General features: G+C 39.1%; 2 protein-coding genes across 4 annotated transcripts in view; one reads left to right on the top strand and one right to left on the bottom strand.

Moving 5' to 3' along the window:
• FBXO25 (F-box protein 25) overlaps nucleotides 1-27,072 on the top strand; it is a 34,852-nt gene extending 7,780 nt beyond the window's left edge. For 2 of the 3 annotated variants that reach the window (XM_082048363.1, XM_082048364.1), the window contains exons 3-11: nucleotides 5,401-5,510; nucleotides 6,859-6,908; nucleotides 9,974-10,066; nucleotides 14,297-14,390; nucleotides 15,110-15,294; nucleotides 16,982-17,164; nucleotides 19,217-19,360; nucleotides 23,338-23,364; nucleotides 25,878-27,072. In XM_082048363.1, coding sequence (XP_081904489.1) covers nucleotides 5,401-5,510; nucleotides 6,859-6,908; nucleotides 9,974-10,066; nucleotides 14,297-14,390; nucleotides 15,110-15,294; nucleotides 16,982-17,164; nucleotides 19,217-19,360; nucleotides 23,338-23,364; nucleotides 25,878-25,967 — 976 coding nt within the window. In that variant the 3' untranslated portion in view covers nucleotides 25,968-27,072. The remainder of the gene's footprint in view (nucleotides 1-5,400; nucleotides 5,511-6,858; nucleotides 6,909-9,973; nucleotides 10,067-14,296; nucleotides 14,391-15,109; nucleotides 15,295-16,981; nucleotides 17,165-19,216; nucleotides 19,361-23,337; nucleotides 23,365-25,877) is intronic. The other variant, XM_082048365.1, reaches the window with a different exon arrangement.
• A 3,423-nt stretch (nucleotides 27,073-30,495) lies between these two features.
• TDRP (testis development related protein) lies at nucleotides 30,496-59,643 on the bottom strand. Its single transcript, XM_082047862.1, has 3 exons — nucleotides 59,136-59,643; nucleotides 36,459-36,562; nucleotides 30,496-33,695 (listed from the first exon to the last, which is right to left on the bottom strand). The coding sequence occupies exons 1-3, from the start codon at nucleotides 59,253-59,255 to the stop codon at nucleotides 33,350-33,352; spliced, it is 570 nt and encodes a 189-aa protein (XP_081903988.1). The 5' UTR covers nucleotides 59,256-59,643; the 3' UTR covers nucleotides 30,496-33,349.
• Nucleotides 59,644-72,089: the final 12,446 nt, after the last annotated feature.

The following is a 72,089-nucleotide window of genomic DNA, read 5'->3' as shown; positions in this document are numbered from 1 at the left end:
TTAATTTGAAGGGACTGGGCATTAAATGCTCTGAGGAGAAAAAAGTTTTCATGGAATCTAAGGTGTTTCATGATTTGGGTTTCTTAGGCTAGATTGCCACTTTGTCAGAATCCAGACTTGGGGACCAACATAGTCTGCAGCAGATGCTCTTGTCTGTAGCAATTTTACAGTTCCCCATCTTCATCTTGCACATCTCCTACTTAGTGTGGCCAAACCACACCATATCCTGTAGCACTCTTTTTTTTTTTTTTTTTAAATTCTGTTTCTGTCTGTTCAGTTGAAAATGTATATTGTCCAAACTTGGACTACAGAATTTAAGTTGGTACTTCTTAGCAAAGTAGGTGCTACTTGGGGGTAATTTCACTACATCCTGAACTTTGGATCTATGACTGCAACTTGAGCTTTGGATCTTTTAGTTAATAATTGCTGCTAAACATCAATTAATGTCAATTTGCCCAACATTATAGAACAATTTAGCATGGAAAGGACCTCTGGGGTCATATGGTCTGAACACATACTCAAAGCGTGGCCAAGTGAGGTTGGATTTTATAGGGCCTTGCCCAGTTGAGCTTTGTGCATTTCCAATAATGGAAATTCTTCTCTGGGCTCCTGTTTTAAGTTCTTTTATCCTCACTGTGATTTGTTTGGTTGTTTCCTGTCCTGCCCTTCCCCCAATCCTAGTAAGAATTTCTCTTATCACATCTTGTGTCCATGCAGGTCTTTCTATTGAAGTACAGAAGCGTATCATGTCTTGCTGGGTCTCTGTACCATCTTAAGCTATTTGGGAACAGTTATCTGTATACATTCAATAGACAGCACAGCCTAGGATATCAGTTAACATGATGTTGAACAGAGTAAGAATGAGGCTTGATAAAATGCTTCCTTCTTTCACAGAATGATTATGGTTGGAAGGGACCTCTGGAGATCATCTAGTCTATTCCCCCTGTTAACGCAGGTTCACCTACAGCAGATCCCACAGGATTGTATCCAGGCAGGTTTCGAATGTCTCCAGAGAAGGAGACTCCACAGCCGATCCGGGCAGCCTGTTCTAGTGTCAAGAAGCACAGTAAAAAATACATAAGTATTTATTTGGCTTTTTTTTTTTAAACTGCCCTATGAATAGGGATGATGATGTGTGCCAGTCTGACTGTCCTGACAGGTTTGTATTTATTTATTTTCACCTATTAAATGATTTTTTTCCACCAAATTATTCTGTAGAAATCTATGCTAAAGGTATTATTTGAGTATTACATTCCAGGGAGCAGTTAGGGCAGTTTTTCTTTAAACAGAAATAAATTCAAGCTATGTAGTTGACTGAAACCAGTTTTACTATTACTTGTATGGTCTTCCATGAGAGAAAGTATGGATAGAGTTACTTGCCAAATTTTGGCTTTTATCAATTACAAATACTTTCTTCAGAACTTAAAAATACTTTCTCACAGATTCAAAAATAAACCTTCAAGACATGTAAATAATGTACATAAATTGAAGAATGTTTTTATTAAAATAGAACTTTCAACCTTACTCAATCAGTCATATGGTGCCTTTGTGAATCTAGCTGATTAATTATAAAAAACAGTAGCCCCAATGATAACTGTCCTTGAACAAACATAATTTAAATTGTTCCTGCTCAAGTAGTTATTTGGAATATTGCTTGGATAGTTGCAATTTAAACTAGTTCAACTTATGGAAACTGAGATGGAAAAAATGAGACTTTCAGGTCTGTAGCTCTTACTTGGACAATTAATAATATTATAGAAGTGAAGAGTGCCTTCTATTCAAGGTGTGCAGCAGCTGGAAATGTGTTCGAGACAGCACTTGTTTAAGCTCTGTGGCTGAATGCCGGTCACAGCTACCTGCAATTTGTACCTATACATTCTAGCAGATACATATTTCCAGTGCCATGACAGTGTGTCCTTGAAGCTTGGTGGGGGTGAGAGAACAGCACTGCCTTACAGAATTGTATGTAAATACCTCTCAGTAGCCTGCAGCTTCGAAGCAAATCTGTCTTATGTTCTCCTTTGAAGTAAAGAAAGATAATTGGACTAATCTAGTACGATTTTTCATGACGGTGGTATTCCTTTGTTGTGTGTTAGGCTAATATGAACAACTGGGGCTGGCAGGCTGGTCATTTGAGTCTGTGGTGTCTCTTCTCCAATTCTGTGGGATACGATGTTCACAAAAGTGGTTTTGGCACTCGATGGAAGTGCTCAAATTTGAATCTAGTCTTAGAGCATTTGGGCATATTTGGTGCAGGCACTTATTTCAGGGTTTTCCATGCATAGTCAAGCTGCAAATGGCTTTGAGACTCTTTGAAAACACTTGGTGTGTCTCTAGATAATTGCATCACTTGAGGGCATTCCTTCCTCCATGAGAAGAGAAGCAAAGGGGTGAGGAGGAATAGTTGGAGTTCATATAGCCCTGCCAAGTTTTCCAGCTTTTTAAGTGTCATACCCAAGAGGTTATTTAAATACTGTTATGAAATTACTTTTTTGAAAAAGCTGAAATTCTTGGATGCTTTATGTAGGGTATTGTAGTTCTGAGGATACCAGGTACTTTGCTTTTAGAAGCTTTAGAACAATATTTTTATGATGTGCATCATCAAGACAAGAAATAAAGAATAGCTGTAAATTGGCAGTATTATATATGCATTTAGATCCTTCCAGGTGCACTCATATGTCTTGTGCAGTATTATGGTAAAAACATTAAGTCAAGGCTTCTGTTAAACCATATGGCACGTGCAGTGCTTGGTTTGGTTTCTTCTGTCTTAGTTTGAAGTGGGGCTGGGGTTGGAAGTGGTGGAGCAGCTTTGTCAATCATTGAGCAGCTTTCCAGTTTTATGGAAGGAAAGGTTAACAGTTGCCTGGGAAGTGCCTGTATTTCTGTCCCATTCTTCTGGTGTCTGTGTGACCCTTGTTTTCATTCTCCATTTGAGACTTAAAGTCTGTCACAAAGAGTGGTGATGGTTACAGATAAGTAGGAAAGGCTCTCCACATGAAGTGGGGCAGAACATGAGGAAATAAAGCCGCATATGGGAAGATCCTCAGATAACAGTTAAAGTTGTCTTTTCTCTAAAATGACATGAAGAATTCCAGGAATGTCACAGGTGACTCTGAGTGTCAGAGGTGTTTGAAATGGCCCTCTACATATTCACAACTCATTGTATTAACTGACTGTCCTTAAGCTGGCTTGCTTGTTTATCTGATAGTTAAGGAAGTGCATATTATTGGGGAGCAGGAGTGGACTTTAAATCACTTCAGGTACATTACTGATTGAAACTGCCTTCTGGGGTGCTTCTTCTCCACTAACAAAAGAAGAAATTGAGCCAGATTGACCTGCCTTGTCTGAAGCTGGGTTTCAGGAATGCTGCCTCCCTCCTCTCCCAGTTGCACTGGGTCAGGGGGAATGGGATTGTTTCTGTTCTGCCTGAGCTGTACTGCAGCGTATGGGCCACCTCTCCCTGGTCTGGCATCTTGTTAGGATGATAAAGCTGGGTCTGGGAGCTTTGGGCTCTATTTCTGATTCTGCAACAACTCTTCTCATTCCGCACTAACTTGTCACATGTTGTGGTGATGCAGTCAATATGCCAAAGCAGAATTAAATAAATTAGTCTAGTGAGTTCAAAAAGATATTTCCTTTATGATAGCTTTGGAGAAGAAAACCTGATGGATTGGGATGTTACATAATCAAAGTATCTTGTCAGTGTTGATCTTCTGCTTTTGTCAGTTGCCAGTTCATTTTCTCCAAACTCTTTTTTGCTGTTTGACCAGCTATGTTATTTGGCAGTGTTGAACAGAATATGTAAGTTGTTTGGTCTTCATCCTGTGCTCTAAAAATGGTAAGACATGAAGTAGGGCCCTCAGCTTGGATTGAGCTCTATCTGAATGCAGAGATATGGTAGCTTTTCCGGGATTTAAACCTAAAATAAAACCGAATTTCTATTTCTGACTCTGCTCAAGTTGTGTATATTTAAGCTGAGCTAGCATTTACTGATGAAAGCAATTAAAAAACAAAGCTTTTTTTACAGTGTTGTTTAGTCATCCTCATTAACAGGTAAGTCAAGCCTGAAAATTTTAACTGTATAAACCAGTAGCAATAGACATAATATAATTTGATTTTTTTGCAATGTAATGCCCGAGTACTGGTGATTTTAAATAAATTTTTGTCCTTTAATTTTACAATGTCTGGCTGTTGCTGGTGCAGTTTGGAGTTCAAACTGACATGGATGGATTCACCTGGCAAATTTGGATTAAAAAATACTAGTTAATGGCAAAAGTTCTGTATGCAACTGCCTTGTCAAAGAATAATAATGGAGAATTAAAATAATCCTACAGTTAAGCTTCACTACCACATATCCTTAGTTATCTGTGCAAAGCTGTGGCCTTCATGTGGATTGTCTTTGTTCTCTGTGTTAGAGAAATGAACACCAATTCTTATCTGTATTGGTATTCCTTTAAATTATCTGCAAAAATGGAAAGCAAAACCTTATGCAACTGTGTAGACTTTATGTAGCACAGGCAGTTTTTCAGTGTATATGAATTTTAAAAAGGTTAGTTTATCTAACAGAACTTAAAATAGTTTCTTTATTGTGTGTGTGTGTGTGTGTATATACACACTCACACTATCTATACACCACATATATAATTATTCAGTATAGTCCTCAGTGTTAGGTTACTTAGTTACCTGTCAGAAGTGACATGGATATTGTGGTTGTTTGTTGTTTGTTTTTTGTTTTGTTTGTGTGCGGGTTTTTTGTGTGGGTTTTTTTTTTAATTATTTGTTTATTTTTAATTAATTTTTCCTCTAGGAAAGAGGGGAGTAGACCACATGGTTCTTGATGCCCTACAAGTCACTGGTAAAATGATATGGTGACACGAAAATTGTGTACAGTGTTGCAATTCAGGCATTTATTAAAAGAAAGACTTTCTTTTCCTTGAAGCTGACAGTAGTGAGAGAGATGTCTTTTGTTGCTGGCTTCCTGCCTATGTGAGGAAGTGCAGTAATTATGCACTGACTTTTACCTGTGTGCAAGGTTTTTCAAGGCTTAGTCCATTAAAAATAATGAATTTTTGTACGCCAGTGCTTTGCAGACAGCCAGCTGTCCAGCTAGTACTGTCCCCTCAATAGTCCTTCCTAAATGTAAGTAATGACTTACAAGATAGCTATTATGAAGATACTTTCGTGTATTTAATCACTTTGTCATAAAATTCAACCCCACTGGGAAGAAAATGGTAATACACCTTTTCTCCTAAGATGTGTTGCTATAGACCATCAGGTAGAGTAACATCATTAAAAATGTGATTAGTTTTCCAGCTGTCAAACTTTAATGCATAAAATTATAAGCTGTATGCATCTTAAATATTTAATCACTGCTGTTCTAATTAGTTGTGTTTATTTCAGCATCTTGACTGGTGGTGGTGAAGATGAAGAAATATACAGTACAGAAGACTGTGAGTTTGCAGCCAAGAAAAGGAAAAAAGATCATTTCAGGGATAACACAGATTCGCAATGTAAGGATGGGGGTTTTTTAATTTATTTTAGGAGACTCTTGTAGGTTTAGGAGAAATATATAATAGCCATTAATTTATATTCATCTATAGAGTAGTCTCCTGAGTTATGTTTACTTCTGTGTTGGTAACAAGTTCTGGTGCCAGAAGTGATACATCTTAATTGAACTGTGGCACTGATTATCTCTTGTGTGAGTTGTTTTTTTTTCCTGAAGATCCAAAGGTAATTCATTTAAGAACAGTAATTTCTGAATGATAAATGTCTTCTGATGCTAACCATGGTTTTATTTTGTGGACTAGTTTAAATTGTTGTGGATGCTTGTGGAAGCTTCTGCTTACCAAAGCAGCTGTTTTATTTTATTTTTTTTTCTTAATTCAAATTCTGATTAGTGATACAGCTCTAGAATCAGTTAATGAATAAATGTTTGTCATAAAACCTATGGCTCTTGGTAGAAACTTTATCAGTATTGAGGTTTTTGGGGAAAAAGTCCACTTTGGAAAAAAAATTAAAATATTAAAGTAATTTTTATCAGTTCTCTTTTTTAAAAGATCATCTATACTTTAGGCTGTAAACCTGTGTATGACAGCAAGTGAACTTATTGAAGTAGAGTAGGTAAAAGCTCATAAGCAACTTTTTGGTGTTTTTAATGCTGTGGTCTCAAAACGATCTCCATTATTTGTATATTCCCACAGTTGTAACAGAGATGGTCTTGTAGAAAGCTGAGAGCTTCCCCAGGCTAGTCTGGGTGTAAAGCACATTGAAAGGTTCAAGTGGCCATATGTAAGCACAGAATTTCACTTGACAACACACCAGGCTTCTGAAAGCTGAAGGTCTGCCCAGCTGCTGTTTTTAGGGTTGTGTAGTTCTCTGCAGCATTCTGCAAGTGGCTGAACCAAGTGAGTGCAGAGCAGGAGCCTTTAGGGAAGAAAATACATTAGAGAAATAGAGTGTTAGGAACAAAAAGGTTGCTGATATCTGTATTTTTCCTGTGTTAAGTGCTGTTCCTGTATAAAGGAGCCTGGCGGATTAAAAAAGATCAGGGGGGTTGTAGGAGAAATTGGCTGTTGTTGGTGCACAGTGGACAAAAGTGCTATATCTGCCAATTGTGTGCCAACTCTTGTGTTTGATTTGTAAAATTATTTGATTTTTCCATTATTTTTTCAAATGCATAACTTCTGAAAATTTGTAGTCATCATTTTCAGCCTTTATAAACTTCCTTCATTAAAAGTACTCTACCATCTCTCCTATCTTATGAAGCACTTTATTGAGATAGCTTGTTTTGTTCAGTCTTTCTAGGAGACATTACCTAAAGTGAAAGCCTAAAAATGCTTATTTAAATTTTTATTTTAGGTTTTTACCGTGAAAAGTGGATTTACGTTCATAAAGAAAGCACCAAGGAAGTAAGTCCTGCATGCTGTGGGTCAATTCCTACAATCTTTGTGCTGTTTAATAGACAAATAGTATATTAAAAATGCTTTCATGCCATGTGATCCTAGGGGTTATATTCAACGCTTTTAATTGGCAACATATTACACCTGCACGTGGTGAGGCAAAGGCAGCCAGCAAAGTGACTTTTATGTGGGTCCCTGTGGCAGAGATGTTCTGCCCATCCATGCAAGTTCCCACAAGCCTCCACTACACTCAAGCCCATCTGTCTCTATCATGTGTCTTTGAACTAAAGTTGAAAATGTTTGCAAAACCAGAGTAGTGTCTCCAAAAAAGGTGTTTGCAGGCAGCCCTTGCTATTTTGGAATCTTGATGTAAATTTGAATGTAGGTAAGTAAAACTTCAGTTGCAAACTTTGCAGAGAGGACCTTTGTATTCCACAGAGTCCAGATGCTTTCAGTTTAGGATACAAACTGTACCATGCAACTGTAACGCAAACATGAAAGATCTTAGAATGACCTCCTGGAAAGCCAAGGATTAAAATATGTCCATTGAATGTAGAGATAAACTGTCTTGAAGTTTCAGTTTCTTTCCAGTGTTGATTGCCATGGTTATCTGGGATAGGTGGAACTCAGACACCCGTAAGGATGTCTTTCATCCATGGTAATGCCAAGAAGGAGAGGGAAGTGTGACCCCGGCCATGCAGGCGAAAGTTGGCTTTGTATTTTGGAGCTGAGAGAGACCATAAAGAGCAGCGTACTGGGGAAGAGTGAGGTGGTGTGGAGAGAACGTACTTACAGGAGACACTGGAAGACTCTACCTTGCAGGCTAGTGACCCAAAGGCTGCTCTTCTACTTCTGAAGGGTGTTACAAAGTCTTTCACCAGATTCATAGCCCTCTTCCCCAGTTTTATCTTCGTCTGTGATAGATGTCTTTACTCACATGGTCTGCAGAAGTCTCAAGGGTGCTTTTTCCCTTTGTGCCATCTCAGATTTAGGGTAAGGAAGGGGGTATGACAGACTGTCACCAGTAATTACTGTGTTTTGAATAATACAAGTGGTTAACCTGACTTTTTGAGCAACATTCAGGCTAAACCACAAATTGGCTAAAATCACCACTTGCTGTCTTTTGTAACCTGTATGTTGTGATTTTTTTATTTTTTTTTTCCCTCCCCCTGCTTGTGCAGGAGCTGGTGTACTGGTGATGCGTAACTATTTACCTGAGTTTCTTGCCCACTCAGAGTGGATGAAGTATTTTGGTGTACCAATTAGCTTATTCTCGTCACTGCTGCTCTCTTCTAATAATTGACCATTGACCTTTCCTGTTGTGTTTTTTTTGTTTGTTTGTTTTAGTTTTTGTTGTTGTTGTTTGGGGTTTTTTAGTGGATGGTTAGAATTAATCGCTAATCTTTTTCAAGCAATTCCTTGTATAAATTCAAAAGTTTAAGAAGTTGAAATTTAAGTAGCGGAATGAAAAAGTAGCAAGGAATAACCATACTTGAACAAAAAACAAACAAACCCACCCAAACAAAACCAAACCCAAACCACAGAAGAAAATTTAAGTTAATCTGAAACATAATCTACAGGGGCTCTGGTTTTCCATACAGGCTGTAGTTATACTTGATTTCAAAATGGCTAAGTCTTGCAACTGGGAAACTTTTTTTACAAACTGGACAATGAATTTTAAGGCAAAATAACAGCAGGAGGAAGGTCATGATAAGAAGCATGTGAAACATGCTGTAGGAGAGCACTGAAAATAAATAAAACCTAAACATGCTCAGGTATATGGCTGAAATGAAGTAAGAGATGCTCTTTTGAGTAATTCTTGTCATGGTAGTACAGTGGGAAAGGTAGAGCTGAAGCTTCATGGAGATGTGCTTCCAGCTGTTCAAAGGAGTTCTCATGTTAATGTATTTGACCATGGTCTTCTGATAACTGTTTAGCTAGAGAACAGCGACAAACATTTAAATTTTAACAAAAGTTTTGTTGTCTGCAAGTGTTAATTCACTGCTATTAGCAGGTCGAACATGTTGTAAAGTGTGCAGCATGCTTGGATCTCTGGTATATTAACTGGATGAGCAAGCAGTATGATCCCTAATTTAGTCATTAACTGCTAGGCAGTAATTCCTACCACTGTGCAGTAAATAGTTAACTGTGTCCTGTACTGCTGTGGTACCTCCAGGGTAAGTAGGCTTTCACTGGGTTGCAAAAAGGAACGTTAAGTTGTACCGCCATCTTTTCTCCATCATGTAATTCACCAAAGTCTGTCTAGGAATGAACTCAAAGTAATTATTTATGCCCACCCTTCCCTGGGCTGATAAGCCACACTAGCACACTGCTCTGCAAGTGTTTTGCATCAGTTGCAGTGGTTTTTTTTCTGGCTTCATTATATTTGCTCCAAGGCTCTTGTGTGGCTTTGTGCCTCTAAATTTACTAATCTTCTGTGATCCATGTCATTTCAGGCTGCTACTGCCACCTTAAGTAGTTCAAGAACAGCTTCTGAAACTTCCATTTTCACCTTAAGACAACTGTGTGGGTGCACCAAAATAAAATGCTATTTCTCTTGCTCTTGCTTTTGGTACCTAAGAATTATGGCAAAACTTCTAGCACCCAGAAAATAAATTCTAGATGTAGAGACCAGTTGTTCTTCCAATCCCAGGAGCTAGTAGCGCTGTTCTTACCCTCAAATGTGAACATAGACTTAGTTAATGCTTATGGTTATAAGCTCAGTCTGCTGTACAAACAAGCTCTATTGAGGCAAATGGAGAGCGTGACAGAGCACCAGCATTGTGGTCCTGCAATAGTGGAGGATGCTCGGATACTGGTGATTACAGATTGCATGGTTAGTATGAATTTTAATTGCTGTTGAGTAATATTGCTTATGTACCTCTTACTTCCAAAGAGTAGATCTGATTTCATTTACTCTACTAGAAATTAAATAAATCTTCATTCCAGATACATTATATTTCCAGGGATCATGGTATACATGAGTATCATTTGCATGGTAAAGTGCTTTTCTGAATATTTTCCTCAATTTCATCATTGTTTCTTTCCATTTAAATTATGTTTATTTTTCTCAGAGACATGGCTACTGCACTTTGGGAGAAGCTTTTAACCGCTTAGATTTTTCAAGTGCAATTCAGGACATCAGAAGGTTCAATTACGTGGTCAAAGTAAGCTCTTTATTTTATATGCACGTTGTAAAATGCATTTGCTGATATGCCTGTGTGTACAAAAGAAACCATTTTGCACTGAACAGCTGATGATTTGTGACTGTATAAATATCCTGTTCATATGTAATTTATACTGCATGAAGCAACTTCAAAGTGAGTAGTTTTTCTTTGGTGAAAACTCATTACTCTGTGAAAGCCTGTAGCTTGAAAGGATGGTGATGGCCAGCATGTTCTGTATTTGCAGCGAAACACTGATTGTAATTTCAGTTGTTCATCAGTCTGGGTAGTGAATTATCTTTAAAGGCAAAATAATTCTTATACAACCAAAAATAGCAAAGTGTAGTACATCTTAAATATACTTTATGATGTCTTAAATATGCTTAAAATAGCAATTTCCAGAAGAATATTTGGTGTCTCAGTGTTCTGCATTTTCTGTTGCTTCTGCAGCTTCCTAACAGTCATGTGATTCATTGCACTTCTTTTTTTGATCTAGAAAAAGATAAAAACGCATTTATCTTTGTTAACATCCCTTAAAACTGGACACTCCAGCTTTTTTTCAGTCTTTTTTTTTGTCTTCCAGAAATGAGTTTTATTGCAAGTTCTCTTGTACAAACAATGTAGTGACATGAAGTTTGCAGAAACAATTATGATATATTAATCTTGTGATTCCTGGGAAAGTCTCTTTCTCACTGTGTTAGCTTCTCTGGGTCCTGTCTAATCTTGAGAGTTCAGTGAGTGCAGGGAGCCTGTATGTTCTGGACAACAGGGCTATCTGCCTGTTTTCTAAAAATACATAACTTGTACTTATGCCTTAATTTCCTCGATGCCTAACCAGCTGCCCACTTGGGAATACCTGTTCTAGGAGATACTGGTTTTTCTCTAGTCCTAAATTCTTTTGTCATCTAACTTGAGGTAGTAAAGTCCTTGTCCCAGTTCCTAGATAAACTGAGAATGTGAGACATCAAGACTAGAGTTCAGTTCAGTGGTGAGGCTGTTCACAAATAAGGTAGTGGTTGGAATAGATCCAGAACTTGAAAAGACACAAATCAAAATTAAATAAACATACCAGGAGAAAACCTGTATGACTAGGCTGTGGAATATTTGGAGAGAAAACATGTTCTACCCATCTTTGTGAAGCCAAGAACAGTGTATTATACTTCCAGAAAAACAAGAGATGTGAGACCAAAGAAAACAAAGCAAAAAGGGATTTGTATCCAGGCTAGTGGTTAGGGTACTTGCCTGTTATATACCAAAAAGAAAAAATCTGTAAGGCGAATATGTATGTGTTGTGGTTTAGAATGTTGCTTTTTGATGCTGCTTTGGGAGCAGAAACAAGAACCTTGCTCTTTCCCAAGACTTTTCGGCCTCAAACAGTAGGAAGAAAAAAAAGGCACCTAGAAAAGATGAATTATGTTATAAATGGGTTTAACGTTGAGTGCCTTGCTTGAATGGTAAACAGGTAGAATGGATCTGGAACTAGAATTTTCCGTGTTTTTTAGATGCTGCAGTGCCTAAGCTGAGTTGCTCAAAATAGTTGATTGTAATGAAGGGCAAAGTCTAACATAAGCACATCGAAGAGTTTCTCTTCTGTTTGCCAAAGAATATAAAGTGGCTGATTTAGTTAGATAAGCTTAAGATTGTTGAGAAAGGAGCAATACTTTAAAATTCAGAAATTTGGCAAACCATTACAAGAGTAGTGGTAGACCCTAAGAAATCAGGGTGGATTTAGAATAGCGGGCCAAATTCCAAAATCCTTCTAACATTTTAGTATTTGAAAGTTTAAAAATTGTAGAATTGTTTTACAATTACAAAAATTTAATGACCTTTGCATCAGTTCTTCTGAGGTGATGGAGGCAAACTGACTTTTATCAACAGGTACAGGAAATGTACAGCTAAAACCTTAAAAGATACTGAGCTAATAAACATTATCAATATGAGTGACAGCTGTTCCTCATTCTGTAGCTGGAGAACTTGCTAACTTGAGAAAAATTTGTGGTGTTTTATCTAATAAATTGAAACATCTCTGTGGATGTCAGTAATATATGAAGTTGCAACAGATCTTTAAAAAGGATGTTTAATCTGCTCTATCAGGTTTTAAGCCAATCTGCAACTGAGACCTAATGTAAGCAGCAGGTCATCCCACACCCATCTGCTTTAGACAAGTTCTCTTTTGCTTCGCTGAAGTTTCTGATGCTGATGTTTTGTGTCTCATCTCATTTGATGCAGTCCGGCAGTTCCTATTTCTTTTCCTCTAAGAATCATCCCTAGTAACGCACAAACACAATGGTGATTACTTTTATGTGTGTTCTGCTTGTTGCATTTAAAATAACAAGATGTAAATCAAGAAGACTTTTTAAATACCAAGCCCTACTAGGTAGCTCTTCTTTGATCTCAGACCACCCACATGATTCATTTTGACTCTGCAATTCACTTAAAACCCCACGATCATTAAAAGTTACTATAGATGTCTGCAGTGGGGGGAGGAGGTGGGTTCAACTGTTTTCCTGCACTTGTTTATGCCGTAGTATTAATATACTAGTCATTTCTTAGCTGTTAAAGGTCTGATACATATGATTTTTCATATGGAGGATCTTTTTTCAAAATGTTTCCATTTGAATAAACAGTTGGTCCATTCGGAGTTACCTCTAGTGTGCAATGTAAGCTGTGGCTATGCACACATCACCAAGACTGAATTCCTGTCAGATCCTTGTACTCATGCACCTGCTAAAATTGTCTTAATCCTTGCATATTAACCTTCACTGAAATTGGAATAGTCATAAAAATCAGCCAGGTGGAGTTTGCTTCTTCCATTTGATCTTTAGTCTGACTTACATAACTGAGGGTTTATTTTTTTTAATTAATCAGGAGAAATGTGCATACTTGCTTGAACTGGCAGACTGCCAGAGACTTCTAAATTGTTAATCAAACTAAAAGGCTTTGAAAATGCCAAGAAAGAGGTCCTGGTATGTCTTCTCAAAAAAACAGTATGAATACATTGCTTGTATTTAAATACATCAGGGGAATTATTTCCTCCTTTCATAGCACATAATGTTTTGTCAGGGATCCTGCAGAGAAGCCAAAAGGAACATTATTAAATCAGGGAGAGAACAGGTGTATTCTCTCTTCCTCCAAAAGAAAATTGAGTGTCAAATCAGTGTTTTAGAAATGAAGATACAAAATAATTTTTGGCAGGCTTAGTCTTTGTTCACCCTCTGTGCCAAGAGCTGATGCTGTCCTGCAAAGTGTGGCTCTGCAAGGGATGCTGGTTTTGCTCCCTGCTCTCCCTTTGCATTGAGAACACTTGTTCTGAACATGCTTCTAAATACTACAATATTGTTGTAACATTTAAGTCTGTCTTATTTCATATTAATGGACCATTTTTTTGTTAAAGGGGCAATGGCCTCTGTCAGCTACAAAACCGAATCTAAAATGTAAAAGCGGAGGTGTAGGAATGGAACAAGGGCCAGTAGTGCCCGAAGCTTGGGGTTCATGTGCAGCCACAACTTCAGCTGTTCTGGTTACTTTCCTCTAGACCATTCCCAGGGTTGTCACCACTTTTCTGTTCACAGCGGTTCCAGAGAGAAACGTGTGGTCAGTTAGGAGATCTGCTAAGGGGAAGTTACTAATACAGCCTGTATACTGCTCATTGTTAGATTACTGGGGCTTCTCCTACCAGGAACCTGAATGCAAGAATAACACAGATTTTTTTGTTGCTGTTGTTTGTTTGTTTGTCTCCAGTTTAGGTAAAATACAGCATTTCCCCTCCCTGAGCAGAAAGTAGTGCACCTAAGTGCACATCACGCCTTGATTTGACCACTATGATACTTCGCCTCAGAAATGAGAAGTCTGTTAGTTGGTATCAGTTCAGAGTGATGTTCCTGGCCACTGACTCTGTCAGGGGCTTTAGGACCCCCCTTATTTGTGAGCCTCCAAAACAGACTGCCTCCATTATTGCATTACAGCTTATGAAGATCATGTGTCATGTGCTGTATAAGAGATACACACCTAGTATTTGTATAGTATTTTGAAAATGCATGTCTCTTCATGAGTTGTTCATGTCATGCCTAAAGCTATCCTCATTTGTCCTGCTTCATTTTCTGAACTCTGTAGTTATGTTTTTACAAAATACGGTTGAAGTGATCTAAGCTATTGTAGCTGAATGTATGTAGTGAAAATGTGTATTTTAAACCATATTCTGTCATTTTTCTAAATTTCAATTCTTTGTCATAGCTTTTGCAGTTAATTGCAAAATCCCAGTTAACTTCACTGAGTGGTGCAGCACAGAAGAACTACTTTAACATTTTGGACAAAATTGTGCAGAAAGGTAAGACCTAAGGTTTTGTAATGTACTTGTTCAGATTTAATTGCTGTGACTAAGCTATCAGGTGGGTTTTTTTTGTTAGCTTTATTACCATTATTACATTCTAAGACAAAGCAATAGCATATTTAATTAGTGAAAGGTTTCATACTTCCCATCACATAGTTCCAATAATCAAGATAAAACTGAATAGTATCTGCTGAAACGGATTTGTGAAGTTAAGTGACAATTATATTCTATTCACAAACTATTTGTTACTATAAAATTATACTCTTTATGAAATGTGAAAGCTTTTAGATTAGTAGCAGTTTTTAATTTGCATGATGTACTGAGATTTAAAGTACATAACTGCTTTTTTATTTTTAAAAAAGCTATTACATAATATTAAAAGCATTTTTTTCTGGTATCCATACTAAATGGAAATGTAACGCTATCATCTTTGAATAGGAGAAATAGGGTTTATAAGTAGTTGTTCAGCATTAAGTTTATTAAATGCATAGCATGAAATGTTACATCAGATTTGCCTGTGAAATTGTTAGTTATTGATCTTGCACTTATGGAACAGCATTAATGAATGTCATGGTGGGAATTAGAGCAGCTATTTGCACACAAACAGTTAAGTCATAATTAGTTAATCTAAAAAAGTGTTGATTAGCCTGAGCTAACTGTATTAGCTTGGTTAACTCAGTTAACCGAAATTCTATTTGCTTTGGTTTGTTCTCCAGTCATGGAAGACCAGTATAACCCACGATTAATCAAGGATCTTCTACAGGATCTGAGTTCTACTCTCTGTATACTGATTAGGGGAGTAGGAAAATCTGAGTTGGTAGGGAACGTCAATGTTTGGATTTGCCGATTAGAAACCATCCTTCTGTGGCAACAACAACTGAAAAACCTTCAGATGAACAAGGTATATTATTAAAGCATGCTGAAAAAGTGATTCGGGGTGGGGAATTATATTGAATGTTGGTTGATGATTTGTAAGTGAACAAAGTTTCAAATACATCTTAAATAGTTTTAGTTGTTTGCTTTTAGAGAAGTAATATGAAATTAATTAAATTGAATCAACTTAATTTTCTAATGTTTTAATAGTTATTTTCTAATGAGAGCTGCTACAGTGCCTGTACTGCCAGTTTCTGGTAGACATGTATGCATATAATTGTTTTTCTCACCCAAATCTCAAAATGTTTGTCTCTAGATTGTCAGATAGAGATGGAAAAATAGCAATTTTTAATTCCAAAGTAAATGCTCTCCTATTGAAGAAACACAAATCTAAAGAGAATTGTAGAGGTAGATTAAGAAAACAGAAATAAAACGTTTAAGTAGCAATTTTGCAGCTTTATTCATTAGCACAGTTGTGTTTCATTAAAAAAAGGCTAACGACTTCAGCATCTGGACTCTGATCATGCAACTTCGTTCAAAGCATGTGGTGTGTGCTGTTCCAGGCTTCTATAGTGGAAACTTCTGATAAGCAGGCAATTTTTTTTTTTAACCTGTCTGGGTGACTCCTGGAGGAAGAAATGCTGCACGTGGTTGCTCACAGTGAGGTCATACAACTGCTTCATCTGTTGGCTTTCCGCTATGAAACTCTGAAATTGTCCTTGCTGTGTGTGCCGGGTGTCTGAATAAAACAGCTGCTGTTGGAATAGAAAGGACAAATGGGGAAGCCAATCTCAGCAGTTTTCACATGCCAAGCAGCCACACCACAGACAGCTTTGAGACACTGCAGTTGCTGCGTTTCCTTCCAGCGTGCTGCTTCCGTCTGAGCTGCTTTACGTTGTTTGAAATTACTAATGAGAAATGTTGCATCTGTAATGCTCGTGTATTCCTGAACACAATGATAGTCCCAGAGATGTTTATAGCACATGACACTATGGAAAGCAGAGTCTACAAGTGAGATGAATGGTTGTGAATGAACCTGGTGGGAGCTTTGTGCCACGTGCCTGCGTGGGCTCCAGGTTCAGCCTGGTACAAGTTGTGCTGTAGGTTGCCCCATTCAGCAGAGGTGTGTCCTCCTAATGAGAACTTTCTCAGTGCTCTGATCTGTCACCTCCTGCAGAATTCCCCATTTATGTGTGAAGGGAACTATCTCCAGACTTCAGATACGAACCTGCTGTCTTCTGCCTCTGACTGTGAAAATGTTTTAATTCTGTATTTATCCTACAAATGATTTTATAATTTGTTCATACTTCTATTATAGTTAGTTTTAGCACACTTTTCTCAAAGCTGGAATTGAATTATATCATAGTTTTCAAGACTGTATGCTCTTGAATTAGTTTCTGAGAATGAAAGTGTTTTAAAATTGTTTGGATTTTAAATAAAGAATTTAGGAGATGTTTACTTTAACAGTAGGAAAGCTGTAAGTTATAAAGACAGTCTGCAGCTCCTTCTGTACCTGTAGCCATTTCAGTTTTCAACAACAGCAATTAGAAACTAATAGTAGCCAATTAATCAAAGTATCACATAACTAATCAGATCTTACTCAACGGTTTTGTACAAACTAAACTAAGACCTGAGCTACCTCTGAAGTAAGAATCTTAATTATACCTTATACTGTCAAGTTCTTGTATTTAAAAGTCTTCAACTCTTATTTCCAGCAAGTCAACAATGGTCTTACACTTAGTGATCTTCCTCTGCATATGCTGAATAACATCTTATATAGGTTCTCTGACGGCTGGGACATTATTACTTTGGGTCAAGTGACCCCAACTTTATACATGCTCAGTGAAGACAGACAGTTGTGGAAAAAACTCTGCCAGTACCATTTTGCAGAAAAACAGGTAATAAACTATTATTTGCATAAATGTGGCCCTTATCTTTTCAATATGGTACACTAATAATGAAGTGCGAACTCACCTCTTTTGAGATATGTGGCAGCATGCAGTAATAGTGAAAATATTCTTTCTTTTTTGGGCTTTGTTCATACTAAAAATTGTATTCAACATGCCTGTGAGTTTAGGGTAACCATCAGGCTGTTTCCTTATATTACATTAAAAAATGTCTACCATAAGATGATTATTTTTTTTTTTTTTTTACTACACAATCCCCAACAAGTGTGGTAGAAGATACCTCTAGTATATTTCTAGTTTTAGTATCTGAAGTATAATTTCTTTTACTAGTCAAGGTAGGCAGGCAGATTGCTTAAACCTTTAGTGTATATGAACATTCTGGTGAAACCAAAATTGGATTCTTCAAAAAAGTTTAAATGCTTGAGATTTTGACATGAACAGAAAGAGAAATGATACTTTTCTGTTACTTCCTCATGAAAAGTATTAAAGTAATCTAGGAACTCCTTCAGAACTGTCTTCATTTTCTGACAGGAATATATGCTGGGTCAAAATTGGACTAGCTGAAAATAAAGGTATGAAAACAGAAATTACTACATTAGAGCTGGAGGAAGAACTTTAAAAACCTGATACATTCCAGAACGGAGGAAGTGAAAATACTCATTCTTAAATCTGACAAGTCGAAGTGGTACCACTTAGTTGGTGACTACCAAATTAACTATTATTATAACAGGAAAGACAGAAGTGAAGATAATTAACTTGTGTGGAGTTGATACAAATAAGAATTTTGGTGAGGTGAAAGAATCTATTCATAGAGAATACAGACAGGCATAGGCAAACTGAAAAATCTGCCTTCAAAGGCAGCTCAGGAGAATGTGAGGTGAGGTTGTGAGCAGAGGTTTAAGTTTAATGTAGCAATCAAATGTATTTTGAGAGTAGATGAGGTAAGCCCTACTGAACAGTGACAAAACTGGCTGGAGTGGAAGCTGTTACACTGAGGTAAAGCTGGGAAAAAATTGCTTAAGTATTTCAGTAGAATTAGCCAGCCCTATGACTTATGCAGGACACTTCTACACAGTGTTCCCAATGCGTTCCTAAGTGTTCACATTTAGTTTCTGATAGAGTTTTTAATTATAGAAATTATTTATTTTCCAATATTCTGCTTTTTCTGTTTAAAAGTGTACTGCCTTAAGCTCCAGACACACGTTAGGTTGTTTTTCCTGCCCTCTGCAGTATCTTTGAACCATTGAAACAACCACAAAAACGTACTTGATATCTGAAGAGCACTTTTAGAAAAAATGAGAACTCTACTACACAGGGAAGCTATTATGAAATGAAGTGTAGCTGAAACCACAAAGGCAGGGCTATTCTCCCCATCTAGGAGTAGTCTTCTGAATGAAGAAAGCCCTCAATGTATTAGCATTAATCCACACTGAGTGGAACAAGAAGTCTTACAAGTACATACTTAATAAACCTTGGCTGTATGTTAAGCTGGGAGAAATAGCCACTGTGCGCCGGCTAATCTTTACATAAAGATTATATCCTCAAGAAGTAAATCAATCACTGATTATTGCTATCCTTCTAAAAAGATCATAAGTAAATATGAAAAATAATAATGTATATGCTTTTAAAATGAAAGAAAAAAGCTTTATTTAAATCCATAGTTACTATCTTAACAGAAAACCACTATTTGTAATGCACAATCATTTTTTAATCTTATTTCTGAGTGTTGTGAAGTTTAAGTAGAAAATGAAGTACTTATGGCTCTAAATACTATTTTTGTTATGTGGTTATTGACTATAATTAGAATAATTTCAATACAGTGGAGTTGGATCAGCTGTGTATGGCCTACTTTTTCTTGGCAATGTGTACTCTCCTATTTTTAGTGTTTTACCTTTCTTTCTTGTGGCTAGATCTCTCACTGCTTTTCAGAGATGTGTGATGTCAGATTATTGACTTGAAAGAATTCCAGTTACAGAACTTCAGTTTAACTACCATTTTATTTTCCAGTGCTTTACCTGATTTCATATCATAATTTATGTCCAGTTTTGTAGGCATTTGATCCTGTCAGAGGAAGGTCACATTGACTGGAAGCTGATGTACTTTGCACTTCAGAAATACTACCCAATAAAGGAACAGTACGGGGACACCTTGCATTTCTGTCGACACTGTAGTATTCTCTTCTGGAAGGTAAGAGCTTTGAAAGAGAAAATCAGAAATAAGTTCAAACAGCTACTGCTGATTGTCTGAAAGGAAAAATATTAAGATCATCTTGTCAGATTACTCATGTGAAATGTGATTGAACAATATCGAACTTTAAATCATAAAACTTCCACATATATAAAACTTCAGTAATACATTCCAAAGTTGTTCTTTATCTACCATTCGTGTCTCTTGATACCTGATAACCTCAATGCTTGGAATTGCAAGGAAAAATGCGATGTAGAAAGCATTGCACTTTGTCTTTTGTATCTCTTTAGTCTTATGCAAAGTGGTTAGCAACTTGTATGGAGTTGGCCATTTTGACATCCCTTTTCTAGTGATAGCATGGCAATCAGTATGTCTCTAATGAGAACTGAGTACTATAGCATTCCTATCACATGGGTGTAGAACTTTGTATTTTTTTTAGCCTTGCTTCTGTCCCATATAAAGTTCAGAGCGGTGTTTGAAGCTTCATTCAGAATTTATTTTATGTTGATTCTGATGTTTACCATGAAGCGTGTTCTGTCTTACAGGACAATTTTAACTTTTGTACGGTGTTCTCATGTTTAACTCATGCATGAGCATGTAGTCCTGCTTTTACTTTTTGTTGTAACATAATCTAGCCTTGTAGTTAGTGAGACGTCTTTTAATTTTGCAGCTTAAAGCCCAAGCATGGGTCATGGTAAGGAGACAACAAGAGCACAAAATGTTTGAGAAATCTTGGAAAACACTCATATTCTAATTCACAGAAATTAGTTTCTCTTGTGTCACCTTTCTGTAATTTTAAGAGGAGTTGCAAGTCAGTGCGAGGCTTTTTTAATTTCCATAGAAAACTCAAGGCAGTTTAACAGGATAAGCTAGCTTTCAAAGTAGCATGTTCCTGAATGATGTCATCTTGAAGTTGTGTATGTGTCCTTGATACCACAGGAGCCTCTCCAGGTACTAATATGTTTTGCTAAATTAATAGTAGGAAAGCAGGTAGTCAGAATTGGTTTCTGCTATGAAAAGTCTGGGCATTTGCTGACCAGCCTGTGTCAAGAGAGACATTACAGTGCAATTGGTCTTTATCATGTTGCTCAGGATGTAGGGTGAAATTTTCTCTTTGAAAGTGGAAATGTTAAAGGTAAGCACACAGCACACATGCAGGTGGGCATTTTTGGTATTGGATTTGTTTGGATTGTCTGATTAATGCTTTCTACAGTAAAATTGTCTCATTCTGATCTTAGTATAATTGAAAGTACACTACTTTAATATTAGGAATGACTAAAATGTGTTAGGAATTAAATGTTTAACTTTGGATATCATGTGTGTCAGTAAGAAGCAGTGAACCTGTAACTTACACTCAACACAGTGACTTATGAAGAGACTTTGTTTGGATTGATGAGCAGTACCCACATGATCACCATTGCAGTGCTGACTGCCTCCTCCTGGAGATTTGGGCAGGTTGTGGGGATGGTGTGGCTATAGATGCACTAAAATTTGGCAGCAGGGGTTTGGGATTGGCTGTTTTACCAAGAGCGTGGTCAGCAGATTGAGGAAGGTGATTATCCCTTTTCACTTGGCACTCATCAGGGACACCGCATCCAGCCTCAATACAAAAAAAAAAAAAAAAAAAAGATACTGATAAACTGGATGGTGTTCAAGTGAGGACCAAGTAATCAGGGAGGCTTGAGGACTTGTCCTGTGGGCTTGAAGACCTGCTCTGTGAGGAGACTCTGGGAAAGACTCTGTCAGAGGAACACCAGAGCCTGCTGTGGGGAGAGCCAAGTAAGGGAATGGTTTGACCATAGAGCTTGTGCAGTTTCCATCCTTCATTTTCAAGGCCTGACTGGGTGGAGCTCAGAGCAACCTGATCTGATCTCACAGCTCACCCGCTTTGAGCAGAGGGCTGGACTGGAGACCTCCTGAGGTGCTGCCCAACCTGATTATTCTGCAAGCCTGCACTGCAGTTTTCCTTCTGTGGGTCTTGGAAGCTAAGCCTTGGCCCTGTCTTGAAATAAATATTTGATCAGGCTGAAATAGATTATCAAACAAATTTATTTCAGCACAACTGGCACCCTTATTGTCAGGACACCAATCACTGGTCTGAAAAACAGTTCCTCTGCTTATAGGGTAATGTGAATAAAGTAGTGCTAGTCTCTCTGAGTTATATAGAGGAACAGTAGTTCTGATTTTTCAGGCATTTGTTTCTATATCATCTCTTAAGCCTTCTAAAAAGAGATGAGAAACAAAGCAGAGGGCAGGAGGGTACTCCATTAGTTCTAGAATATTTCTGTGCTAGGTGAAAATATTTCTTAATTGGAAAGAACTTTTATTAGGCTTTGACAATTCATTCAAGTTTCAGTATCATACTTGATTAGACAGGTTATTAAGTTAAATATGTATATGAGTGGTTGACTTAATTATATCTATTAATATAATGTACAGATTTTTTCCCAACTCCATCTTTTACTCTGCCTAATTCCATTGAGCATATGGGGACTGGGATCAAAACCAAACTTTAGAATAGAAATCACAGTACTTTACAGAAGAAAAGTACCAAGTGTTGGAATCTTGAAACAAAAGGAAGCACTGGATTCTTCAGATAGGTTATAGTAAATTAAAACTTAGTTTCTTCTTTTCATAGTACACTACCAAAATCAGCAAGCTTTTGCTTTCGAGAAGAACTTCAGGCAGTGCGCTGAACACTTCTTGGTGTTGCACCTTTGGGCTTGTGTGTTTTGGGTTGTATTTTTTTCTTCCACTCATTCAAGAACAAAGCTGAACGTTGGAATAGTTACAGAGGAACAAGTATTTAAGTGACCAGGGCATGAAGATGACTAGCAGAGGTTAATTTCTTTTACCTTAACTGTGTTAAAGCTATTAAGGAATGTGACTGATCTTCCTAAATACTTCTCAGAGAAAGAAAAGGGATGGATAAACATGAGACTGCTTAAGGAAATTATTTAAGCTAAGGGACAGCCTTGATGCAAATACATTGTAGAAACTAGTTGTGAGTAAATTCTGAGTTAGGAGTTTCTAAGAACCAAAGCAGTGAGGTTCTGAAATAGCCACAAAGCACAGGCTTAGATAGTGATGAAAAGAATCTCAATAAGTTTGAGATTGATACTATAATGTAATTGCTGGCAACATGGGAGCTACACACAGGAAGTTCTTTGTCCTGCATTTTGTGTCCTTTTAAAGAAGGTCTTGCAAAATAAGAGACTGATGGCTACTGAGCGGAGTTAGCAAACAGTAGAAGTAGGGAAATTACTTTACTTTTCAATGTGCTTTAATTATTTTAGTGTTACTTTTAAGAAGTCTTTAAGAGCTTTCAAGAAGTGGCATTTGTATTCCCGTGTTTGTTTAAAACCTGTGACCATAGTAATGTTGAATACAAGGAGACTCCTAAATGTGCTGTAGGAAGCACAGTGATATAATAGAACATCTTGTACTCTGCTGTGTTAAAGGGAGTGACTGTAAGAAACTCTCTCTATCAAATGAATGTATTTGAGAAGTGTCTTCATTTGTCCATGAGGAAAATAAGCAAAATCTGTAATTCCAGTAGCGTCAAAGTAGTGGCAAGCTAATTATTGACTGATAGCTCTCTAAATGCTTTCTACAGATACTATTTCTTCTGTTCCACTAGGCAACATTGCAATTGTAGGTAATTCTTTCATTTTCTTGGCTCAGTAGCACACTTCAGTTATCCCTGAGATGGCCATAGAAGTTGAAAAACCTCTTTCTTCTTTCAGTATCTAGGGCTTTATGCAAAACAGTGTAACTCTTTTGTGTAAGTAAAATACCTCATACTTGGCTTTAGTCTTGGGGCTTGTGCTGGTTTTTGTTTTCCAGCTGCTTGTGATTTGTCAGGAGAATAAAAGACTATTTTTCTGAGTGGCTCATGAACCTCAGCTTCAGTAAACCTTAACTCTGCTTCTTTTACTTTGTCTCTCCTTCCTGCTCCCTTCTTCATGATCCCAAAGGACTACCACCTTGCTTTGTTACTCAAGGTATTGCCTGTGTGTCTCATCTGTTTCCATTGCTGAGTGTTCTGTAATGTCCAAGTGAATAAGAGATTAATTTCTAATTGTTTGACACTCTTTGTTTTTTTGTTTTTTTGGTTTGTGTTTTTTTTTTTTTGTTTTGGTGGGTTTTTTTTTGATTCCCCACATCAGTTTAGCAGCAGGAATACGTTGTTCCTTGTTTCCTATTAGATAAGGTAGCTGTAACTTTCCATCTTAGTTTTTCATCAGGTTTGCTTTTTATTGTTGTCATATTCCCTGTTAATGCCATTTAAACTAGTACCATAATTCAGCTTCTAATGAACGTAGTAGGTGCATGTTGTCGGTGAAATGAGTGAGATTTGCTAAGAAATGGGTTTCTCTGCACTCAGTGTTAGAAACTGTTTTGGAACTCCCCGATGTATTTAATTCAGTACTTAAATGACAGTAACATGAAGCTCAGATAACTTTCTTTAATGCAAGGGTACTAAAACTGATTTTACTCCACTTGGAATGCTTTAGTCATACATGTTTTTATGAAAGTATCTCTGAAAAGAAATTCCCAAAACGGGATGACTTGAGAGAGTGGAAGGAGGCAATTAAAATGTTGCTTTCTAAATGAAGAAATGGTGGAAATAATTATACAGAAAAGGACTGTGGTTCCAAAGTTATTATGAGAGCTTCTTAATTTCCAGTTATGATAAAATTTGAGGAGGAAAACTATTACATTTGCCAGTAAATGCTCCTCCTGGTGAAGTATTATGTTAATTTAAAAGAATTCTGTTTTAGCTCTAAGTAGCTACATTGAAAATAAGTATGATTTGAACACCATTTATTAAATGGTATTTTGAGCAAAATGCCTTTTTCTTGGAAGGAGGAATACTAACAATTACAGAAAAGTTATGATTCTTCTTTCCAACCCTCGCCACTTCCCACCACCCCACCCCCCCGTAAAATTGCCGTTTCTTTTGGTTTTAATACCTAAAAACCCCAAGAACTGATCTTACCAACATTTTTATTGGACCTGTAATTCCTGACTGAGCAGAGCTTTCAGAAGCATTTTTAGGATGATGCGCAGAGCAAAGCAGATAGCATGGTACAAATTCTGTCTAAAATATTTAGGAGTATAAAAAGCACTAGAAAGGGATAGACTGGAGCTTCCTTCCCCAGAATCCTTAATTCTGATAGTGTGTTTTCCTGGAAATGGAAAGTAATGATATGACATTTACATGGGTATGGAAGATGATGGTTCATTAGCAGCTACCTTTGAGAGTGGTTTCTGCTGTGGTGTATCCATCTCTTCCTTCCAAGTGTCATCTCAAGATGAAGGTGTCAGGTGGTCTTAGTCTTCTGTTTTCTCATCTGCAGCTTCCCCAGATACAGGCAGTTCTACCTGTGCTCTGATCTGTTTGTCTCTTCTCTTTTTTGTTCATTTTGCTTGGGTGTGGAAGGGAAGGTGACATCTTTGACAGCACTTTCCTTATGTCAGTTTCCAAGTGAGAAAAGTTTTGTTGCCCCATATGATTAATTTGTCAACACTGGTGGAAAGGGAGAGAAACCCCTTAAGACCTGGGAATGACAGTTTCTGAGCTTTAAAACATTGTTGATCCCTTAAGGTGTTTAACCTCTTAATTAAACTGTCTGGGACTTTCTCCTTATTACACCTCTAGGATTTCCTTCCTTTAGAAGGTTCTAATGAGGTGCAAAACTGAACTTCTCATTTGAAGAGAAATTTGAGTCCTAAATAATCAGACGATTGTGCTGACTTCAAGTTTCTTTAATATTAAAGCAAGCACGGCAGGCTTAGTGAACTTGTAATGATAGGGTCATTCCATCCTGGCTTCTGTATTCCAAACCTGCCTGGGTGCTAACTTGTGTTTTAAGGCCATGCTTTCAGGTGGGGAAAATGTAGGAGTGAAAGAGGAGAAAAAGATCTGTGGCGGGGGAACAAGCAGGGAGAAAAACTGATATGGCTGGGACTTCAAACATGCTGTTCAGGTTTCTTTGGGAAGTGTCTGCTGCCCTTCACTTTGAAAGCAAGGAGCTTATTTTCCCCCTTGAAGTAGTAGTTGATTTCAGATTCTCATAGAACAGAAAATGTAGGTTCAACAAAGCAGTGGATTTTCTTTGTTTTTAGTTACTAAAAAATAATGGATAAGGAATATGGAATTTTTTCAAGAGCTCTGACTCAGGTCTTGGTTTGGGTAGGAACAAGGGGTGCGTGTCTAGGGGTGTGTTTTGTTTGGGGTGTTTTTCTCTGAAAAAAAGAAGACACCCTGTACTACCCCAGTCAAATGGAAAGGGCCTATTTTCTTAACAACTTAATCTAGAATGCTTAAAGAGAAATAGTGAATTCTTGAAAAGAGCAAGTTCCTATCAGTTTGTTTAGAGTGGAAGTAGTTGCATGTGCCTATATGTGAATTTTTGCTTTTAGTTTTGGTTGGTTTTTTTTAAATTGGGAGGGGAGGGGATATTGTGGGTATGGAAAGATAGCTTACTTTTTTTTGTCCTTCATTTTTCAGGATACAGGACACCCCTGCACAGCCAGTGATCCAAACACCTGTCTCATGCCAGTATCTCCTCAGCATTTCATTGATCTCTTCAAGTTTTGAGATGTTCAGTAGCTGTTTGTGGCCATTTTTGTGAAGAGTCAGGCAGGATATGTTATGCTTTTTGTGCAATATATTTAAGTGTAGAGTTTTGTTGTAATTTAAAAAAGATATGTGGGAGATCATCAGACAGGCTTATTTGGTGTGTGGTGTTTATGTGCAGAAAAGAGCTGAGGAGAAGGAGACACATTAAGAAAATTTCTTTGTCAGGAAATCTGAAGCGGACTTCTTTTCAAGTCCAAGAAAGACCATTTTAATCTCAACTTTATTCTTTGACGCCTTAATAGTTGGTTAAAATTATGTGGGGGAGTTTGGAAAACTTCATGGAAGAGTTAAACTGCTCTTACAGGGACCAAAGGAAGGGTTTTTTGTTAATCCTTCTTTCTTTAAGCCACTGTTTTCCAAACACCTCCATATAATTTACACTATTATAATGAATAGACCAATATTCTCTTGGACTCTTAATGCAGCAGTTACCAAGATGGCATTAATTATTGTGAGCTAGTGAATATAATACAGCTGTGGTTCCATCTGCTGCTCAGCCTATGAATGAAGGAAATCAACTGATCTTTGTACATACATTATGAAAAAATATTTTTAAGGACTTCATTAAACATATAACCTATCTCAGCACACTCTGCATAACTTGAGAGATGAGTCTGGGGCTATTGGAAAGTGATTTTTTTGTTGTTGTTGTTGTTTTTTTATGGTAGCTACAGCCTTTATTTATGCTGTTTGGTATGTCTACAAATGCAACTGCATTAATTCATCTTCTAAGAAGAAGACACTATTGAAAGTTAACAAGAATGGAGTTGCTTGTTTCTAGGCTGGTACTGGGGCAGGACATTAATTCTGCCACCTGAGGTTCTAACCTGACAAGGCTTTACAAGCTGTGGGAAACTCTGAAAGGGAGTCTGAGCTGAAGCACCTTCAGCCAAGTTTGGCAGATGATAAATTCTCCAGGAAGCTATTTTCTTCTGTCCTGTAGAACAAAATTAATTTCTTGGCTTAGGCAGGTAAAGGAAAAATTAGGGAAGTTTTGGGTTTGTCAGTGAAATTTAATAAATATGTAATGTACAGAAAAATAAATCATGTACTATATTCTGCACTTGCTTGTTCTGAATCTAGTTTTGTACAGTGTAATAAATCATGGTTTTATCTATTATTCCCAGAAGTATCTCGTGCATAGAGATGAATGCCTTTGAATTTTATAAGATCTTTCTATAACCTGTTCTTTGTAGTAATTGATAACGGAATGAGCAGCATACAGGCAGACAAGTGACATTGCTTTACAGTAATTGGTTGTATTAGCACTTTTTTAATAGAAGAGCTGGACTGTTAATTTGCTGTACAAGAAGAGGAGAATATTTCTTTGGGAGACTGTTTTATTAGCTTTAACTTATAAGGTTGGTGTAACACTGACATTCAGTTGAAATTGCTGATAGATGGATTTTTCAATTACAGGCTTTTGTGGGTTGTTTCTTTCCTTTAGTTAAGGTGTCTGCAGTGGCAGTGACCAGGTGTGGAACTGATGATGTCCATTCTTACTCCTGCTCACTCAGAGCACAGGGGCAAACCTCACCTTTCTCACCCAAGCACTGCTGTACCCACTGCATTTGTTAATGAAAAAGCTCTGATCTGACGGCTCAGAGAATCTGCTAAAAGAACAGAGAAGGGGAGGAGGCTGGAAGGACAGCTTTTGAAGAAGCAGGATACTGGATGGAGCTGCTTAGTTCAATTCATACTTGAGTAATTCATCCCATCTTGCTGGAAGCTGACCATGTGCAGCCTTTGGAGTCCCTAGTTAAAGGTTCTACTGCCTGCACTTCTACTTTTTTGATCAATGAAATCTAATTTATAGGCATAGTAGTATGGAACAGATCTGGAGAAGTGCTTGCTGTGAGTTATGCAACAGCAGACTTAAAGACATCCAAAACCTACATTTTTGTCCCTGTGCACAGGGGCTGTTCTTTGCAATTGCTCTTGAGTGGGGTAACCGAGGAAAAACACCAGGAAAAAGGACTAGCCCTGGGTTAGTTCTGATTCTCTAACATGAAAACTTAGCCTGTGTGACAGCTGTGCTACATGGACAGGAGACGTGCCAGTTTATAGAATGAAAAAAAGAGCAAGTATATATTTGAGTCTCTAATTTTCAAAATAAGCCGATGTGCAGCATTGCTGCATCTGTACCATGACTTGTGCTAATCCTGTGCTCCATCCTATCATACAATAGTTTACTTCCTACTGGGAAATGATGTTTGACTTTTCCTTTGTTTGTCCTGTCAAATGCTGGTTGCCAAGTTTCTGTCCAAATGTTCAAAAGAAACTGTTTACAGGCATTAAACAGAAAGCAACTCTGCCTAAAAGTGGGTGTCTGTCATGACAGAAACAGCAAAGATGGGGTCTTTATGAGGAGGTTTTTGCATATGTGACCAAAAAATAAGCTAATAGGGAACAAGTACAAAAATAAAAGACAGAATAATTAATTATCTTGCATTTAAAAAAGCTTTAGCACCAAAAAAGTAATAATATACAAAGAACAGTAGTTGGACTCTGGATATGTGAGTCTCCATTCCTTTCTCCAGCACAAACACACGCACCACAGTATTTTTGCTGCCTCTCCAATACCAGAAGCATTTAGCCATGTAACCTGGTTGCAAGAATCCTGGACAAACAAAATGTTCAGCCAACAGCATTTGGGGTTTTCAAGGAAAGCTGTAGAAGACAAGACAGGCCAGAAGACATTGCTGAATTCAAGGAATGGTTCTGTATCAAATCTGAGCTGGTTTACTGTACAACCTCAAATAATTAAACCAGCAAATTCTTTGAAAAAAATATTTAAACTCAACTGTTGGGAGAGTCTTCTCAGTACAAGGGGTTAGAGCAACTAAAAAGTAAAATATCACATGATTGTTTTCAGGAGTGGACAAACTACTCTTAGAAAATACAGCTGCGTGTTTTTCTTTGCAGAGAGTAAGGCTTTTTCTTTTCCAACAGTGAACTCACACTTCAACAGGTGTTATTAAGCTTCCACTGGTGTTATTTGGGGCTCAAGAACACAGAAATTTAAGTGCTTTTACCAGATTATTGCAGACTTTAAAAGAATACTGTAGCCTTCTTGCCTCTTTACAGAAGTACTGAACACAGAATAGGAAAATTTTCTTCCCAAATACAGAGCAGCTGTTTCTTCATTTATCATCAGTAATAAAAACTGGTAAATATTATATGAAAGCCCACCTTCTCTTTACACTGTTTATTATTTTGTTTCATTTTTTTTTTATTATTTATATCCCTATTTTCTGATTGCTTCCGTAGTCTCTATTACTCTGTAACTATAGAAAAAGCATTTTTTCCTGCATTATGCTAGTTGCACTTACAATCAATGCAACTCTCATTTCAATTTCTAAACTGGATTCTTTACGTATCTGTTAGATTCCCTGTCTACGGTACCAAGCAGTCATGCTACAAGAAATTTTTGAGAGACAGACATGTAGTGATACACACTTTTGCAAACTATTACCAGTGACTAAGCCTTTTCCAAAATTATTTTTCCTCTTCATAGTGCTGGTTTCATTTCCCAGATGCTTGCACATCATAAACCAATTAGCAGGCACTTAGGGGAAAAAAAATAATCAGTAAGAGCAGTTAAATAACATGTGCGTTAATGTCCTCTTCAGACTGTACAGAGACAGGACATACAGTTTTATCATCTGACATTCATATATATTAACAAGCATTTTAAAAAGTTTTGGAAAGTGAGGTAGCTGCCAGGCTGAATTCCCCTGGGCTGTGGGAACAGCTCTGCTCGAAGTGTGGCAGGATCCTTGGCTACCCAGGGTCTGCGAACACCGGTCCCTGCGCTCAGATGTGCACCTGACCCCCCCGGCTATAGTCAGAGGTGTCTCAATGTCAGTTTTCTTCCCTAAGAATATAAGTTGTATGAGTAAAATTTTCTGTTTCAGCTGGTTCACGCAGTCTGGTAAGAAGCATTTTGTGTAAATCTTCCCTGCTAAGCCCATATAGACACCAACAAAGCCAGCAGCCCAGAGTGGGAGAATGAGGAGTGACAATGTGCTTCTATCTAGATCTGATCTACTGGTAACAGCGGCTGCGTCTCCTTCGTGCCACAGCCCGGGGTGCAGGTCTCACCTCATTCTGGGGCTGCTGTACGCAAAAGGATTCCTGCTCCTCCAGTTTACATGAGGCTGGTGAAACCTGCAGGGAAGGAATGCTGCTCTGGCCAAGCTTTCTTAACAGTCAATAAATTCTTTAAAAAGTGTTTAAACCAATAAAGCAAAATGTTTGCTTTCACAGTCGGAAGAATTCATTAGTTTTGACAAACTGCAATGGGTGATGCTCTAAATCCAGGATGCAGCAGCTCCTCAGCCAGCCTGATTCACTGAGTGTGGACAAACACAGCTCTCACTTCCTTGGCTGGGTCCTACCATGGTGCAAGTAACACCCACACGCATGCAAACAAATTCACATGACAAATACAGTGTGACCAAAAAAAAAAATAAAGAACAAGGCATTTCAGTTTAAACTAAATCTTTATTCATATGGAAAATACTATTTTTCTTTTTGCAAATGATGCTAATAAATAAAAATACTCAGAAAGAACTTTGCTTAGAGTTGAGTGACTAGTTACAGCCACATGAAGCTTTTAATTCAATTCCCGTTAAAACCACGCCAACAATCATGCAGATTGGCTATGAGAAAGCAATATAAACTGTATTTTATTTTGTGCAATCTTATCATACAATCTTAATGCTACCTTCTTCTAAACCATTTCACATAGATTGAAATGCGATTTCAAAACAAATATTAAGGGACATATTCTACACTTATTCCACATATGGAGCTGTGTATAGCTTAAGTCCATGAATGTATAATGTAGTTAAGCAACTAAAGAAAGTAAAGAGGACCCCCTTCTGAAAATTCAGACAAGTTTATAAACATAAGAGAAGAAAAGCTCACACCAGTGAGTTCTCAAAAAACAAATACATTATTAAAGCATAACAATAAATTATATTAAATTTAATAATGGTCATCCTTACAACAGTTATTTCTGAGGAATACCATTTAAAAAGCACACCAAAACTTTCATCACTAGGAGTTAAACCTTAAGTTTACATATCTCAGTTTCCCACTCGGATGCAATTTTGTTGTGAGCACATTCGTTATCATACGTTTAAAAATGAATTGAAAGATGCTGCAGTTAAGCTGTGCATTAAACACATCATCAAGGTGAGAAACAGGCACTTGACAGTATAATGTGCAAGGCAAAACCTTTACTGGTCACAGTATAAACAGTTTCTTCAGGAGGGAAATTAAATTAAAAGTTCTCAGCCCATCTTTGACAGAAAAATACTGAGGGCTGCCAGCAGATCTTTTTCCATTCTTTTAGGTCTGCACCACCAACCAAACTCAATACTAGCTCATGCCTCAGAGGGTATTCCATAAACTATAAAATGCAGCATACTTTACCCAAGAATACTTATTCTTTCCTATAATTAACCTCAGCAGATGTACTTGCCAAAGGCAAATGCAGAGATTACTCACAGACTAAATGATGCAATGCAACTGCTAACCCTTTCTCCTCTATTAGCATTTTTAAATATATAAATTTTACAAATACATTTGCCAGTTACAAGATCCTGTTTTGTAGCACAAAACGCTGATGTTCTTTTCTATAAAGACCAATGTCTTTTAACATCCTATTAAAACAGGAAAAATAAACAAAACCCAAACCATTTTGCTACAGTTTCCCTCCAGGCACATCTCAACAGGAATCTCTGAAAAATAGCTATGCAGGAACTGTAGGCTGGAAAACTACACATGTATTGGACGAGAGAGGAGAAAGAGAGAGCTAAGGAAGGAGCAGAGTGCCAGGAACAGAAACAAGGTTCAAGCTCAGAAGAAAATCGCATGCACCCCTTTTCGTCAGCACAAGCTTCCTGCAAGAATATGTTTACAAGATGTCCATTGTACAAAGGTAAATGCTTTCTTGTAAAAACACTGACTTTCTCTGAAACGCTGACTTGATCTTCTGAGTGTACTGGCCATATTGCTGGGCAGTCACCAGGTTTTCAGTTCTGTTCTACCAGTTTAGCAATCAGGAGAGAAAATGTCTTTTTTATGAAACTTTTGGTTTGATTTTTTTCCATGAATGTTAAAGTGGTATTTATATAGGTCGTATAAACAAAATAGAAACCAACTTTGGATCTGACATAGGCCACAATGCTAATGAGAGACAATATGTTAGAAAGAGGCACTTTTAGTGTTCTTACATACATTTCAAATCTCAACTTTAACACCTCACCTTCTTTTACCAAAAATTAAAATATCAGTAGCTAACAAGACGGAGCTTTATAACAAAAATTCTTCAGAAGTTGTGTGCATGCGCATACCTGCAATGGCTCAATTACTCAGTTATCCTGAAAATGCCAGAGTATCATTCAATCACTGCTTGCAGGGCAGGGGCAGGAGGAACAACACATACAAAACAAAGCAGCTGTAGAACAAGGATCAGCTATTGTGAAAATAAAACATATGGCCTTCCACAAGAAGCAACTTAGAGGAATAAGATTCAGGGCTACAGATACTGAATATCCAGATGATCTTGTTCTCTACTCACTGCTGCTTTCCAAATTGTCATTCATTTTTATTGTTCGCATAACATGCACCTTAAAAACTGAGCAGCTTAGCTTTGTCAAACAACACTCCATATAAAAAAACCAACCAAACAAACAAACTCTGGAAGACCCATTTGACCTGACTATTGGTGAAGTTCCTGTGATGAAAAGAATCACATTACCATAGTATTTTCCCATTTCTTACACAGTATAGCACGTTGTGACAGTTGAGCATCTTGTGTGCACAAGCTGAAGCATATGCTGAGGCTGAATATTTGGAAAACAGTCTACCAAGTACAGGCATTCTCCCTGCAAGCAACAGATCAGTATTCTTAATTAAAAAGGGTCAGCATCAAAGCTAAGATTTTGAGTGACCCTCACATACCAGGAAACAGGACCTCAAGCCTAGTGGAAGTTCCTACATAAGGCAGGCAACTTTACAACCAGTGTATACATTCACTAAGGAATTACATTTTTTGGTAAAACCAACAACCCAACATACTGCAGAGTCTGAATGTGAAATATAGGCACAAAATAGATTCTCTACTTTTTCTTCTGTGTGGAAAACATAGCTATTTAACAATGTAATAAGAAAATGTACTATCAGGTGAGCAAAAATTTTTAACAATCTGAATAAAACAAAGTACTGTATAAAGGTGCAATATTGAGCAATTTGATTTTGGTTTAAACATACGAATAAATCATGGAACCTTTCTCTTCTTATCTATAAAGCATTTCACATTAGCAGAATCATTCTAGTTCTTCCCAGTTGTCAGTAAGGTTACCTTTGCTTTGACGTCTGATACTAACCAGCTTTCCAGCTGATTTGATACTCCACCTGGAACTGTTTCCTGAGCTTGCCAGGTTTGTGTATTTTGTGGAGCCTTTGGTTTCATCTTCCCAGCCTGACCAGGCTGTATAGTCACTTAAAGCAGTGGCTGCATCACTGGGAGAGTCAGCAGCAGTAACCTGCGGTGGTTCCCATCCCTCCATCTCGTCTGGTTTCCTAGACTGGATGTTCTGCTTTATCACCAAACTGTCCCAAAAACCTGGTTTCTTTTCAGACTTCATATCTTCCTTTAACTTGAGGTTTGTTCTAGAAAATAACAATCATGAGGTGATTAATTTCTTCATTTAACAACGCATGGAATAGTTATTAATAAACATTCAATTAGTTTATTATTTTTTTGTGATAAGGAACACTGGTGAGTCATCAGCCTATGACAGCACATCCATTACTGTCAACTTCAGGGGAACACCCTCGTATCCATGTGAGCCTAAACACAGTAGCATCTTGCAGTGGTAAATCAGAAGTGGACTGAGTGTGGCCATTTCCTATTAGAAAAGACTTTGCACTCCTCCCCACCCCCCCATGAATTACACAGAACTGCCTTTGGAAATGTATGAAGCATTTTAGCATGTATTAGAACCCTTTAGGACTTTAACAAAAAAAAACCTCAAAAAACCAAACCCAGAGCCAGGATAGTAGAAGGAATATGAAAATGTTTTGTCTACCACCAGCTTTTAACAATCACTGTGTTTCTCAGGTTCACATACCTGTTATCACATTGCCAGCTAAACTTTATACCCTAATATATTTGATGTACACAGTACTTGGACTTAAAAGATACCAGTGTTTTTATCATAAAGATAGGCACAATGTTTTGAAAACGGCTGTTTGGTATTTCTGCTGGGAACTCCCAAAATTCCCTTACCAAAACCATGAAAAAACAACCTTTGTTGTAATTTCTCTCTCAAAGAGACATTTGAAAGGCTACTCATATTATTATATTTTTTTTATCCCATTAAGAACCTTCAGTCTGAATTATTTCATATTCACAGTGTGGAGTATTTAAAATACAGAATGTCAAATATATCTGCATAGGTTTACATACAGGGTCATGTATGTAATCAAATGATGGACCACAAAGAAAGGCTGAATACCAGTGGTGAAACAAGGAACCTTCAGGGTTCGATGAGCTAAGTAGCAAATTGAAAACCTCATCTCCTAGCAGCATACAAATTCCTTAGCCACATATAAAACCACCAGTGAAATGTTTAAAATATTTATCTTAAGAGAGCTTTTTTCCCATTAATGAAAGCTTGACTCTATCATATTTAAATAGCAGACCAAACCAATACCTTCGAATGGGTTTTTCCTTTACTGAAGTTTGAATTTATGATAATTCAGAATTTTCATCTTGCTAAAGCCAGTCACAGACTCCATCACAAATTGTGATTCTGTGATCTCAGCAACACCCATAAAATTGTACAGGGGCAGGAGCTGGGAACTCTGGGGAAGTTTTACTCAACAGATTCAAATGGAAATAGGAATATATGTATTTATATTCTAAAACCATTTTCACACACACCCACCCTACATGCACATATATACTCTTGTATGCTGAACTATATGTATTTCAAAGTAAACTGGAAACAAAACGTAATACAGCAAGCCTTATCAAAGCTACTATTTGGCTGGAACAGCTATATTGACAGGTGGCACATTTTTTGCTGTGTGTAACCAAGGCAGTCAGGTAGCACACGCAGGTGAAGCCTACAAATACTTGCAACAGAAAAACAGTCTGTCCCTGGGAGGAGTAACCCCAGACACCAGTACAGGTTGGGGATGACCGGCTAGAAAGCAGCTTTGCGGATAAAGACCTGGGAGTCCTGGTTGACAACAAGTTGACCACGAGCCAGCCATGTGCCCTTGTGGCCAAGAAGGCCAATGGTGTCCCGGGTGAATTAGGAAGAGTGTGACCAGCAGGTTGAGGGAGGTTCTCCTCCCCCTCTACTCTGCCCTGGTGAGGCCGCATCTGGAATACTGCCTCCAGTTCTGGGCTCCCCAGTTTAAGAAGGACAAGGAATTACTGGAGGGAGTCCAGCGGCAGGCTAAGAAGATGATTAGGGGTCTGGAGCATCTTTCTTATGATGAAGGACTGAGAGAACTGGGTCTGTTCCGCCTGGAGAAGAGAATCATCAACGTTTATATATATCTCAAGGGTGGGTGTCAAGAGGACGGGACCAGACTCCTTTCGGTGGTGTCCAGCGACAGGATGAGGGGCAATGGGCACAGACTGAAGCACAGAAGGTTCCATCTGAGTATGAGGAGAAACTTCTTTACTTTTAGGGTCACAGAGCACTGGAACAGGCTGCCCAGAGAGGTTGTAGAGTCTCCTACTCTGAAGATATTCAAGACCCGCCTGGACACATTCCTGTGCCATCTGCTCTGGTGAACCTGCTTTAGCGGGTGGGTTGGACTGGATGATCTCCAGAGGTCCCTCCAACCCCAACAATTCTATAATGCTTGAAAGGGGCTTGTTCTATTCAGAGAACAGCTGTAACTGCACTGGCAGCAGGCCTGTTCCAAGGAAGCACCCTCAGCTCCAACAGGGAAGATTTGCAGATCCTGGTATAGCTACTCCACTTAACCTTTGTAGGTATAGCAAGATTCCAAAAGAACAAGTAAAGCATGTAAAAAAGGGAATTTGTAAACTAAACCGTAATTAATCCTTAGGGGGAAAGGAGAAGGGTGGGAACGACCCCTTTACTCAGAAACCTTTATTCCTTTCCTACAGTAAAAAAAATATTATGCAGCTAAATTCCCTTTTCGTCCTGACAGACCTAAAAAGGTTGTCCACAATATCTGTCCTTTCCTAAAGAGCATGTCTTATTCATTGTAAACTTCATATATACATCATTTTGAAAGGCACATAAATCTTTCTTAGTGATTTCACTTCCAGGAGTTGAACACTATTGCTTCTCAGTGTCTACCTTCACTATTTTGCACAGCAAAAGAATTTTCTGTTCCAGTTTGTATATTTTAATAGCAGATAGACCAACTGATTGTACTCACCCTTTGGATTTTGGAGACTTGCATCCTGCTAGCAATTGCTGTTCATCATCTTTATTGAACATGGATGTCACTTCCTTCCAACCCCGGAAACTTGCACCTTGAACCTATGCAGAGAAATAACCATCCTCATAAACGTGAATTACAGACTTTGTGGACAAACCTCTGCTGGTTTGCAGAGGCAGGCGAGCGGTGTCAGGGAGCACAGCTCTGCTCCTGGGTGCGCTTCTGCAGGCAGGAGCTGCTGGCCCCATTTTGGCGTCCCATGGTCAGAAGGGAACACAGGCAGCTTAGGGGCTTCAGCAAACAGAGATTGCACCAACAATCATTGCTCGAAGGGGCCTCAGACAGGACAGCCAGCTGAATTAAGAAACTCTTAAGGCTTAACCTGCTTTGCACCCATTGTTCCTATTTTTAACTCACCAAAACTACTCATGGCCCTGCAAGCAAAAAGGGTCAGAGCCTTGGCTCATCGGTGAAACGCAGCGTGTGGCACTGGTGCACCACGGTGTGCTCTCTAAATTTACTGCAACCGTTAAACATGTAGCATAAATTATTTTTTCAACATTATTAAAGGTTTGGTTCCCTCTCCCCAACGTGAAAAATATAGGTATTGGTTATTTTTATTCTGATAGCATGCTTAGGGACTTAGGGACTCTAACAGAAATGTTCGCATGCATTTCTCTCAGGGTCTTGTAAGAAGGGCAGAGTGACAGTCTATGAGTGTTACTTGATTACATTAAAAATTACAACAATACATTATGAAGTATAATAACAATCAAAACAAAATCATAGTAGTCAACACAAGTGAAGGGTAATTCATCAGCTGTTATGATGCTTCATCCTTTTTGCAGAACTTATCAGTGCAAATCAGTATCAGTTTGTCATTTTGGTTTTAACTGATTACACTTTATAACTTGTACATCCACATAGGCCTTAAAATATGTATGTGAAACAACCACCTACAAATTGAGCACAAACACTGGATAGGAAAATCCTGGTACTGCCAGCTCCTCACCTCTCAGAAACCCATCACCTCTACCATTCGCAGAAGTAAACCAGAACCTTTCTTAGGACATATTAGTCACAGAGTATTTCCACCTCCTGTTCTCCCCTTCCACTGTATCCTACACCTTCCCTGCTCACTCACCTTCCCTGCTCACATCTGAGCCGCCTCAGCTCCTCTGACCCAAGAGACACAGTAAGTCCCTTTTAGGATCAAGAGGAAGGTCTAACCTAGACTTTCCTTCACTCAGTTTCACTTTGGCTAGATAAAAATATGGACCCAGCTTTGGGCAAAGCGGTGGGGAACTTGGAAGAGCAAGCCCAGAGTGATTACCAGCTTTTGTTCATGGGATATGGACAGATGAGGCACAGGAGAGCCAGGTTCACCACAAGCCAGGCCTCTGCAGCCCACGCCTAATCTTACCATAAACCACTGCATTCCTCATGGCTTCATAACAAAAGCAACTGCTTCCATAAATATTTTTTCCACTATGAGAATAAAATGAGTACAGATTACAATGAGCAAACTCTCATGTTTAATTTAAACATATGCTTTCTATTTTTAATTATGTTAAGTAGACAGCTACCTTCAATTTTGCATCCCTGTGGCTCACTCACCAAACCCATCTCATAGAACACTGGTACTGTTGATAGTATAAAACAAAACCAGACAAGCTGCAGATGATGCCTTCAAAGAGATGCCTTGCTATACCAAATCCTTGTGTTTAAATTGTCAGCCTCACCAAGCAGTAGTCAACATTTAAAGCTTCCGTCATGTAAATAACGGTCTAAAACCTCAATTTTAGTCTATAAAGGCCCAATCCTGTTATCTGTTTCTGTTGTTCAGTTAAATTCTGTAACAAGTTTAACTGAGGATTTGTTGCTCTGATTTGGCTTCCTCTCACTGCAAAGTACTTCATCTACAGCAAACTTCTAAAATGTAAGAACCTCCAAGACGTTAACTATTGAAGAAAGTAATCTGTCTAAAGAAAGAAGGAAAAAAAAAAAAAAGATAAAAACTCTAGAAAGCACTTGGCTTTTTATATGTTAAAGAAATCCGTCATCTTCTGTTATCTTACTCCAACTCTACTATTTCAGGCCTTTTGGGGAAGGAAGGAACCTTTGCTACCATAGGCCAGCCTACAATTAAATGCAGCACATAACAGCTCTTACTGCCTTACCCCTTTAGGCCTTTAAATGGGAAAAAGACCCAAATCTACCTCAGTGATCTATTTTATAGATAAGCTTGTGTGTCTTCACTGTTGATGTTTTCATCAAACCATTGCTACATAACAAATCTGCAGATTTAGAAACAAAAAGAGAAAAACACCTTGTTAATGGTTTTCAGATATCAATTTAATACAGACAACTAGCTTAATTTAAATTATAGGTGCCATTGAAGAACAGCACTGATCAAAGACTATTTGGAGACATGCATTTATACACAGAGTTACGTTCACTGCAAAAAAAGGATATACCTACACATACACGTTCTTGTAATATAGAACATTAATGTCCAGCCACAAGCTTTCCATATTTTTTACTCTGGATATTTTAAAATTTAAGTTAATTAAGCCTGATCCTTATTCACAGATATTCTTAAGAACAATTATTAGAAAAGTTCTGTTCAATGTCAAACAGATAGTGTGTGCAGGTTTCCAGATAAAAAATTACAAACTCTGCACTCTGTATATCAGTATATATACCCATCTGTATATCAGTAGCTATGTACACATTGAACCATTCCTTCAATATTTCCATGAACAAGTACTCCCACAACGGATCCAGGGCATTTGGTACGTACATACAAAGGTAACAGCCGTGTAGCAGATTCTAAGTGATTTATTCTTTTCTCAACCAATCCTTAGGGGAAATGTATACTAAACCTTTAAGACATGCTTCCACCAGTTAGTTATTTGAGGTTTCTCCAAAAGAAACACTGCGAGGATAGTCTACATAATGGCAGCAACGTCCAAGTAGACTGTATTTTGCTAATATGTGATAAAACTCGTTGCACAAAGCCTACTGCATATTAATGGCCTAGGCTGAAAGAAACCCCAGAAGCGCAAGAGTAAAACCAGAACCTCGCCTACTACAATGACGCCTCCTCTGCTACACCTGCCTGCACCAGTGTGGATCTGCTGAAGCGTCTTTTCACCCAACAACTCACTCTTGATAGTCTTCTCAGTGACACTATACTTAAGAATATAAACCTTAGCAAAGGAGGAGGTCAAACTTATTTCCCAGTTCCAGAAACTTTTTCCTAACTACTGAACTGCTTAAGACAACAATCTTTCTTTTTAATTACAGCTGTCATGTAACTCTGTCACATACAAGAAAAATCCCCCAAAACAGCCTGCTGTATTTCTATATTTCTTTTCAGTGTCTTTTAAAGATTTTTAACCTACACATGCAGTGCCACCACCGATGCAGCTGAAACAGTCATAACTGTACCTGCTGGTAAGTACAGCTCAGGAAGGAGATCTTGAAGTCACCATTCTCTGAAACCATCAGTCCGAGATGCAGCAGCTGCAAAGCCAAAAAATGCTGGGAACCATCACAAAAAGGCTTAGACAAATTCAGGCAGCAGGTCTGTAACTGGATACCCTCTATTTAGAGGGCTGTACCCTCTAATATCTCAAAACAGTGATTCTTGGGGTTAGTGGAAGAGGCCCTAGAAACTGGCCAAGCTGTGGTCTCCCTGAATAGCATTTCCTGGTGCCACAGTCAGACAGACTGCAGGACCTGGGAATTTCTTACATTCTTTACAGAGCACATGGAAGAAGACCTAGATCCCAGAACAATTAGCTTCCTTGCAATGGATGTCAAAGGAATGCCGGTAAGTAAAGAAGAGATGAGACTTTGGTGAGCTGACTCCTCACCACTCCGGACACTTACTTTGTGTAAAAAGAGTAAAGTTACGCAAAGTATAAAAATACAGTACTGCTACTGTCTTAAAGCATCAAGCCACTTGCAGAAGTTCTGTATTTCATTTTTGTTCTGTAACTGTCTACACAAAACTCCAAAAGTACTACTCCTAAGATTTTCAAAAAAGTTTGTATACATAGCTGACTAGCTTGTATTCTCAAACCTTTTAAGTATTTTTCCTTGTGTCAGTGGAAAAATAAATAATTCAACATCCAGAGTTCACAGAATCACACAGCCTTTACAGCTGGACAGGACCCCTGGAGACCATCTAGTCCAACCACACTGCTCAAAGCAGGGTCAGCTTGAGCAGATTGCCAAGGATGACACACAGCTGGGTTTCGAGCATCTCCACAGCTGGAGAATCCACAACCTCTCTGGGCAACCTGTTACAGGGCTTCACTGCCCTCATGGTGAAAACATTTCTTCTTATGTTTAAATGGTACTTCTTCTGTTTCAATTTGTGCCTACTGCCTCTTGCCCATTCAAGGAGCACCACCAAGAAGAGTGAGACTCCATCTTCTTTACACCCTCCCTGCATGCTGGTGTATCTGCAGAAACCCTTCTTATTGCTCTTCATTTTCCTCACCAGATTTAACTCTAGGTGGGCTTCATGTTTCCTAACGCCATCTCTGCATGCTCAAGGAGCATCTCTATATTTCCCTCAGGTCACTTGATCCTACTTCCACCTCCTGTATTCTTCCTTTTTATGTTGGAGGTCATTGATGCAGACCGACATTATGACACCTTTGCTTCTTTCTCTGTTGATGTGATGGATGGGATGAGCTATTCCTGAGCTTGGAGGAGGTGATCTTTGAAAATCAAAACTGATTGATACCACTAGAATAGAACTAGGTATACAGTCAAACATCCAGGTTAAAAACTCATAATAATTTAAAAGAAAAAAAAATAAAAATCAAGTGAAATGCCTATAAAGGACTGCTAAGAGAGCGCTATTAAGAAGGACTAGAATTGTAATATCAGATGGTAGGAAGTCAAAACCTTTAGAGGACCAGGCTGGATGCTGCAGTCTGTTTCCAAAATGCCAATGAAAAACAAAGCAGAGACTTTCAAAGATGCTATTTGAGTATTCTGTGAAGTAGGATTAGAGACTGGTCTTATACCAGTTTGACTGTGAAAGCACAGAGTATGCCTGACAAAACAGCCATTAATAAAGGTTCTCCCATATCTTCTGTTTTAGATTGTGAAAATCTGTGCAGCACAATGTCCTGTGCAATCACCCAAAAGGATCAGTAAAACAGAAATTACAGACAACGTATGAACCCATCGACTGGTAGACTACTGAAAAACCATCATTATCATGTGTCCCAATAGGCATCTAAAGAGCTCAAGCCCAGAGCACAGATTCTTGCCCTTCAGCAGAGGAAATTCCAGCTTGTAAAGTACTTTCTCCGCCATGAGAAAGCTGCCATTTAATTAGCGTGTTTTCTGAAACTGGGAGTACAAGTAGACACTTCTAGAACATCATGTAAAGGATGCAGCCTGTATCGCTAGTCAAACTGTCTGATGTTTCCCCCCTCACTCCCCTCTGCTTTGCCAACGTCTCAGTGCCGGTGCCCATCTGTCAGACAGATTCCCAGAGAGAATTCACACAGGGGGGCAGATCTGGTTTACCAGACACTGCTGCTGAAAAGGGTCAACCCAATCCATTGCCTGCTCACATTTATGCTGCCTTCCAAACACCGCGGTTTTGTATCTGTGGGATGCTGTGGAAAAACAGTTCAACTCAAAGAAGGGCAATGAAGCCAGTGAAGGGTCTGGAGCACAAGTCCTGTGAGAAGCAGCTGAGGTAGCTGGGGCTGTTTAGCCTGGAGAAAAGGAGGCTGAGGGGAGACCTGATCACTGTCTACAACTACCTGAAAGGAGGTTGTGGCGAGGTTGGTGTTGGTCTCTTTTCCCAGGTAACAAGTGAAAGGACAAGACGAAATGGCCTCAAGTTGCGCCAGGGAAGGTTCATATTGGATATTAGGAAAAAAATGTCTTCATGGAAAGGGTTGTCAGGCATTGGAACAGGCTGTCCAGGGAAGTGATTGAGTCACCATCCGTGGAGGTGTTTAAAAGATGCGAAGATAAGGTTCTTAGGGACATGGTTTAGAGGTGGACTTGGCAGTGCTAGGTTAATTGTTGGACTTGATGATTTTAAAGGTATTTTCCAAGCAAAGCAATTCTATGAGTAAGCCAGCAGAAATCTAACTAATTCATTTTTTTTGCATTCTTTTGGGTTTGTTCTAAGAATCAGCTCATTAAAAGATGTCAGAGTCAGACAGTCACCAAAGCGTGTGGACACTAGGGGCAACAGCACCTCTTCTGTAGCAAAAACTACTGTATCAGCACAAGCACCCTCTGGAAGTTGCAGCCATCTATCCACCGTCTTCCATATATACAGCTTTGTGCATATCGTATGGCTTCCCAAACTCACCCTCTAAGCTTCACTCTGTAAACTCAACCTTTATGGTAAGTTTTCTGCTTTGTTACCTGTATTGATTCCCATGCATCAACTGTACATAAATTGTATATGTATGTCAACTACAATTTTACTTTCTTTAGATAAAATGGGGAACTAATGTCTACTGGCAGTTAACTTCATAAAATGCTCCAGAAAGGGACAGCTCCTCTTAATTGGAAGTCTTCTACAAAACTGAGAGGTATTATTACCAAAAGTAAATTTAGGTATACCATTTTTCACCACATCAGCAAATTCTGTTGATTCACGCAACTCAGTTTCCCACAGTAGGTAAGCAGGCAAAGAGTTATAAATGAACAATTGAGAGGCTACTGGGAAACAGTAAAGCATAACTAAGAAGAATTTTCAGTTAATTTTACTGCCAAAAGCTACACAGTTCATCATTAGAACTCTACTAGAGGGCAAGAAGGTTAATGAAAAATTAGGCTAAAAGGCAGCAAACCAGAAACAGTAACAGTTTGGTATAAACTAAAGTAGTAGATTTGCTTAAAAGCAAATTTTAAAAGTACATTGCACAAAAAAGTATGTAGATATAGATGAACATATACTAAAGAGAAAGACTGTGTAAATGTAACTGAAAACAGTTAAATCCACCCATCAGATGCATGTGGTTAATATACACGAACACCTCATTACGTGAGGAAAAAGAAGCACAGAATTCAATGAAGTCAAAGAATAACAGCAAGGATTTGCCACACCTATGTTAAGGGTACAAGACAAACAGTTTTCATCTCAAAGCAAGAAATTTGAGTACGTTCAAGTATTACTCTGGCTCTAAAATGGCACTGCTTTATGAGTGGTACCAGCACTGTCAATATATTCTGGTTAGACTTTTGTGCTCCCCACCTGCCTGGCCAGCAGGGCTTTGGAGCACAGAAGTGACTCTCTGACGGCTACAAGAAGCCACATGACAAGAGTCTTAGCAACCAAAAAGAGCAATTGCAGGGGATTCTTGCTGTATACCTGCAGTGAGAATCAGCATGTTCAGTGCCTCTGTGTGGTTAAGCAGCTAATCCCTAAAAAGTCACTGCTCAGCATGTATGAAATGAGATTTCCAGAAATGTATATTTTAGCCAAGTTTTAGCAGATCTTTACAAGCATTTTCACAGAGGATTGACAACTGGCAAATCAAAACCCTCCAGCAAAGTAGAGGCACTCCACAGAACACTTGCAGAATTTTTTTATAAATGTAAACTAAAAGGACGGGTTTTCCTTTCAACCTTGACCGAGAAGAAACAATTGTTTGTTCCACAGCTTCTCTCCCTCCTCCCATGAAAAAAGAGCCCAAAATAAAAAGCGAGATATGAAATTTTCTATGTAAGTACCTTACAGTTCAATAAAGTTACAACTAAGTGGTTTTTTATTAAAAAAAAAAGGCAATCAGCTTTAATTAAAGAGGCATAGTTCCCACACTATAGGAAACCTATTCATAACATGCAAGAACTCAAATAACAGAAAGAAAAAAAAAAAAACAAACAAACAAAAAAAAAAAAAAAAAACCACAAAAAAAACCAAACAACACAACCCCCCAATTTGTCTTCCAGACAAATGTCAAAGTGTTTGGGAGGGGGAGGATTTTTCAACTCATCCAGCTGCTGGTGTGCAGACCAACAGTTACTTTATTCTGTGGCACACGTGAGCTGAAACAACAGCGTTTATCTCTACCAGAACGTCCTAACAGCTCCAATTCTGTTATTAAAATGATTCTTTTGTTTTTCAAAACTCTCTGTCTCATTTCAAAACTGGCCTAATAACTGTAGATGAAGCCTCTGCTGTACTTTTAACTCAGAAGCCCAGCACAAGGCCAGACCCCCAGGATGAGCTAGCTCTGCAGGGCCAAAGGGCCAAGCGCAGCACAAACACGGGTTCCACATTTCTGCATTTTGCAGAGCACCACTAGAGGGTTCACAGTTCCTCACTCTGAGATGTCGCGAGGCTTTTTATCCAGCTATACTTGCCTTTCAGGAGAGCTGTGAAGAGGGAACTAGAAAAATTGAGCTTTGCAGTTAGCCTGTCCTCACTGCTAAGTGGAAAGGTTCCTGCATGAGCAGAAACTAAGATCATTTTCCAGCCTAAATCTCCAGCTCCCACTTTTGCACCTCCAAACCTAGGTCAAAGGCTTTCCTCTGTGAACAGGCATCAGGACTGGCCTAAAACTCAAGCTTTAAGAGACCATTAGGACCATCTCCCAAAAGGGCAGACATACCCTTCATCCACTGCCCTTTTCGTCAAAAACTTCATTCTTCTTCACTGTACTGCTGCAAAACAGAGACCCTTTTACCCATGACACGTGCATACTGAGAAGACCACACATCTAACTCATCAGCATTTTATTAACATATTAAAGATTTTGGAGCTTCTGGAATATCACTGTACTGACAGCTTCTAAAATGACAGAACAACCAAATAAAATACAGAAGTGCTTTCAGAAACAACCGTAAAGAAAGGAGAAAGACAAGGTGCTTTTTTGTGAATATATTTTTAAGACAAGGGTGTTTTACCTTAAAACACACAAATACTGTAGCTCAGTGGTTTGCCTGAATACTTTTTGAAGTCAAAACACACACTTAGCAAGCCTTCCTGAAAGACTAAGTAAGGGGCAAAAAAGCTTCAATATAAAGAAATTAATTTTACGGTTCTTTTCCTAAACATTCATCATCTGGCATAAAATAAACAGTAGTTGGTATTTTCCATAAAAAGGAATACATTTCTTCTAAAAAGTAGAAAAAGATATAGTACAATTTGAATTCTGTTTTCAGTCAAAATTGTTCTGTATCTGAAGTAGAACAAAAAGAAGTAACAGAGGCAGATGTTCAGTTTATACATATTAATGTAAAGTATTCTGTTGCACTAATTAAACTATTTTTAAATGCTTTTCTCTGTACCTATGGAATTTCAAAATAAGCTCTAGCATATCATAACAACTTCCAGTTCTTTCATCTTCTACTAATGTATTTTAAGAACATTAAAAAAAAATTCTTGGACACATATCAAAGTAAAAAAAAATAACTTTTATGCCTATTTTTCTTTTCTGAAAGAGATATGAGATAAAGTCCTTAACCTCTTGTGGTCAGAGAGCCACTCTCCCCTCAATGCAGGACCCTTTGTTAAACTTCATCAGGTTCTTCTCTGCCCAGTCCTCCAGCCTGTCCAGATCTCACTGAATGGCAGCACAGCCTTCTGGTGTGTCAGCCCTTCCTCCCAGTTCGGTATCATCAGCAAATATGCTGAGGGTGCACTCAGTCTCTTCATCCAGGTCATTGATGAACAGGTTGAACAGGACTGCACCCAGTACTGACCCCTGGGGAACCGCACTGACTACAGGTCTCCAACCAGACTCTGCACCATTGATCACAACCCTCTGAGCTCTGCCGTCCAGCCAGTTCTCGACACATCTCACTGTGCATCATCCCACCCGCACTTCTTGAGCTTGCCTATGAGGATATTATGGGAGACAATGCCAAAATCCTTGCTGAAGTCAAGGCAGACGACATCCACTGCTCTCCCCTCATCTACCCAGCCAGTCGTCAGACCACCATAGGCGGCTAACAGGTTGGTCAAACATTATTTGCCTTTGGTGAACCCATGCTGGCTACTCCTGATAACCCTCTTTTCCTCCACATGCTTAGAGATGACATCCAGAATGAGCTGTTCCATCACCTTTCCAGGGATGGAGGTGACTGGAGTCTCCAATACAGGCCGACTGGCCTGTAGTTTCCTGGGTCATCCTTCTTGCCCTTTTTGAAGACTGGAGTGACACTGGCTTTCCTCCAGTCCTCAGACACCTCTCCTGTTCTCCATGACCTTCCGAATATGATGGAGAGCAACTTAGCAATAACATCTGCCAGTTCCCTCAGCACTCATGGGTGCATCCCATTGAGGCTCATGGATTTGCTGAACTCAAAGACAGACTTTTGCCTACATTCCTTTCCTCTCCATTCATAACAGTAGATTTTGGAAGAAAATCAGAGTACTGACAACACTAGTGAAGGCAATTCATTAGTGTAGCACTTCGGTCCATCTCTGAATTAAGCTGGTACCTTAACATGCTCAGGTCCTCTTGTTACTATCAACATTCTCTTCAAGACAGGGCAAGATCAGTGTCAGGAGTACTTTAGAGGCCAAAGAAAGATATAGAAAGTGGGGCATAGCATACATAGTCTGCGTTTTAATGAGAAAAAATGACACTTTTTCTTCCTCTACATATAACTCCAAATATAAACAGTCTCCAAGTACAAAACAAGAACAGCTACTTATAACTGAAATTATCCAACTCCAATTCCAAGAAAAAATAAAATTACAACAGAACCGTTTGTGGAAATTATATTTGAAGTGGCTGTTTCACAGAATCCCCTGTGTTTACTTTGGTCCATTTTTGCTTATGTCAGCCACTTACTGTTTAAAAATCAAATGTATCAACTCTTTCCTTTTTAACTAAAGTAAATGCAAAGGAGTTGTTATGCTCTTTGCTCCATAAACTTAATTTTCCATTTAAGGTAACTGCACATGCACATATCCCAAGACTCCCAAAACACACGGTATCTCAGCTCCTACACATTACGAAGGACCACCTTCACTTTGCTAACAGCATCAGAAAGAGGTGAGAAAGCCAGCATGAGAAGCATTAGGTATTTCCAGTCATGTGGGGGCCCAGATGTATCAGCTTCATTTTGAGAGACCAGCTTCAAATCCCATGCATCTGTTTTTGTTATACTTATTTTTATAAATACATTTTAAAAATTATTTGCCTACTAACATTTCCATTTACTTTATAGGCAATTCTTTACATTATACAAGGGACAAGGATGGAGTTAGGAGCATTTTTAGAATCAGTACGAAGACCACCACACTACAGTGCCACAATAACAGTGTGTTGAAGTAGAGTGAATTGTACATAGACAGTTTTAATTGTTGCAGCAGAACACAAAGTCGGGAACTCCTATTATGATCCATAATGAGAATATTACTTCCTGTGGATCTTAACAAATTATTTAACTTCTGGATTTCAGTCAGCTGTCTTTAATACAGGAGAATATTATTGTAGATGGATAGCCAAAAATGGCAAAGTTAAGATTTGTATAGTACTCTAAAATGAAATTCAATTAGTTTTTCCCTTTTTTGTTTTTTCCTTTCCTTTTAAGAGAATCATCGGCAGTGTTTTAAACTGAAATGCCACACACATAACATTTCAGAACTTTCCTTCTTTCTTCTCAACACTCAGCTCCCAAACTTTTGGATGAGGTTGCAAAGCCTTAGACTTAACATGATGGTATCTCTGATCAGACACAGGGTAAGAGCTAGAGAATACTTCATCTGATTTGTCCACATTTTTACCAAAAATTAAAAAAAAAAAAACAAAACCAAACACGAACACACAAAACGAAACAAAAGGACTGTAAAAATCTCAAGGGGAAGTATGGTAAGAGGATAACCTATCTCAGACATCCAGAGCTGGCAGAGCTACCAGTTTCAACAACCAACAACATTGTCTCCAGAACAAACAAGACACTGTTAGTACCTTCCAAAGAAATAACATCTCACATTTTAATTCTTCCACCTCTCCAAATATCTTAAGAAGGATAATAAAAACATGAAAGTGCATAAACAGACTTCATGCTCTACTACAGAGCAAAGCCTCTAGCAAGGCAGAGCGCAAGGAAGCAAGAGCGCAAAGCAGCTGTCACAGCGTGAGCTTTTAGAGGAAAACTGAGAGATGCAATGAGCACCTTATGCTGCTAGGGAGTCAGCATAATAAAATGTGAACACCCTTGTTTATAAAAGACGTAATTCACACTAAATAGTAGACAAAAAGTGGTATTTATTTGCTTATTTAAAAGTGTGACAACTAGGACTGTGTTTCTGTGGACATACAACGTGCTGCCTCACAAAGAATGAGAGAGCAGTTTGGAGTAACTATGCTCACGCAGCTGAGGCTTATGGTAAGACGACAACAGAAAGTTAAAAGATATGAAATACAAAGATTAAAAATATATGAAACCCTCAAGAAAGAAACTGGTGAGTATTCAGTACCTAAAATAATACTTTTTTATTTGGAGTGGAAGACCTTATGACTCTTTGCAGCTACCTGAAAGGAGGTTGCAGCGAGGTAGGTGTCAGTCTGTTCTCCCAAGTAACAAGTGATAAGAAGAAAAGCCTCAAGTTGCGCCAAGGGAGGTTTAGATTGGATATCAGGAAAAATTTCTTCACTGAAAGGGTTGTCAGTCACTGGAGCAGGCTGCCCAGGGATGTGCTTGAGTCACCGTCCCTGGAGGTATTTAAAAGACATATAGATGTGGTGCTTAGGGACATGGTTTAGTGGTGGACTTGGCAGTTACAGTTACAGGTTAACAGTTGGACTCAATGATCTTAAGAGTCTTTTCCAATCTAAATGATTCTATAATTCTAAGTATCCATAGTATCCTTTTAAGATACAATGCCTAAAAGGAGACTCAGACAACTTTGGTGTGCTTGTGATGTCCATCCATACATCCCATGTGCTCACAGCAAGTCTTGATCGAAACTGGCCAGTAGGTTTGAATTCAGCAGTCTCAAAGACAATAGATTTTGAAACATTTTGTGGAAAATCCACTGCGGGGAAAGCAGAGAGCAGCTGAGTGATGCCCCACGGCAGGGAGAGAGCGCAGGAGGAGCCTGTGTGGGGTCCAGAGGCACCCAGGCCACAGTGTGGGAGGGACCTACGCACTGTGGAGAAGGGGTGGGTCTGGTATTTAAAAACATCGACAGAGGGAAAGAGGAGCCAGAAGGAGGCAGGGGACCCGTGACACCACTGGGGAGAGCTGAGGAGAAAAGATGAGAAGTCATATACAACCTGTCCTCACTTGTTGCTCACAGAATAAGTTGTGTTTTTTGGTGGTACACATTAGCACACACTCTTCTGATACATATTCTCTACTTTGTTACCATTCAGAGATCAGGGAGCCTAAAATTTGACATTTTTTTCAAATTTTCTTTAGGGGACAATCTACTGTACAGCTATATGTAAAGAGTGAAGATGAGCTTTTGTTATCATGCGGCATAACACATACTGACACAACACAAATTATTTCAGTGTATTTTAATCGAGGTGGTTTGCAATTACAACAATTCCGTTTTTACTTTAATTTAAAATAAAAACGCAGCCCACATGACAGTATTTAGTAACTAATAGGTGACTAAATGCTAACGCTAGTGGGAAACACTGATCAGCAACTTGAGTAGCCTTCCAGTTCTGGCAGGGAAAGGCTGGTATGTGCAGTGTGTTTTCATAAGGAAACAAGTGCCCTTTTGTTGGACATATTGCAAGCCATAAGGTACTCAAGGGATTAATTCAACTAGCACACAAACCTTTTTGTACAGAGATCAAAACTGTAATCTACTTCCCTCAGCTTCCTTTGTGGTAAAGTAATTAATTAGTCTCTTTAGATCATTCACTTCCATAATTCAGGCCAAGATGAGAAACGCTGGACATCAAAGAGTTAAGACAAATAATAGCATCATCTCACCCTGCATGCCCTTCTTTTGCTCTAATACATAAAGTGGTATATTATCGATTTTCTCTACCCAGTTGTGAGACCTTCCTATCATACGCACACAAGCTGTCAAAGCTGAGCACACATAAAAGTAAACAAGCTGTTATTAAAATAGTGGCTCCTTTTGGTGCAAATTCTTGCCCTTCTGCTGACCTGCTACATCCCCTCTGCCTATCAACACATCTCATCAAGGACTAAGAGTAATTTAAAGTCTAGGTTATCATGCCTGTAAGTGCAAATTAGATTATGAAGCACAAACGTATAATTTAAGTGGGAAAAAAACCCAAAACAAACACCACCTCAAGAGATACACTCCAGGGTAGAATTTAACAAAATTCCCAATATTCTACAAACTCCGCTAAATAATTTAGTGATAGTAGAGTGGAAGGTTAAAAAAAGTGTTTAAAAAAATCACTCAGGAAATCACAAACCTGAAGGTTGACCTCTGAAGTTGGAAAGATTCCCAAAACACTGATTACAAACCAAACAGTTGAACAACTATGTATACACAGCCTGACCAGAGACAGCACAGATTTGGAAGAGGTCACACTGCCAGATCACCATCTTAAAATACAGCTGGCAAAAGAAACCCCTTCCTTGGGTTCAAGCTGGATCCATTTGATGCCATAACATCAAATGAAACAAACAAGACTAAAGCAGATTATTAATGCAAGTCACTCTGCTTACCTCATGTTAGAACTGAATCAAAAACAATGCAAAATGCACTCAAGCATGGGTAAGATGAAAGTTATCAGTGGAAGATCAGTGGCACTGAGCCTCATTTTCTTTGCTGCACCTATAATATACATCCGGAACATACACCTTTGTGCACATAATATGCACCTGGAAAAATTCAGTGTGTGGGTATATGCCCTCTGAATCATGAAATAGAGGCAACAGTGATCAAATGTAAACAAGCACTCAAACAACTATACTGCTTTCAACATATTCTTTTAACATAGCTGAAAAATAAAGCTGAACTGTACCCAAAAACTCACACAAAACTGAACATGCCCTTTAAGGAAAAACAAGGTTTGCAATTTTAACAAATAAAGTGATGCATTACTCAGTCATACCCAGCTTTCTCCTGAGACATGGGGCTGTGTGTTCAGCAGACAGAACTCCCATGCTGAACCCTGACTTGCCTCCGCTCCTTTCTGGCAGAGGGAGCCTAGACTGGGATCAAGATCATTTCATCAGTCTTGTCCATATTTCATCTACTGCTAGGTGTCAACCTTCTATTTGCATGTCCCTAAAGCAAGAGAGTGAACCAAACTGGCCACGTGGGCAGGTGGCGCAAATTGAAATTTTCCTATTGATATCACCAATGAAAATGATTAACCTTACTATTTCTGAAATCTGTTAATTCTCAAGAGTAATTCAGTATTTTAAACTAATTTTTCTCTTCTATAAAAAATACTTTTCCACTCCAGATTGCTCACTACACTTAGAAAAACTTCTACATCATTACAATAAACCATTTTAAATCCACTGCAATTAAACACTGACAGTGACTCCTATAATGAAAGTTTCCTCTGCCAATCTTTGGCAAAACTGAAAATACTTTGTCCATAAAGAAAAGGAAAATGTAAATATATAAGTATGTTAAAGAATTATACTTTCATCTTGAGATATATTTAGTAGACAACACTAATCTTGAAACATGCTTCCAAAACATAATTCATCAGACCATCTCTAAAAGAACTTATTTCACTCTGCTGACTTTAACAAATCCAGGTGACTATTTCAGATACAGCAGCCAACCCATCCAATGCATTTAAAAACGCTTCCATCTTCCAGGCCCCACCTTTTGTAACCACTTATTATTCACCAGACTGACTGGAAGATGAAAAAGAGTTTTCCTACATTTTCACCTTTCAAATTATTATTAATACTGAATGAACCAAAATTAGGATGATGCTCTTTCCTTTATCATGCACAGCTGTCAAAAACTTGTTTAGCATTTTCACAAACTCTGTTTCATTCAGCCACTTCAGTTATTGCTTTACATTCCTTTATATTTTAAAATAAAATATCTAAATTACTTCCATATTCCTACTGTCAATTGATACAAATGGTCAAACTTGCTGGAGAAGATTCATTTCAGAATGTAAGTATTTACATAGGAATACTTTTGTAGTTCTGCATTTTATTGGTGTTACAGAGAGAAACATCAGAACACCAGATTCTTATGCTTTCTGTTTTTACCTCAATATATGAGGTTATTCTATTAATTGTTCACGGTATTGCGCATCTCCGTAGTAAGGGGCTATACTACATACTACTCAGACTTTGCCTCTCTGAAATATTTTTGGAAGAATGTTATTAAACACCTTAAAATATTTTTAAAAAGCTCAGCTCATCAAGAATTTAGTTTTGCCTCATTTATAATATTTCAAATATGCTTCAAGAAATGGAAACAGCTGTATTAAGATCAAAATATCATCACTGTCGAAGCTGAAACAAAGAAAGTCAAATAATGGATTTGACTTCAATTGCTGCAAAAATTCAAATATTCCAGTGAAGTTTTCAATTTTCATGAAATTTCTGACTAAAAGTCTTCATACTTGAAGTTCATGTTTGCTTTTTCTGATCTAGAAAACAAACCTATGGATGCTAATTCAAAAGACAGTAGCTGACAAACATTTTTTATTCAGTCATGGCATTTGCAATTAATTTACATATCTTTAAAAAAGCTCTTGCATGAATAATGGCAATATTTTCATAGTGTAGTTTCTGCAAAACAGGTTGAACACAATATTTTTGGTTACAGTGTTCACCAGCACATGCGCTGCTTCCTTCTGACACGCGGCTTTTATCAGCACTTGCAGTGATCACACACACCTGTCCTGTAGCTCCTCACAAAAAAGCAGCAGCAAAACTTGTTGGAAATGTACCTCTGATGATGACAGAAATGAAAGATTGTCTACCTGATAACATGTTCAGTAACTTTTAATAGCTCTACTTATGCTACGGATGTCCTCATGCAATCTGGGAAATAGTTTCTGTAACAGTTTACATTAAAAAAATATAAACTTGTTTTACCAGTAAATAATTAAATCGCTTAAAACTATGAATTATTTCTCAAAAAGCATTATATTTTAATTTGTATATTAATGGTAGCAAATCCATCACTGCTAGGAGCTTATGGCTCCGGAAACCTTGCAAAACCCCATGAAGATAGAATGAATAGGTTAGGGAAAGCAGATCTCAAGCAATAATGTGGAGGAGAAGATGGTTTTGCGGATCAGTGAAAAGGGATAAATCTGTGTGAGGCTGAAGGGGAAGCAGACAAGGCTGTGGACAAACCCTGGTGATTGCAGCCAGTAAAGCAGAACTCTCGAGGTATGATACAAGTGATAAAATGGCAAATAGGGAAGAGGAAGGGGACATATTATACTAAGAAAAACCTTGAAAGCAAAGACAGAGATTTAAATGTAAATGTCCTGAAACAAAGGGAAGCCAGCTGAAAAAACAGAAACCAAAGGATGAGAAGGACTTAAAGTTTATGCCATAAGCAACAACAGTAATATCAGCAACGGGATTTGCGGGGACTAGAGGATGGGGAAATAAGACATAGGTATTAGAAGCTGCAGAGGAAGTAATCACCATCAGGATGGGAAGTGAGGGTCTGCACAAGAATTTCAGCTGTCTAGACAGAAAGAAAAATACTAATAAATTTAAAAAAAAAAAAAAAAAAAAGCAGACCTGGACTTTATAGGGGAAAGAGCAGTAAAGTATTGGACACAAATTCTCTCTTGAACAGTAAATAAAAACCACTGACAACCTTCAGCTTATAAACTTGACTGGAAAAAGAAAAAAAAAAACAACAACAAGAAAACCAACAAAAAGATAGATACTGATGTCTATAGTAGTGGACCAGCCAAACAATATGTGCTTTGTGGGCCTTCTAAGTCAGAGTTAACCAACAGAGAGATGCTAAGAGGGGAGAAGCAGATCCAATCCGGGTTAAGTGGGTAAAGATGACAGTATAAATCAGAAAGTGAAGCAGCTCAGAAATGCAAGGGATTAAAAACAAGAAAGCCTAAAGCCCTCAAAGACACCATCAGCTCTGCAGAGCTCCAAGAAGACTGTGAGAAGGAAACGGGACCTGCTCAAGAAGCTGCTGAAAGACGGATGTGACAAGAAGGAGGAAAAGCAAGAAAGGCAGGTTGAGGAAGGGCTCGGGAAAGTCTTCACTGTCAGTCTCACCATCTAATGTTCAAGAATGATGACAGAATACAGGTGGTGGATTTTAGCCAGGAAAATGTCACTGAAATGCCACAAGAGTAACTCTGATGACAGCAAAAAAAGCAGGCTAGCAGAGAGGAGAAGGTATGAAGGAATTGTATGAGTACTGCAGGCAAAGCCTGAGAAACACTGGAATGGCCAGAACATGAAGGAATGGCATTAGCTGGATTAACATTGACTGCTTTATTTTTTAATTAAAAAATAACCTTATTCAATGTATTAGTAGAACATAAGAAATGCTGCTCAGCTCCCACCCATTCCTGCAGGGCCTGTCTGAGTTCAACTCATTCCAAGATGAAAGTTGGTATTAAAATTTCACGAGAGACTTAAATATCTTTATTAAAATAGATAACTAAAATTCTGTGTAGCCAACTTTAAAACATCTAGGAAGCAAGTCTAAACAAAATTCAGCATAAAACATGTTTTTGCACATATTCTCTTTGAACATAACAAAAAAAACAATCAGGGAGAACAGATCAAGGCTAAGGATCTGAAATATTTTTACATGAAAGGTAAAGTTGCAGCAGATAATATAAGTCAATCTGACACCCATCCACTCCTCAACTATACAGATGTGTTTTAAAGTCAAGCACCATTTTACATGAGAGTTACATGCGATATTGATACAGCATTGACGTCTCTGGGGACTGCTTAATGATAAGAGGCTTGAATCAAGGAGAGCTTCGCACGCTGCTGAAGAGTTGCCTTCCAGAAGTCAAAACCCAACATTTTTCCCTTTCCAAAAATATAACTACAGTTCAAAACATAATGACTATGTTACAAACTGAATGCAAGTTTGGCATGCATCAGGGCAAATTTCTAGCATATTTTGAGAGACACACAAAAAGCATAATAATTTCATTTTATACATGTATACTATTTACATGTGTTAAGTTGCCTTCATGTATTAATTGTAACTTTAGCCAACAAAGCCTCTTCACTGCATAAATTTTAAATAGTTATGCTTCAATGCACAAATTAAAATTAACTTCTAAGATTCAGTCTAAAACTGTCTGGTATAAAAAAAATACAATAATTCACACATTTATTTACACAAGTACTGTTTCAAAATTTACTTGTCTTTCTTATCTCAGGAAACACCTTACTATTTTAAAGACGTGTTAACAATTCAAAGTACTTGAATGTATGCAGAAACTTTTGCTAAGAAGTGGCCAGAGGCCAACAATTCCCTCCCATTGCAATTTTCATGTTCTAAAATTTGTTTTTGTTCTCCATTGGAACAAAATCAAACTGTTCTGTATTCCACAAAACCAGAACTGTCAAAACTTCTCTTTTTAGATCAAACTAAGACTTACTACTTAAGAACTAAAAACTTGTACAAGTTCAAATGTCTGTTTGAGTAAGCCCAGATCAGGCTTCCATATCTAAATAGGTTGATAAACATTTCTGTAGAGTAACAAAGGTTTTTTGGTTTTTTGTTTGTTGTCAAAACTTATAGTAGCCTAATTCTTTGTTGCTGTCTGCTACTGCAATATCCTAATTATTAGGCTGCACGGTGAGAACTCCTTCACTCTTTCTCAGCTTTGAAGAAACAACATATAGCACCAAGACTTCATTACACTGGAACACTTTCAACCTGGCCTGTTTTAATGACACAGATGTGACTACCAATTTCTTTTCTTTGAAGTAAGAAGTTTCAGCATTATTTATAGCATGAATGGTAGAAGCTTAAGGATTCTTCTTCCCCCTTGTGCATTAAAAATCAAAATACAGACAAAAGAGAGTTGTTGGGGAAAACAACATATCAAAAATCAAAGTCAAAATGTGATGACTACAGTTCATTTTTTACCAAATGACATTTCAGAAAAGAACATAGAGGAAATGAAATCTAACAGTAAACTTCTCCATGAAATCTAGTGCTGGACTTTCTCAATTTATTAAAAAGCACTCAAAACAAATTATCTAGACTTTGGCACTCAAGACAGAAAATTAGGAAAGTCCTGGATTATCTTTGTCTTTATGAGGTAGTCCTTCATTCACAGCTTAAGCAGGCTGTACCATGACAACTTAAACAGAGGCTGAGGAAGAACAAGACTTTTTTCATGCACAGCTGAAGTACTAAGAGAACTGCCTCCATAACTCCTCCAAGCTCTGGTGGTGCTACTGTCCTCCAAAGTCAGGGGCTTGGGTGATGCAGGTCAGGACACAGCAGTAGTGAAGTGCAGATCATTGCCAAATTGCTCTACACATTACTGGATTTCACTCATTTGCGATCGTATTATTGGGAACTGAACAGGTTCTGATGAAACATCAAAAATGTCAGATTACCAGCAAGGCCCTTTAACCAGATCAGCCATAACAAGCTGAACAAGCGCATTTGGTTACCTCACACTTTCTCCTTGACACCTGTCTAAGCCATGTTTTAGAAATACTGTACATATGGCTGACCTACAAGCTTCCTTTAGTAGATCACAAGAACTGCAATGTTAATCAGGAGGTTAGAGTTTTCCATATAGTCTATCATTCCTAAAAGTGTATATAAACTCTCAAATAACTACATTAAATGTTTGTGGAGGGTTGGGGATTTTTTTCACCAATTGACAAATCTTCTTGATTTTAACAGGCAAAACAACTAATAGCTTATCGCCTTCACTCCAGTTTCTGTGCCAAGCTACACTACAGCCTTGCTAACTTTTCTGAATCCTTGAATCCTTTATCTTCCAGAATATTTCACTTAATGCCTTAGAATAATTTATTTTTCCCCTACCACCTACAATACCAAAAACAAGTCTTTTATTCCATTGCCACTGGTAATAGACACCGTGGGAGCGGGAAAGTGATTTTCTTAAAATTTATGAAAATGGCAAACCATTTGCACCAGAAATCATTGTTATCACCCTTATAACTTGAGGCTGCCACTAATGAAACTGAAGCCCGGGACAATAAAGATGATCAGGACACGAAAAAGCAAATAAACAAACAAAAATGACCTCTGTTGTTGAAGTAGAGGATAAAATAATGGGAGAATTGTCAGGACAGAAGTCTGAAGTATCATCTTCTGACTGGGAAGCAAAGGTCAGGAGCCCCAGTGGGGGTTTAGAGCATCTGAAGTAGAGAGGACAAGCAGTGGATAGTCAATGGGATTTACTGGAAGTTTTTGGTGAGCTTTGGTGTTCAAGGAGGGTTTCAGGAGGTAAGCAAGTCTAGGAGGGCTGTGGACAGCACATGCCAGCAGCTTAGTGAAAACAGTGGAGGTTTCCAAGCACCTGAGGATACAAACTGTAGGACGGAGAGGTTAGATGTTGCATGAAACGTTGAGGGAAAAACTTCAGGTCGTCTCCAACCCACATTTCCCCTACGTCCCCTGAATGGGCTCTCCAAAATTAGAAAATCCTGTTCATCCATATGCATCTTCACAGCTGCTGTCAAACAATTAGCAAGGGCCAGGGCTCTCTTGTTCACGTGCAGGGCAAAGGACAAGGCAAGGCCGAACTGGGAAGCAGACAGGTGATTTCAGCTACTGGAAGATGGAGGGAATAACTGCTGCAAATGGGAGAAGCTGCTCTTCAGCAGTAGCCACACGTTGTCAGTCCATCATAGCACCTGAGAAAGTAGGCTATCCAGATCCACTCCAGCTCTTCCAGCAAGGTAGGCAAGACAGCCATAGGGTGGGAAATTTGGTGGGTTTTTGTACCTTCTTTTGAATACAAACCTCACCAGTTTGCTGCCCTGGGCAACTGCTTGCTTTAGATACCCATGTCTCCTGCAACCTCGCATTCAACATCTAAAGATACTTTGTGGCAACAGATCAGTTCAGCAACAAAGCAACACTGGCTAGCGTACCACGCTCCTGAGCTGGATTGGTGCCTAATTGTTATCAAGTTTTGGAAAGCAAGTCAACAAACATTCTTTTAGTTGCTTCGCCTGATACTCATCTGATACCCTTCCTTTCAGGTTGTATTTGTTAGGCGACCGGTACTTTGAGGAGGTCACTGCTGGTATTTAACTTATCATTTAACAATGAAAGCTTTCAAATAAGATTGCGGCTATTTCAGGATAGCCATCTACCATTACTGTAACTACAGAAAAAGCAATCCTGCCAAAACGCCAGCGCTCTACACAAACGCGCACACATCTGCAAATGAAGATCATGTTCTTACAAATCACCGTTTAATGTATTGTGCTTAACAGATGGGTTGCAATGCCCCTGCCTAGGGCTGGGAGAGAAAGTACCCTGCGGTATGAAGCCACTGGAATGAAGGACAGCAAGTCCCAGCAATGCCGGAGGCCGGCTGCTGGAAGAAAAGAGAGGAGGACAGACCAGTCAGCACCCCCAAAAAAAACGGGTGACAGTTGCACGCCCCGCGCAAACACCCCCTTCTCCGACCACAGCCAGGTTTTCGGCACATCTCGGGGTGGGGAAAGTGATTACTCATGCCGCCGGAGCGGAGCAGGGTGCGGGGCCGAGCCGCACGACCCCTCCCCGGCCCCGCGGGGCTCCCCCGCCGGGCTCCGCGCTCCTACCTGGGGGGCCGCGAAGGCGGCGGCGGCGCAGGCGGCGGGCGGCGGGCCGCGGGGACGCGTCTCCTCCTCCTCGGGCGAGTCGTCCAGCAGAACTTTGCTGCTCTTGTTGAGCTTCCACATGGCGGGCGCGGGGGTGGCGGCTCCCGCCTCTCTTCGTCCCGGCAGCGATGGGGCCGAGGCGGGAGCGGGCGCTGCCTCCGCAGCCCCGGCCGGGGCGGCTCGGCTGGGCACGGCTCGGCTCGGCGCGGCGGGGCTGTCACCCCGCCGGGGGCTCCCGGAGCGGGAGGGAGGAGCGGTGCCTGGCGCTGCCGGGAGCCCGCCCCCCGCCACCGCCTCGCCCGCCGGCCTGCTGGCGGCCCCGGCCCGCCGAGCCGCTGACCCGGCCCCGACGCCCCGCCTGGCGGCTGCGGGGAGCCGGCTGGGAGGGAGAGCCCCCCGGCGGCAAGGCGGGCAGGGGGCGGGGGCGACACCTCCCGCCGCGCCGCTCCTCACCTGCCACCTCTCCCCGCCGGAGCCGCGGCCCGCAGCCGCCGCGCCGCCGCTGCCATGTTTGCGGGGGCGGGGCCGCGGGGCCGCGGGTGCTTTCCCGTCACCACGGCAACCGGCGCGGCGCCCGCCGCTCTCTGACAGCGCCGGACCCGGGGACGGGGGTCGGCACCCCCGGGCGGGGATGAGCCCCCCACAGCCTCCTGCGGGCACAGGAGGGGCCCTCGGGGACAAGGCCCCGCCGAGGGCCCGCGCAGGTCCCTCAGAAGAGGGGCCGGCCGGTGCTGAGCAGCGTGCGGATGGCGCTGCCCGCGCAGCGCTGACCACGAAATGTGCGTCCGGGCAACGCGAGGCACTTTGAGGCAGGGTCGGACCGTGGTGCTGGGGGTAATGGCACCCAGACGGTGCCACAACGGCCCTGACACCACCTCGGAGGGTCCAGGTGTACCCACCCGTGTACCCGCCGGCCCCTCGCCCGCACCATCAGCCGGGGCGCACCCCAGGAAAGCCTGCAGCCATGCCCGCAGCCGTGTCCCGCAGCCATGCCCAGCAGCCTGGGCTCGGCCCCACCACGTTCCTTCCCCTTCCCACCTCCCTCACCTCACCGAGCCCCGTGGCCCGGGCAGAAAAGACTGGTGCATCCAGCTGGTGTCCAATGAGTCCCAGTAGCCTCCAGTTTGATGGCCGAATGACCCAGTCTGGATGTAACACCCTACATACCAGCTGGTACTTCTAAAGGTTCTTGTTTTCAAATAGATGTGCTAGCATGCTTTGCCATAAAAGTCTGTACATAGGCACTCATTTTTTCATTTATTTGAACTATGAGTTAGGGTCAGATGTCAAAAGAGCCATGAATGTACCAGTCTTGCTTCAACTGCCTGATCTCTCCAGGGCCAAGCAGCAGCGATCAAGCAGCAGCAATGCTTGGCTGAGGTATTTTCGGCTGCAATGTGCTCCTACTTGCTTAGTCAGAAGAGGGCTTACCCCGGGGGCTGCAGCATCAGTTCTTGCCAGCTGGTTGCTCTATGTGCTGCCCAGGAGTAAGGGGAGTTGCTTTAACTCCCCATCAGCGACGTATGAACACCCACAGAGTCAAGGTTTACAAATCAATGAAAACCCACTACTTTTTTTGTCATGAAACATCCATAACAGCAAAATTCAGAGGCATCATGGTTTTCACTATAATCTCACTTCTGTACTGATTAAGGATTTCTGTAATGACTTAGGAATGTCATGTAACTAAATATAATTTATTACGTAACTGCACAAAAGACACGGTCACTTCACTTGAGCCTGGAGTCAGAGAATTTACACCAATGCAGTTTTATCCCTCTGTCTTGAAAATGAACTTAGCAAAATTGCATTGATGTGCTAAAGCTGGTGCACATGTGTTTGAAGGACTGAAAAAGCCTCTAGTTTTACAGTAAGTTTCCAAACAAAATCTTTTTTATCTCATTTTTAATCCCTTCTCTTGCAAAACTAAAAACTACTAAAAAGTGAAGCACAGAATTCCCTTTCACATCTTGTGTTAATATTAACCAGTTCTCAAGAGGATACAAGACAAAACACATTCTTAGTTATTAAAGACAGATCAGGTTTAGCATGGGTTTCTTCTAGAAGGCCAGGTCAATGTATAACTAGCTTTTTAATCTCTCACTCCTTCTTTAACTTTATAAACAAAAATATTAATTAGATGAACCTGAATGTTTCTTATTTACATTGATGCATGTTTGGCTAACTTTAAGTAGTAAGCAGCCCTTTCATTTAGTTTGGGTTCTGTATTTAGAGCCTTGAAAATATCAAATAAGTTATTAGTCACTACATGACCCATCTATTTTAATCCAGTACCTTCCTTATGATATTTTTCTTACAGTTATCTGAAGCACCAGCTCTACCATGAGGCTTAAATCCTGCAAATAATTATGATTCTTCTCAGTTTTGGTCTCATGATGAAATCCTCACAGGATTCCCAATATACACATGCAAACAAATATTCTAGTTCTATTAAGTTTTGTGGGGATGTTCGTTTGCTTGTTTGTTTTTCCTTAGGTTTTCTCTTAACATTTTGGACTTTGGTGTGAAATCCTGGCTTTACTTCGGTCATTGAAAATCAGTCCAGTTGATTTAGAGAACTGAGATTTTCAGTCCAGGTTTCCTATTTGTCTTCAAGACCCCAAGGCATGGTTGAGCACTACCTCTTCTTCTTCTAAAAAGAATATTATTTTCTGCTGATCTGTTCTACAGACTTTGTGCTTACAAATTTATTATTTCCTTTTACAATTAATTATACACATCTAATCAAAAGATTTTTCCAAAGAAGCTGACCTGTACAGACTGGAACTGCCTAGGATGGAAAAGAATGCAAAACACTTAAATACAAAGTTTCTTCCTCTAAGCGGCTACATTGTCATGTTTCCCTAAGTTGGGTGAAGGGAAGGCTGTGAAACCCTGTTTGAGGAACTTCTTGTATGGTATTTAAAACGTTATTAACATCTTTATAAATATCATTATGAGGAAAAATTGATTTTGATTGTGAATGCTGATCCCATCTCCCTTAAGGGACATGCAAAAACAGAGAGGGGAAAAAAAGGTGAGAGAAGTAACAGAAAATGCATCCTTTTTCTCTCACTCCCATGGAAGACTGACCTGTTTTTTAAAGCAAAGCCAGACAACATGGTTTTAGCAGCCACTTCATGACCTGGCAAAACATTGTGCTACTGAAAAACTTGTTTCTCCTTTGCTCTTTTGCTCCAGGCTCTCACCCAGGGGAGGAAAGGGTAGAGTTATTTTGGTGAACTGAACCAGGCTCTCAGTAGACAAAATTCAAAAATGGGAAAAGTAGGAAAGAGCAAGGAAGAGACAATGCCCTGTGTCACACCAGGTAACTGCGTGACATTTAGTGGCTTTAGTGTACTTCCATGACTCCAGGCCCTTTGGATATTGCTGTGCTCTCCAGTACACGCATGATGGTTTCAGGTACCATATCTACCCCAACAGCTCACGGTTTGCCTTTCAAATCCCTGCTACGCTTCAGGGCGTCTAATCTGTGTCACAATCAGTATTTTACATGACGGGTCTGTCACCCTTCACTTGGCCAACTAACCTTGCTGTGGCTGCCTGTTCTGAAAAGCTTGCAAGCCGTGCAGAAGTGAACACAGCTGCAGTGCTGCTGCTCTAAGCAGGAGGCGAAAAGAAGCCCAGGGACAGTGAGCCACATTGCACTGGAGACCACACATCCACAACTGCTGCCACCATCAGCAACCTTCTCAGCCGCACTGCGTGCTCAGTGTTTAACCAAGCTGCTGGAAACTATTGCCAGCAAGGTGAGGTTCAACACTTCACAGCAGTGTTAGGCACACACCATGAGCATTGGAGAGACATCCTTCTCCTCCTGTGGTGGCCCATTGTTTGCCATTTTATGGTGAAAACTGTCTTTATGGCACTGTGCCAGAATATAGCACAGGCTCTGGAGTATCCATATGTCCTTTCCTGGATTCCTACCTCTGTTTAGAAGAAAGTGTTTTCCACTTCCTGGAAACTGATAGTGCGAGGGTCCCAGGCTGGAATTCATCTCATGAAATTTTAAATGCCTAATTATCTAATCTTAGTTATTCTCCCTTTCTAATTAGTGGAAACAAATACTGTGTATTTTTGCCTTTTTCATCTTAGCTTTCTCAGGTGTTTACTGTAGACATCTAGCTACAGCCATACCCAAGTTCACAAAAATAAGCATAGCCAGGGCTACATCTTCCAAACTGCAGAAGGAGAGGAAAGTTCATCAACTAGCAATAACAGTATCCAGGGATGGCAAGATTTTCTTCTTTGTGTTTTCTGCCATACTTTCTAGCAGTTCCCTAGCAATACTTTAAGCTAAAACATATGTAATATGTATGAGAGAATACTTATTGTGTGATACAATACACAGTTTTTATGAATATGAATTCTGGATGACTACAATTTGTGAGTTCTGCAAGTCATCACGGTGTCCAAGCTCATTCAAATAAAATACTTATATTTCACCCTTCTATACACATGAGTAAGTCTGTTTATTACCGAAAATCTGTCCTAGAACAATTTGAAGAAGGTTGTGTTCTACTTTTTCAGAATTTAGGTGTAATTCCCGATTAAAGCAAACGGTAAAATAATGCAGTTTTAGCAGCCAGAAAACACCCTAAAATGGTCTAACCTTATTTTCTAAACTCTTATATGACTATTTGAAGCCTTACCAATGCAAAAGTGAGGTCCAGCCTTGTAAGAAAAAGGAAATCTTCAGAATCTAGCCAAACCCCATTCTTTTTGATAACAAAACAAACTTGATTTCAAATATTGACATGAACAGGAAAACTGTATCTTGACATATAACTTATTCAGTGTGGCCCTTTGTCCAAAGAACATGTAAGAGAAAAGCAAAATGCTTCTGAAAAATACACTTATTTTTTAAAAAAGACAGCTGGTTGAATCCACTGGAAATCAGTTCAAGAAATACCAGGAGTCTTAGAGGAAGCAGATTTAGTGCATGCAAATGCATGCTAAATTAATTTATACTCTGTCATTGCGATTTATTATAGAGATTTTATGTCCCCAGGGATGACATAGCAAAAATAGAAGAAGGCCAGAACCGATGACAAAGACTGTTAGACATGGAAAAATACTCTTACAAATACAGAGTAATACTATGCTTTAAATCAGAAATAGATAAGAGGAAATTGAATAAACAAAACCAGAAAAATACTGAAAAGGTGGATAGACCTAACAGTATTGCCTCTAATCATCAGATATAAATGAGGAGGCATCCATTTAGTCAAAAGATAATGCACTTATAACTGATAAAAGGATATAGATATTTTTCAGCTGTGCAATTGCACACTGTGTGAACTCATTTCCAAAGAATATTACTGAAGCAGGATTCAAGAAACAGGAAGTTTATGAGGATAACAAGAACATCAGGTAACACAAGTAAAACCAAAAGAAAAAAAAAAAAAGGTAATATGATATTTAAAGCTTGGATTTCAGGGAATACGCTAATTTTCACAAGCTAGATTTTAATAACCAAGATTTCTGGGAATATATTCTATTATTTCTACTTCAGGACTTCTTGCTGTAATGTAAATCAAATTGGCAATGATCTTTACTAGAAATAGAATATTAGATAAAGCATACCACTACCTACCTCTCTGGTCTTACATTCCTTATCTTTTCAACAAGTATTTTTCAAATTTTTTTCCTAGCAACAAAAGAGTTAAAATAAAATGTCCCGAAACAGTGCTCTTCTCTGCAATACGTACATTGGATAGAAGTGCACTCAGAAGATTGCAGGTACTAAAATTTCATTGCCTGCAGGAAACAAATGTCATAATCTGAAGTCATTGCAGTTTTCCATTCTTGAGGTATGCTGTATTTTGTATTATGTCAGTCAGAAACAGTTTTTCAGGAACTAATTTTTGAATTTTGAAACCACAGGGTACAATGCTCATGAGAGATTGCCCAGATTTACACAAGAATAGTAAATGCAACCAAACATACATCATCCTCTGGACTACTCAATGATCAGCTTTGCAGAAGAACTACTAAAAAGTTAAACCTAAGGAAAACTCCCCAGCACTTTATTTAAGTCAACAGTAAAACTTTGGTTGCAGATTCAGGCCTTCTCTGCCTGGTGAACTGGTTGTCTCAGCATGAAATATTTCCATGGAAATATTTCACTCCAAACAGGCAAAGCACTTTTACTGCAGATAGGACCTTTTGTTTTGTAGTTCCACCGTTATCCAAACAAAACAAAGTGTTTTGGGGAAGGAAAAAAAAAGGACTGATTTGCCCTCACATGGCTACGTACTGTTGCAGCTGCTCTAGCCATGAATGACATCTCTGCACTACAGGGCTCTGCCAGGCTGTCACAGAGGTGGCCTCAGTTTGCTTTGAAGGGACAATTCTTACCTACGCTTTTGGTTCAAATCTATGGCCCAAGGACTCTGAAGAGTGCAAAGCTTATCTGTGTGTTCTCTCCTTGCTCAGAGCATTGTGAGGCCAGTTTTCACACAAAATCACTGAAAAGACAGACAGAAGAAAGTGATTGGCAAAGACAAATACTCCAGAAACACTCCAGTTCTTCGCTGCTTCTGCTGGTTGATATCAGCAGTGGAAAGATAACAAAGGAAACTACTCAGTGTGAAGGGAGAATCTCAAGACACCAGCATATGACTCTCCTGGGGCCAATTATCCTGCAAGTATTTCTCATTGATGCGGTGAGCTCTCACTAGAGCATGCAGGAAGGAGCTAAAAAATTTTAATTAAGTTCTGTTTAAACCATGCTAGCTGTCACTCTCCCTTTTAGTGCCAGGTGCTAGCCCAACCATAATCAAACCTTCAAGCCCTCTCAGCAGAGAAAGGGCTAGAGGAAAAAAGAAATACAAGGAGAATAAAAAGTTATTCCAGGGAACAAGGAAGGTTAAAGTAAAGGTGTGTGAGTGTCACTGACTCAAAAATAGATTGAGGGGTACTGGAGGAGGGCAGCCCCAAGCATCATAAATCACTCCTGGAATCTGCCCGGGGATGCAAGGGATGCTGCCCACCAGTGGTCTCTTCATTGACATGAGAAGATAAGGGGCTGGAAGCAGATGATGTGGTTGGCAGGGTACCCCCATTGAGTTTGCTTCTCCTGGTGGCATGAGAGGCCACTTTGCCCATGACTGGGAAGAGACTGATAAAGAGGTCCTATGTATGCTGCCTATTGTGCTACAAACATCTCAAGTAATCATTAACGAAAATGTGTTTGAAGAATAAATATTCTTTAATATAGGCAAAACTGAAATACTATTCTGCAGTGGGAAAGCCTGCTTTTTTGTATGTCACGTGTGATTTAAGATAGATTCTTGTTTATTTGTTATTCTACTTTTGCCTGACATTTAAAATGTTCCTTATTTGCTATATTAATAAATGGGCTTTGGATGTGAGAAAACAAATTACATGCTTCCTTTATAGTGCAGCTTCAGCACAATGATCTGAAAGTACTCACGTATATATTACCGAATTAATCCTGACAACGTATTTCTCAAATAACATCTTCATAGCTGGAAACTGCATCTTATCTTTTTGCCTCTTTTTCAAAGTTTGCTGTGACTGGAATCAAACAACAAATCATTATTAATAATAAAGTGCTATATATGCTGGAAGCCAAAATTCACAGCTTTTTCTAGCAAACTTTGTCAAATCTGCTACTAAGCAATTTCCTGACTTTGCATTCTTGCTGTTTACCCACCAGCCCACTTTTCAAATACCACATCTACACTAGCAGGTATTGTTGCAGAACTGTCAACAGGTAGTCAGGGATTGTACATCTACAAATAAACTTTTTTAAGAGATCAAAAACTCAAGTTATTCTCATGTGAGTGATACAACCTCCCCAAAGCCACAGAAGCTTTTATCCAGCCTACAGCAGAACAGGAACATAGATGTTGCCTCATTTATGTTTTTCCTAACAATCTTCCAGTTCCAATGCCCCGTTCCCTGCAAGTGATTGTCCTGGCGGGGTTTTGATTTCTATTGCTATAGGATCTATGTGATATGAAACCTTCATATTTGAGAAATACTTTTTCTTTTTTCCACTGCTAGCCCAGATTGCAGGCAGGCAGTCATTGCCTCACATAAATTGAGAAGACACTTAAATACCATGCCTCTGTCTGGGGAGAAAGAAAGAGTATGAATCTCCTCACCCCAGAGAGAAGGGAACGTGTAAGGCTGTGGCAATAGTCACATTTATGAGGAAAACAGAAGAGATGCAAACCCAAGGAATGAGAAGCAATATTGCTAAAATATAAACATCATTCTGGAACAGCAAAGGGACACTTGCTCTAGTATGGCTGAAACAGGCCTAAAGTCCATTTGGCCAGGCAGCCTGTCTTTGACAGTGGTGTTTAAGAAAAGAAACAAGGCACAGAGCAAGTTCAGGGTGATACTTCCCCGGGTGTATCCTTCCAGCGTCAGCTTCCTACATTACAGGCTCTATCAGCATCTTGGGTTTTAATAAAGCTTGGTGGACTTTTCTTCCATGAGTTTTCACTATGGATTCGACTTCTTACAATGATGCGTACAAAGTATTTCCTTTTTTTTTTTTTCTTAATTTCACGAAAAAAAAAATACACAGGCAATTTTGTCTTTAACCAACACACAAAAAAAATGTAGGAATGTTAATAGCATGATGGGACAGATAATGTAGGACAAAGTTGCCAAAAAAATATATTCAGAGTCCTATTGTTGGAATGATGCCACCTGCTGCTTAAAGTCCCCCTGTATATTGACCCAGGACAGCCCTGTGCCCATCAGAACAGCCCCCCAGTTTCCACCCACCCCCGCACACAGCCAGGGCACCCAGCACCCTCGTACATGTTCCCTCAAGCAAGGACTTTCAGAGGATGACAAGACTTACAGTAATTTAAATTTCTATTGCTGGTAGAGCATAAAGGTCTAGCCCAAACTACTAAGCATCTTAAATCTTATTGTCATTATAACATACAGACACATAACCTCTGGCTCTTTTCAACACTCAGCAGTCTATAATCTGTGAATATGAGAATGCTGGTGGAATACAGAGTCCAGAATCTGGGAAGTACACTTGGTTTCTAATTTACAGTAGTATAGAATTATTTGTACTACAGAAGCATATTATGGAGGCATAGAAATTTAGTTACATAAAATAATGCAATCAAATGCACTGAGAGGTGGAAAGTTTGAAGGGAATTTGAAAAAGTAACAAAATACTGGCTAAACAACAAAACTGAGGCAATTGTGTGATGGAGTTAGAGTTACGGTTCAGGAAATAATTCCCATATATTTTTCACAGAATAATGCAGCATAAGACTTGTCATACATGGAATCTTAAAATTCAAAATAATTTTAAAGAAATTTATTGTCACCTCAATAAAACTGCACGCAAAACTCTTCTTCACAAAGAAGCATTTTGCAATTAAGAATTTTGCTTACTGTACTTTGGAAGTCTTTAAAATGCAGAATAAATTATATTTACTCCTCATATATATAGTCTTACTGCTGAATTGACCTTGATTTCACTTTGTTTACTTTGCTTCTGAAGTAAAGTGTGCAAAATTAAATTAAAAGTCTTTAATTCTGAACCAGTGTCCACACAGGATGAAAGGGAGTTTTATTAATACCCTTTAAAGTCACACCTGTAGTTAATTCAGATCATTTTCCTGAATGTTCCTACATAATCAAGGCTGATGTGACACACAAACATGGGAAACTCTGCTGTGGCCTTGGATAATGATGGAGTAAGGAAGAGAGCTATAAATATTTCCACAGAAGTCATTACTTAGTTTTGATTATTAATTAGTTTTCTAATAAAGCATGCAGGAGTCAGTGGCATTTGCCTAGATTTGCTTAGAGTATTTGGCATTCCTATTAATTTTCTTTAGCATGAAAATGTATGTTCCCATGCACAGGCTAATGATGCAAGACAGAATTTCTTTTTAATCCTGTCCCTAGACCAACTTGCTGAAATCTTAGTGTCGTTGCATGGTTGATAAACATTTCCTTGACTTTAGCAGAGCTATATTTTAATTCAAAATAACTTGATATAGAAGGGAGAGAAAAATATTGCATATGTACAATGTAGGAATATAAATTCAATCTAAACAGGTATTTTTGCAGATTAGCTCTTGGTGAGACTTTTCTCTACGGATAGATCAAGATGTTTATAATGTGATGCTTCCTAATCTATTAATAAAAACACTGTTAATCCATCCAAGTAGTTTTATTCTCTATTGTGCCTTTGAGATCAATGTTAAGAATGAGATTTTGTTACCCAGTTAAATTTCACAAGAGAAATATTCACTTCAGTGGCTTAAAAAACTGGTTAAAGGAGTGATTTTTTACTCTTTGTTCCTTCTTGATCATAGCAGTAACACCACACACATAACATGAAAAGAGACCTTCCATTTGCCCCATTCCTTCTGGCAGAGACTTACCTAAAAAGTTCCTGAATTAATGCTTGAAATGAGGGACGTATATTTCTGTGGATGTTGGACCAGGCCCTTAGATTCCTTTTTTGGTACAATTATTTTCTTTTTTTTTTTTTTTAATTATTTGACTTGTTCAGTTCAAACTACTCCAACAACAACAAAAACAAACAAACAAACAAAACAAAACAAAGAAACAAACAAAAAAAAGCATGTCCAAATACTGAGGCACTTCTCACTTGATGACAAGCTGAGCTCCAAAACTGGAGCTCCCGCCCTCTGAAAACACCGGTCCAGTCTTTCAGGGAGCTTTGTGTTTTCTGTGTGGTGCTATAGACATAAAAAAATAGTCTGAAGTAGAGTTCAAAGCAGAAGCATCTCCTAATCATCACATTTTTGTTAAAGTTAGTCCTTGGAGACTGGCTCATACAAGCATTTCTACCAATTTTCTACATACTTTACCCAATTGTGTAGATAATCTAAATTTAGGAAACCTAGATAGCAGTTTATGTGACTGAGTCTTTGCAGATTTTCTTGCCTCTAACTTCACCTTCATTGACAATAGTTTCCTCAGCATTTAATTATTCCAAAATCAGAACTCAAATACAATGTGCTGCCAAAATCATCAGGTTTCCAGTAATCACTTGCTGCTCGTCGCTCTTCTCAATACAGTAGCATGTGAAGCTAGTGGGGATCACCACGGAAACTGGCAGCTTGCTACCTTACAGTTTTCTTAGCCTAACTCCAGTGAGACATAAATCTACAATAATCTAGAGTTTGCACTTTTTTATGGCCCTTAAAATTTTAGCTCTGAGTGAATTTTTCCCCAGGTGTTCAGCAGCAATATGCTGTCATACTTGACAGAGAGATTTCCTGTAAAACAGATAGAGGTGAGATAGTTACTTTCTAAATGCTTATAGTGCTTTGTGAGCGTTATGCTCAGTGTAGGTCAGGTAACAGAGGCTACACCCCTTATGTTTGGAAGGAAGGGAATCTAAAGCTCACTTCAGCCACAAGTGGTTTATTCCAATCTAGGAATTCAGTTTAGGCTAAAGCTGGAGAGATTTATACCGGCTGAGAATTTGCTTATGCTTTAAGAAGCTTACTTTGATTTATAGAGTTCAGAGATTTTAGTGAAGGATTCAATTAGAAGAGTTTCTCTTCTGTGGGGAAATTTGCATACCAGTACTTATTTCTCATAAGAATGTTGTAAGTTAAATTTGCATAGTTTTTATTTAGATTTTAAATAATGTAATTTTTTTTTTCATAGTGGTCCCCTCTTGACTTCATCCACTGTTGATGAGTTTGCAAGTTCACACATTACTGTTATATTGTAAAATCACTAGCTTTTTTGAATTTCCACTGTATCCCACTCATGGCTTTAGCAGTCTCAATATGTACTTCACATAAATCCTTTTGCTTTTAATATTATGATAATTTACTATCTAGATAATTTATTATCTTGGGCGCAATAAATTTATATTCTTCAGGAAAGATGAAGATTGATATCAAAACTAGTAAGCTTACATTTCCTTAGGAGGACAAATGTTTAGATTTTAAAATGCCCTTGCAAATAGTTCTCTGTTATCTGTTGTGTTGTTGCATAGTGCTGCAATCTTGTAATACCACTTCTACAAAAGTGTTTTTAAATCTTTCTGTTAGATTTGGTAATCGGCCTGTTGATCTTGAGGGCAAGCAGCCATTATGTGTGTGTACAAAGTCAGTCATCCTGCATTTTGTTCTTAAGAAATACCTGTTAAGTAAAGTTTCCTTTGAATTTCAAAGCAAATGACATCTGGTTTAGTCATCCTGTGCGAGGTTTCTGGATGACTTCAGCAGCAGAGGAGCCTGCAGTTGATCACTTTGCCACTGCTTTTAAAGGCAGATACTGAACTGTTTCAGATGGTGTAGGGTAACTCAGCTATCGAGGCATCAAATTAATCAATTTTTTATAATGACAGGTCTAGATGCTCTTCTTTGTTTTCTTTGCAAAGAAAGGCTTGGCATCTTAATACAATATTGCACCACATGTTTCTTGTGTAAGCTGATGAAAACCCCGTAGTGAGGTCATCAGTGGGAAGAGAACACATCCCATTGACTGGCATGACTGGGCGCTGGGTACCTGTTGCCCGACTAAATCCCAGTTTACAATCCAAAAAGCCTCCTTTCCAGCACTGTTTAAACTAAGCAGCAAAGCCCCTGAGCACAGGGCCTGCAAGTTCCCTGTGCTGTGGCATCCCTGGCTTTAGCAGGACCAGCTTGAGGAGAGACGGGAAGCTGGTGCCTGCCTGACCTCCTCTGCAGCCTGCTGTTAATTAGGAAACCAGCTGATCGCTGCTAAGCTCCCTCAAGTAGGTTTTTGTTGTCTGGCCCGCAGGAGGTCTTTTCAGGCTGCATGGATGCAGCAGGGGCAATGCCATCTGCTGGGTGACTCAACATGGAGAGCCAGCAGTTGTACACCCATTCCCAGTTTGTCCAGTGACCAGTGTGCCCATCGTAA

Source organism: Streptopelia decaocto (genome assembly GCF_964273445.1).
Source record: "Streptopelia decaocto genome assembly, chromosome: 3".
NCBI lineage: Eukaryota > Metazoa > Chordata > Aves > Columbiformes > Columbidae > Streptopelia > Streptopelia decaocto.
Note: the sequence above shows the minus strand (reverse complement) of the source record. Positions and strands in the feature narration are given on the sequence as shown.

What these genes read in the sequence shown, in the direction of transcription:
- TDRP (XM_082047862.1), bottom strand. Translation starts at nt 59,255, where the DNA reads ATGTGGAAGCTCAACAAGAGCAGCAAAGTTCTGCTGGACGACTCGCCC. An exon ending in CCGCCTTCGCGGCCCCCCAG is followed by an intron (nt 36,563 to 59,135) that starts GTAGGAGCGCGG and finishes TTCTCTGCATAG; the next exon opens with GTTCAAGGTGCAAGTTTCCG. An exon ending in AAGTCTCCAAAATCCAAAGG is followed by an intron (nt 33,696 to 36,458) that starts GTGAGTACAATC and finishes GTTATTTTCTAG; the next exon opens with AACAAACCTCAAGTTAAAGG.